General features: G+C 35.6%; 1 pseudogene; it reads left to right on the top strand.

Moving 5' to 3' along the window:
• The first annotated feature begins 26,620 nt into the window (after nucleotides 1-26,620).
• On the top strand, nucleotides 26,621-64,290 carry LOC100471127 (annotated as a pseudogene).
• The last annotated feature ends 7,799 nt before the right edge of the window (nucleotides 64,291-72,089 follow it).

Below are 72,089 nucleotides of genomic sequence, written 5' to 3'. Positions count from 1 at the left end.
ATGACTGCAAAAGGACAGTGTGCTAATACTGAGGAAGTAACATTTAAGCTGAAGTCTAGAAGGTAAGTAGGAGGCAGCCTGGGAAGTTCAGAGGCTAGAACATTCCAGGCAGAAAGAAAAGGTAATAGTATAAAAGCCCTGAGAGCTCAGATTCCAGGGCCAAGGGAAATGGAGTCAAGATGGTGGGGTAGGAGAAGATGGTGGAGGGTGAACAGGGCCAATTCCACAGACGTTAAGTGCAGTATAGTAACACCATAGGAGAGTTCTAAGCCCTATTGCTGGGTGAGGAAGAAATGGTATGGTATTATGTGTATTCTACATAGATCTCTTTGGCTGTGAAGAACCTTACAGCTGCCTACAAGAGAGCCCTGAGATCTGGAACTGGAGTGGTTGTCATTCACATGGAGAAGCAAGGACAGATTGGAGCTGTGTTTGGGAGGTTTCAGGGGTCAGAGAAGAGGAATGAAGGATGATTCAGATGTGCTCTAATAATTTTTTGTTTATGTGGCACTACCTCAAATAGGCGTTACTAAAATCTCCACAGGAGAACCCTGAAAAAAAAGTACAGCATAGATTTATTGTACCCATTAAAAGCCTTTTTCTATAAAAGAGGGTATGGTATAAAGTATGTCTATCTTGGACTTTCATTCGGTTTCTACAATACCTGAAGGCCCTCAGGATCAGGTTGTCTCACCTGTCAGGTGCTCTCATGGCAGAGACTTCAAGTGCAGACACAGGAAGGGCAAGAGTATGGAGTGAAGATTCCCATACATGATCTACTTTCCACCTGCATTGAGTTGGCGCAGGGCTACTAGATAGACACACCAAGATTAATCATAAGTTGAGCCATCCCCCTCCACCCACCAGAGCACACAGCCAGTGGAAGAGAAAGACTTATCAACTAGAAATGGTCATGAATGTGTTATGTACATTCATTGCTAGGACCATGCTCTAACTGTCCCTAAAATCTCACCATCTAGACATCACTACTAATAACATTCTTCTTCCTTAATTTCCAATATATTTTGTGCACATATATGATGTTTTCTCAGTAAAAGAAGAATCATATTTAATTGCACAGAATTTTAATATTATAGCATGATCATATTCCTGTATTAGCAAAGACTTCCAAAAATATTTTTATAACTACATAATGTTTTCCACACTCTATAATGGTGAGACTGTTATTTCTTTCTCATTTAAAAAACTGAGGTTTCATTTGTAAATCATGAAATACACAAATCTTAAGTGTTCAGTTTGATAAGTATTAAAAAAAACATATACACTTATATATTCTGTATTTATATTCCTGTAGAACGTTCCTTCTGTGCCCTATCTGATCTAGTTCCATCATCTAGGAAATGTCCTCATTACTATTACCATAAATGAGCTTTGTCTGTACTACAGCTGCACAAATGGAAACATGCTACGTTCTCTTTTTGTGTCTGCTTCTTTCACTCAGAATAATACTTTGAGTTCAATCCATGCTGTGTGTATCAGTGAGTTGTTCCTTTTTATTGCTGACCCATAATTTTATGGTCGACTGACCCAGTTTCTCCTGGCCCTGTAATCCCATCCCACCTTCCCTTAACTCTTACCCTCCACTCTGGCAATTAGGACCAGCAGCAATCTCTTTAAGCAGAGTTCCTTCAGAGACAGGAAAATCCGTAAGATACAGTTTGTTCTCACCTTTGTCCAGTTATTAATGCCAATGTCATTTACTGTTTGTTGAGACTCTTCTCTCTGTATTACTCATGTAATGGTTTAAGGTTACTATGCATACCCAGTCCCTGAACCATAAAAATCTTATTTTCTTTTTATTAGTCAGGGGTCACCACAGGATGAAAATAAAGAGTGTATGTGAAACAAGTGGTGGGGGCTGGGCAGAGAGGTATTAAAAAGAATTGGTTCACCTGATTGTAGGGACTGGAATGTCTAAAAAGTGTGAGCATGCCTGTAGGCTGGAAACTGCAGCAGGATTTCTATGTTACAGTCTTGAGGCAACCAACTGATTGGATAAGATACAACCACATTCCAGAAAGCAATATTCTTCACTTAAAATCAAATGATTGTAGATATTAATGACACTACAAAATATCTTGACATTTAGAGCTAACATCTAAATTAGTGTTTAATTGAATAACTGGGTATCATAGCCTCGCCAAGTTGAAATATGACTAACCATCACAAAACTTTACAGTACTGCTCTATAAATTATAAAATCCAAATGTCACAGCGTTATTTTTAAATACTTAGTATTTTCATTAAAATCCACATGTTTAACATTTTCTCATAAATATTATCACACAGTAGTTCATCATTTAAGATATGAATTTGCTAACTTTATTCTCATACACAGACACACACAAAATCCCCAGCCATTTTGTAAAAGAATTAGGTGAAGTTTTAATTAAGAGGGCACAATTTTGGTTATATATAAATTTCTTTCTTTCATGATTTAAAAGAAAAAAAAACTTTCTGGAGCTATTAGTAAGGATAACTCTTCAAAAATTTCCTGATTGCCTACTTCCCTGTATTTAATTATTTATGTACCTTAATACATTTTTAAAGCTAATTCTTATACCTTTACTTTAAAAAGGACAAAATTCAACTTGTTTCTGTATTTTCCTTCTTTGTTTCTCTGCTCATGGATCTCTCTGTAAATATGGACATCTATGTGTTTGAATCCGAGCTCTGTCAATCCCCCAACTCTTCTGAGGTCTGTTTCTGAGCAACTGTAAAGCATTGAGATACTATCCTCTACCAGGGCTTATTGGGATTATGGGAATATGAGAGAAAATATTTTGACAGATGTAGCATCAATCCCAGACCAAACAGAGTTCTGTAAATTGGTGTTACTATGTAACCAAAAGCTAAAATTTGAAGCCCTGACTTTCTGCCCAGTTTCACTAGCATTAGCTCTGATCATTGTACTTCAGCAGCAGGCAAAGTCTCAGCTCCAAGCATGCAGCAGGCCTGTCAGCATTTAAAATATTCTCATTCAACATGATGCTGAAATCGTCATAAAGAATGAAAGAAAAGATCCTCAAAGAGCAGTTTTGTGATGAGTAACTAGTTGGTATCTGTGTTTGAACAGAGGGGTGGGAATAACTATAGTTGACAGACGACATTGGCATCCAAATTCTGGTTAATGAATTGCCCTAACTGTGCAAAATCTTCTGAAGACTTAACCCAAAGTCTGTGAACAAATGTTCAGTATTCTAGTGCAGCTGATATAAACTCACACTCCTAATGTGAAAACTTTGGCCAGCATCACGTCAACCAGGGACATGGAAGACATCAGTACCAGCCCATGTACATATCACTTCTGAATAATGGGTCATCAAGGACAGAGCAGAGAGTGGACTGGCAGAGGTCTCCGAATAAACTATAACACAGACATAATACAACGTTTGTTCTCCATCTATGGAAAAATGTTCTTGTATTTTAGGATTGAGAATAATGTTAAGATCATATAGCAAGAACATATCAGGTTCTTACTTTATTCAGAAAATATGCTGGAATGCAAGATGACTAAATGAGTTACTATTAAAAAGGATGAAAAAACAACCGTGTCCTTGTGTAACCCCACAAATATGCAAGCACAAGTCAATTTGTGTGTTTGTTGTGATTGTTATAAATTAGAGGGGATATATAATATAGGAGGAGATATAATATAACTTCACCTCATGTGAATTTATATTATATCTTCCAGGACATGACAGTCTTATGGGCTGAGAGAACTACAGACCTGTGACAACATTGATTACTACGTGGAAAGTGGTTTATCACATCCTCATGGGCCAGTTGTATATGAAATTTGCTTCAAGTAAATATTTGTCTGATTAGTAGTAACCCATCATGACTCCTCTAAAATATTTATTTTTATGTGATGTTGCTGAATAATAGAAGTAGTTTCCAGCAATTTCTCAGAGTAAAAAATAAAAGTCAACCAAATTAATTCTAAGAAATAGTTTACTGTTATGACCATTCTTGCTGCAGACCTAATTAAAAAAAAAAAAAACACGAAACAAAAGAAACTCCATTTCCTGAAAAGAAATAAAACTAAAAAGAATACCTCAATTTTATTTATATCAACTTTCACTTTCTTCTCCTTTGGCACAATTAGCGTAAGTGAGCCTCTATATCAGTGTTGAAAGAATAGTAGTAACTTCTGCCTGACAACACACAAAACACAAAACACGGTAAATCAGTCACCAAAATTTTTTCCATTTTTTTTTCTATTACAGATCTTAGCAATTTTAACTATGACTCACAGTTCAGGAAAGTGGTAAAAACCTATGTGTAACACATTTTTGTAAATTTGCTTGATTGAGATTATTATCAAGGTCAGATCATGCATTCAAAGACAGTTGTCAAAAGAACCATAGGGGAAATGTCTCTTGTGTTTAGAATAAATGTGTTTATTTCTATCTACTGCATTCCTGTGATCTTCTGGGAAAGGTTTCAGGTTAAATCCTAACTAGCTCCACAATAAAAGTGTCTCTTTAAAAACAAAAGACTGCTCAGATTTTAGAGAGAGGAGCTGAAAAGGAGAGCTTGCCTGCTACTTTAAGGTTCAACATTATGGTAGTAAGGAGGGCACGTACTGCATGGTGCACTGGGTGTTTACGCAACTAATGAATCATCGAACTTTAAATAAAAAACCAGAGATGTACTGTATGGTGACTAACATAATATAATAAAAAAATTAAAAAAAAGATTCAACATTATGTTCTAGATTTTAAATAACAAGCATACATTTGAAAAAGAGTAAGTAGGAACTTCAGTGCCAAAATCTGACAGTTGAAAACATATATCCTAACAAGAATGATGCTCTATAATGTCAATTTTGAGAAAGATTAGGAACCACATACAGTAGCCCAAGGAGTGTGTGTGCTTTCCATGCACTGTTTTTAGTGAACAGAAAGTGTGATTAGTTCAATGGAATTGAAAGGACACACTTTTCAGATAAAGGTTAAAATTATTTTAAAAAGAACTGTAAAGCAGCATGCATTTTTCATTGAAATAATATTTTGTTCATATAGCTTATTGTTATCCTATACTCTGATTTATTTTCATTTGATTTACCTACTCTTGCTAAACCCTAACCTTGGATGAAGGCAGCACTTTGCCTTGATGGATGTGACTACCACTTGAATAAGTCATTCAGTGGCCCTTTTAAGCACCAAAATAATTTAAGGTATTTGCCTCATTTGGGAACTCAATATTGTTTCACCTATTCTATTCTCTTTTATAAGTAGCTCATTTTGGTGCTTTTCACTGCAGTGTATTCACCCATTCTCTATTTTCCTAAACCACTGACTACTACCTTTGCATTTCCCTCCCAGTACAACACCTTACTTACAAACCACAGGCACACTTCTTATGTAAAAAAAAGGCATCCCCTCAACTCTATGGTTAACTAATCTTCAACAAAGCAGGAAAGAATATCCAATGGAAAAAGGACAGTCTCTTCAACAAATGGTGTTGGGAAGATTGGACAGCCACATGCAGAAGAATGAAACTGGACCATTTCCTTACACCATACACAAAAAATAGACTCAAAATGAGTGAAAAACCTAAATGTGAGACAGGAATCTATCAAATTCCTAGAGAAGCACACAGCAAGGAACCTCTGTGACCTTGGCTGCAGCAACTTCTTGCAAAACACATCTCCAAAAGCAAAGGAAATAAAGGAAAAATGAACTATTGGAATGTCATCAAGATAAAAACTTTTCACAACAAGGAAAACAGTTGAAAAACCAAAAGGCAACTGAAGAATGGGAGAAGATATTTGCAAATGACATATCAGATAAAGGGCTAGTATACAAAATCTGTAAAGAACTTAACAAACTCAACACTCAAAGAAAAAATAATCCAATCAAGAAATGGGCAGAAGACATGAACAGACATTTCTCCAAAGAAGACCTACAAATGACCAACAGACACACAAAAAAATGCTCAACATCACTTGGCTTCAGGGAAATACAAATCAAAACCACAATGAGATAACACCTCACACCTGCTAGAATGGCTAGAATGAACAACTCAGGAAACCACAGATGCTGGCGAGGATGTGGAGAAAGGGGAACTGTCTTACACTGTTGGTGGGAATGCGAGCTGGTGCAGCCACCATAGGAAACAGTATGGAGGTTCCTCAAAAAGTTAAAAATAGAGTTACCCCACAACCCAGCTATTGTACTACTAAGTATTTACCCAAAGGTACTGATTTGAATGGACATATGCACCCCAATGCTTATAGCAGCTTTATCAACAATGAGCAAAATATGGAAAGATGCCAAATGTCCATCAACTGATGAATGTATAAAGAAGAAATGGTATATGTGTGTATATATATGTATAATGGAATATTACTCAGCCATCAGAAAGAATAAAATTTTGCCACTTGCAATGACATGAATGGAACTAGAGTGTATTGTGCTAAGCGAAACAAGTCAGACAGAGAAAGCCAAATACCATATAATTTCACTCATGTAGAATTTAAGAAACAAAAGAGATGAACATAGGGGAAGGGGGAAAAAAAGAGGGAGGCAAACCATAATGGACTCTTAACTACAGAGAACAAACTGAGGGTTGATGGAGGGGAGATGGGTGGGAGAAGGGCTAAATGGGTCAAGGCCATTAAGGAAGACATGTGTTGTAATGATCACTGGGTGTTATATGTAAGTGATGAATCACTAAATCTTACTCCTGAAACTTATATTACACTACATATTAACTAATTAGAATTTAAATAAAAATTTGAAAAAAAAATGCATCAGTCAGAAAGCACTTTAGACTCCACTGCTTTGAGACTGCTTTGAGACATGCATCTGTCTCTTTCTCCATCCTCCTTTTTTACTTGAGGAAATGCAACTTTTTGAAAGAATTGGAGGAAATGAATTTTTAAGTAGAGAAGAAAATAGGCATAATAGGTATAATGATATTGAATTTTCTGTTTCCTCGTCTTCCTTGTCCTCTATTTTCTCTCTCTCTCCCCTATTTTCCTTCCAGCCTCCATGCCTTTCTATTATTGGAGGAGACTAATGCTGTTAGATATGAGAAATAAACAAAGGTAATATCATTACTTTGTTTCAGCATTGCCATTGCAAGTAATTTTATTGGCAGTATTTTTATTCAAGAGATCTTATTATCCAGCATCTAACATTCAAGACTCCAGACATTTATCTAAATAAATGAATGGAATGAAAATGGCATAAGCATGGCACCATGATCAGCTCAATGCTGACATCATAAAATAAACTGCCTCCAACCATTCAACAATGTAGAAATGTTGTAGGAAATTTATTACTTTTAATAAACATGTTTGACGAACACATCATCTTATCAAAACATTTTTATAGAAAGAGAGATGGCCAAATTACATATAGATAAAAATCAATGTTACTTTTTTATATACTTGAATTTCTATTTGCTTATTTTTATAACTTTTATTTCTTTGCTCACATTTTCTATTTTCATTTTTTTCAAGATAATTCATAATTCATTGTTTTAAGAATTTTTGTAACAGCTCTTTAAAAATCTTGTTGGATAATTCCAATGTCTGATTCATTTCAGTTTTTGTATCCGTTGATTGTCTTTTCTCCATCTAATTGTGATTTTCTTTGTTCTTGATATGGTGAGTTATTTTCAACTGTGCATTTAAAATTTTGTCCATTAGTACACTTGAGTCCTATTTAAATATTTTATTGAGGCAGGTAGTCATTCTGCTTAGGTTTAGCACACAAGTCTTCACCTAATACTGGCTGCAGTTCAAATGACAACTTATTTTCAGAACTTTGTTTTGTTTTGTTTGGTCTGCTTGGTTTATCTCCTACTACTAGGACACCCACTAAATCACACTAAGCTTTTCCAGGTGTCTCTAGGTGGCAAAAGATATTCCCATCCTGTGGGAATGAGGAGTACCTTCTTAGCTAGGCATCTCAGAATATGTTTTATGCATGGTATAACGAGGCCTACCTTGGCCACTTCTGTTGCTATGTTGGGTTTCAGGAAACATCAACTTGGGTCTTCTGTTGAGTAGCTAAGATGTCCTGCCATTATATTTTCTCTCTAGTCCTAGAGTTCCTAACCAGTTCACTTTGGCTTTCTTTCTCTTTCTTTCTTTCTTTCTTTCTTTCTTTCTTTCTTTCCTTTGGCCGCCTATTGTATTATATCCAGGACTTACAGTTGTACTTAGTAGAGAGAATTGGGAAACAAATCTCTACCATTTCATCTAGACCAGAGGTCAGCCTTTTTTTATATTAACATTTAATATTAGAAAATTCTTTAGGTTTCTTATAGTCACTACTTGAAGAGAGAATTTCTCTAGTAGTCTCATTAATAAAAAAAAAAAAAAAATCTTTGTATCATTCAAGTTTCCATGAGGAAAACAGAAACCACACAAGTTTTTCAATAAAGGGTATTACACTGGTTTTGCATGGCTGCAACAACAAAATAGAGAAAATTGAGCTGACAGAAATACATGAAATGAACAAAATATCCACTATCACTAGAAAGGGAAGAACAAAGAGGAGTCTGGGTTTAATAACCTAAAATTGTGGAAGAAGCCCATGGATTTGGGACTCAGATTTCTCAGGGAAGTGTTCTGCCTGGCTGTTATGGCATAATTAGGCTAATCTTGAAAACACTAAAAAAATTGGATAGTGAAACCAACTGCTGCTGTATTGCTGCAAAGAAAGGCATTGCTAAGACAAAGCTGAAAGAAACTTTATGCGTGCATAAAGGAGTAAATTCTTCTGCCTACTCCTACCTTTTGATTTCCCTCTGCTGCTCACAATGTAGTACCTACTGGAACTCCCTGTTAACAGAGAAAAGTAATTTGCAGTCTCCAAGTGCCAGCCCAGCATCCCGGAACAAAGAAGCATAGGTTTATAGCTAAGATACAGTCACATCCTTTGATGATCTCTTAATGATTCAAACATGAATGTGTGACTATTCGTTATGGAAATTAATAGCTAAAACTATTTCATCAGAGGAAAGAAATAAGAAAGCCTCAGAAAAATCAAATTATATGCAGCAGTCTTCTAAATATATTTTATGTGTTATGGTATGCTGCACATGAACTAGCAGAAGCATATCTTTCTTCATGGCTATTAATAGTTATTTTTTATGCAAATATTAATGTAAATATTAAAATAAATAAACATTGATGTTTTATCTTCTATTATTCATTTTAAATAAATGATAAATGAATCTATATTCTGAATAAACGTATTTTATCAGAAGCCACACTATTACTTGAACGTGCATTAAGAAGATTTTCTGACCCTGCCTTTTCTAATGTGTGATGCATAATCTTAAATAATAAGAAATATCTGAGTGGTATTTTCAATTTTAAAATTCATGCAAGCTTGGGGCGCCTGGGTGGCACAGCGGTTAAGCGTCTGCCTTCGGCTCTGGGCGTGATCCCGGCGTTATGGGATCGAGCCCCACATCAGGCTCCTCAGCTATGAGCCTGCTTCTTCCTCTCCCACTCCCCCTGCTTGTGTTCCCTCTCTCGCTGGCTGTTTCTATCTCTGTCAAATAAATAAATAAAATCTTTAAAAAAAAATAAAATTCATGCAAGCTGAATTTCACTAAATTAAAATTAAAACTGAATTACTAAATAAAACATCCTGAATAACAAAAACCAAATTTGATCTATTACAAAGTTTTTCAAGAGTTTTATCCAAAGAATCAAAAACTTATGGAGAATTTCCTTAACATTGGGTTTCCTACTGACTCAATTAATTCTCAAACATTGCTTAAAGAGCACTCAAGCGATTGCGTAAGTATTAGTTGGATAGTACAGGGTTCTGCTAAGTCTTTATCTTTATTTGCATAAAAAAATTGAATAGTAAACTATATATATAAAATCAACCAGCCAAATTTATTTATAGATAATACAGACAATTGCAACATAAGATACAGTAGCTTTGATTTAGAAAGTCTAAATTTCTTAAGAATTGACCAGTCTGTGAATATTACCAATTTATATATTAATGGTAAGGGCCTGACTTTCACTAGTTTTTACAGTATGTAAACCTCTAGTCTTGCCTACTAAAATGTAAGCTCCATGCAAACTGTATCTTTGTCTGCCTCACTCATAAGGGTTTCCCCGTGGAAGAAGAATACCATGCCATACATAGTGAACCCTCAATATTTATCTGTGGAATGAATGAATGAATGAATGTATGAATGAATCTGCTGAAAGTCTTATGAGCCCAGTGAAAGAATATGTAGAAAAATCATTTAAAAATAATCATCTTCAGGGCACCTGGGTGGCTCAGTCAGTTAAGCAAGCATCTGCCTTCAGTTTGGGTCATCCCAGAGTTCTGGGATTGAGCCCCACATCTGGCTCCTAGCTCTGTGGGGAGCCTGCTTCTCCTTCTTCTGCTCTCCCTGATTGTGCTCTCTCTATCTCTGTCAAATAAATGAATAAAATCTTTAAAAAAATAAAAATATCTTCTATAAATATGGTACATTTGTGTTTCACAAATGCTATTTGAACACTGAATTTACTAAGATTGTATTTTATTTAATATAAACTGTGACATATCCTATTTCACAAATGTAATACTGTGAATTTAGGTAGGATAGCTGTTTTTGTGTGTATAACTCATGTTATCTCCCCTTGGCCCAAATCTACTTTCAGCACAGCTATCATGAACTATCCTTGCACCTTTAACCATGTCCCATCTGAAAAATATGTAAATAAGGGTGCTCGTTCAACTCATACTTTGGCTCCAAAATTCTCACATCCATTTATGAACAATTTGAATTCCCTCTGGATCTTCACCCAGAACTGCTTTATAATTTCTGTACCTCCACTCATTGTCCTGGTTTCCTACATCTTCCTATCATTTTGATTTAAGCACTCAGGATCCTCCTAACTGAATGGTATGTTTGTGGCTAAAGCTTCCTTCCAGTTTATCCTGATGTAGGGGAAAAACTTAAGTAGATGAATACTGACAACTACTTGGTATATGGATGAGAAAATTGATCTTTAAAAGCTGTTTTAGATTAACTTTATGCTACATGTCACTTATGTGAATACATTTTAATGAATCTTATGTTCTTCTTAATACATTTTATTTATCATGTTGGCTTCCTTTAGCTGTACTTGTATATTGATCTTAAATCAAAGCCCAAAGTGTTTAATCACTGTGAAAATCTAGCCAATATGATTAATAGAATCTTCCCCTCAGTTTTCAAGGACTTCATAAATTAAAGACAGGCAGACTTTTTTTTTTAACATAGTAGTAAAATATATATTAACGTACAATCACACCCTTTTCTACTTACCATGCAGATAGAGAAGGCAACATTTTCATAAATATTAGAAATTGACTAACTGTTGACAGCGTTATTGTTAGATCAGCATCCTTATTCTTACCAGAAAAATTTTCTGAATGTTTAGGTCATCCTTCATTCTCTGAAAGTCAATATCCACTTCCAACTACAGATACATTTGTCAAACTAACAAGAGTAAAAATAAATTTCACGCACATGGTCTACTTTTAGATGTGTCCTTTCCATGGTCCCACAAGGACTATTTCTCATTGCACTTAACACAATGTGACCCACTATTGAATTTTGTGTTTTTATTGCTATGCTTATTGTGTTTCCACAATAGGAAAGATGGCAGTGAAACATGTTTCTCTTTTTACTCTTAGAGTTATATTCTGCAATTTAATCATAAACTTACCACTTGCATATTTAAGACAACAAAATTAAGCTACAAATTAGTTTCCTCAATATTTATTCTTTCAATTCATACTATTTGTTACACATCCCAAAAATATCTTTATATATTGGTTGTCTAACATTTGGGACACATCAACCTCTAGTTATTTGTATGAGAAAACCACAGAAGACTCATGGATAATAGAATGTGAAACCTGAGAGAAATGGGGAATAATCTAAACCAAGTTTCTCTTTTATTGTTATTGTTTTAACTGATTATGTGTGTGATACTTATAGCAAGTGACCTCTCCAAGGCTAATTAACACAACCAAATAATGACAAAACAAAGAAGAAAATCAGATCTCCTTATTAGCCACTGTTTTCCAATAATCCCATACTTCAATTATCATAGTGTGTAATTTCAGCCAATATTTATGTCATCATGCTAGTTAGTTAATCATTCAATCATACAAGAAATAGATTTGCATGCCTACGATGTGAGAGATCTTGTTCTAGGAACTTAGCATATAACAGTGAAAAACAGACTAGAATTCCTACCTTTATTTTCATTAAGCATAAAAAATAAATACATTATATAGCAATTTTGAAGGTTCTAAGTGTTGTGCAGTAAAGAAAAATATCAGGATAAAGAGGATCTAGTGTGCAAATGATGAAGAGCAGCTGGTGGATTCGGGAGGCTGTTGAAATTTGAAATAGTTGGTCTGGATAGACTATTGTAAAATTACATTTGAGCAAAAATTGAAAGTAGCAATAGAGTTATTCTAGTAGATATATTGGAGAAGAACATTCCTGGGAGAAGGGATATCCTGGGCAGAGGCCCTGACCTATGCAAAAGGAACACTGATGTGGAGGTCAATGAAATACTAGAAAAGAATTTAAGAGGAGTAACCTGTGAACCATTCCATAAAGGTCATTTTATCTGACATAAGGGCTTCATCTTCCACTCTGAGAAAGATGGGACATCACTGAAAGACGTTGAGTAAAAGCCTACACAGCCCAACTCACATTTAAGAAAATAGTTTGGGGGTGCCTGGGTGGCTCAGTCGGTTCAGCAACTGACTCTTGGTTTGGGCTCAGGTCATAATCTCAGGGTCCTGGAATGGAGCCTCCTCCCACCTCCAACCACCCCCCTCCCCAACTCCCCCTTGGCTCCACCCTCAGTGGGGAGTCTGCTGGAGATTCTCTCTTCCCCTCCCTCAAGCCCTTCCCTCTCTCTAATTCTCTCTCTCTCAAACAAATAAATAAATCTTAAAAAAAAAAAAAAGAAAAGAATCTGGCTTCTTCATTGAGAACAGACTGTTAGGGGGGAAATTTGAATAAGAGAGGAGCTTCAGGTATTATTGCTGTCATCCGAATAAGGTTGATAGGGCCCAGACTAGGGCGATGGCACTTTATGGCAAATGCCTTCATAGTCCTAAGGATGCAAGGTTATTTTATTCCAGCACAATGGTTGTGAAAAACTCTCACTTCCACAATTACAGTAGTAACTTGGGTTTTTATATATCTTCAAACCACTGAGGGTAGGAAGGATTTCTGAAAGAGTGCACAGTTCTTAAAAAGGTGCTTGGAGGGTACCAAGGAATTCCAGTACATTTTGCATTCTGGAAGGTAGGAGATGTGGGGCAAGGATTTAAGATTCCTGAAATCTCTGCCCCAGTTAGGTCCAATATACACTAGAGCTCAAAGAGGAAAACCATAAAGAAACAATCAAGCTCTTCATAATTGCTTTCTATAAAAATGTTTTTCTTTAATCTTTATACATATTTATAGTCTCTTATCAGATACTCATTAACTGTATGAGTTTTAGAATTCTGTTTTATTTTGTTTTAATTTTAAGAAGAAATATGTAACATACACATAAAATATAGCACCATTGGCAGATTCTGGAATGTAAAAGACATACTATGTAATCAAAAGTATTTGTATTTCTGAAGTAAAACATATAAACATTAATATTAAATTAAATACAGAAATTCTTTACATAACCTCATATTACTTCATGCTAAAATTTCCCATAAATTAATTTAATCAGGTCAGGTATTACTGTCTAATATACAGAAAGATTTTTTTGACTTTTAGAAGTATAGATAAGGGATTGTTAACCTGTATTTTATCAACATGTTCTGTCTTGGTTTTTGCTCATGTATGTTTATCTTAACATAAAGGAATTTTTCTTTAGATCTGAAAAAAATAATATAAATGAAAGGAATACTTCAAGCACAATCCTGGGTCTATATTCACTGTCATCTCATCACATGCTTTTGTTGTTGTTGTTTTGTTTTAACAAACAAAAATAAAATTCACACAGAATTTTTAGATTTAAAAAAATTATATTTTAAAATTAAACATTTATTTTTTGGAAAATTCAAACATCTTCTCAGGGTGATATATATATATTTTCTAGCTTTTTAAGGATATTACTGACATACAATATATGTAAGTTTATGGTGTATAATATGGTGATTTGATACATGTACATATTGCAAAATGACAATCACAATAAGGTTAGTTAACATCTCTACTTCCTCACAGAATTACCTTTTTCTGAATGTGTGGTGATAACTTTTAAGATCTACTCAATTAACAACTTTGAAGTATATAATGCAATATTGTTATAGTCACCTGCTGTACATTAGATCCCTAGAATTTACTCGTCTTATAGCTTCACATTCATACGCTTCAACCAGCATTTCTCCATCTGCCTCACCCCTTTAGTCTGGCAAACACCATGCTACTCTATTTCTATGAGTTAAGCTTTTTTAGATTCTACATATAATTGAGAACATAGAGTATTTGTCTTTCTTTGTCTGGCTTATTTCATTTAGCATAATGCCCTAGTGATCAGCAAACTACAGACTGCAGACTTAACTCAGACCACTGCCTGTTCATGCAAATAAACTATTATTAGAACATGGCATGTCCATTTCTTTACATATTGCCTATAGATGTCATTATACAACAGCAGAGTTGAGTAGTTGTGATACAGAGTGAATGGCCTGCACAATGTAAGATATTTACCATCTGGCTTTTTGTAGAACTATTCCAGATCTATCCCCAGCTCCACATTCTAGGCACAACTTCAATTATCTCTTGATAATTCATGTTCTAGCAAGTTCATAATATGTGAAATTCATCAAAACCACTATAAGTTCGTTTCTTTGTCTTTGCATATGCCTTTCCTTGTTCCTGAACATTCTTTCATTTTCACTAACTTGACAGGGTCAATTCCTTATTCAATGTCCAGCCCAAATACCCCCTCTTCTATTTATTTTTAAAACATATTTTATTTATTCATTTATCTGAGACAGAGAGAGAGAGAGAGCAGCGGGAGGAACAGTGGGAGAGGCACAAGCAGACTTCACACTGAGCCCTGAGCCTGACACAAGGGTTGATCCCAGGACTCTGAGATCATGATCTGAATGAAAATCAAGAGTCGGGGATGTTCAACCTACTGAGTTACCAGGTGCCCCCCCTTATTTTATAATAATCTTCCCATCCTCCAACTCCACTAGAAAGAATAATTACTTATTTTTTGTAATGTAATCACGTATTCTTTCTTGAATGCAATCTTATCTTTGCAGTCATTTCATTGTATTACAATTCAGGTCCTTACTTCTAGACCAGAAGCCTCCTGAAGACAAGAATTGTGTCTCATTCACCAGAATTTTTTTTCACTTTTTTTTTAATTCTAAGGGTCCAGTTTTATGCCTGCCATGTAATGGGCTAGCAATCCACAGCTTTGAGTTTAACTGAATGGAGTTATTTCAGTGTTATCACTGGAGGCCCTGGGGGGTTGAAAGAAACATAAAGAACATTATTCACTGGTGGGGGGGGCAGTGGAAGATAGGCTACAGCCAGTAACTTTTCCCTCCCAGTGGCAACAGCAACAATATCATGAGCCAAATATTAAACTTCTTGAGCTATTTCTTTTTTTGAGGAGTTCATTTTCATTGCTTATAGGCCTCATCAAAGAATTACAAAACAATTCTAATCCTTTTAGAATAGAAATGGGACTAACTTTATGTAAAACTTTGAGCTCGTAGGTAAATATCAATCTAAATTTTAATATTGACAGATTTAAGAAGATATGGCTTATCCCTAATTTGCTTGCTTCTCTGTATCAGTTGAAAAATAAAAAGCATATAAAATATAAAGCATTCTTAATTAGAGTTGTTCACAGTTTGGAAGTTTATGGAAGGACGTGTTTCTGACAGAATGGAATTACAAAACCGTACAGATATTTTGACACATTTTTATTCATTTTTATTGGTGTCTTCACAATGCACATTATTCTGTCATAATTTTATTGTATTTGGGACATTTGGTTTCCATTACCTTCTTAATGTATTATTTAAAAGTTTCTGAAAAAGAAACAATTTAGTTTCTTCCAAAAAAAAATCATAATTCACTTCCTTTAGATTTACTGAGGGAAAGAAGCTGCTTATTACATGGTCGTCTATTTTTTTTATGATCTGTGTCATGTTGTTATTAATTTTAATAAAATATCTTGTAGCTAGAAATGTAAAAATGAGTGAAGAAAATTTATTTAGTGATTAGTATTTTAAGTTTAATTTGGTAAATGTCAATTTTTTCCCTTTCTTTCCACTTTTAACAGATTACTTAAAATTCATTTAATGATGGCAAAACATTTAACAAAAGTCATTTATCTTTACACATTGATACATTGATATGACAATGTTTAAAAAAAGAAAAAAGAGAAGATGGTATTTTCTTATAAAACTTGAATAGAGGCAGCTTTATTTCAGTCTGGTAACAGATTTAAGATATTTCCCAGACCTTTAGCTTTTCAAGAGGAAATTTTCATTACATTAAGGGTTTGATGCTTTTCATAACAGTACTTACATGGATGGAAAGAAAGACAACACTGAATATTGCAAAGGTGCACATTAACAAGAAAGTTTAGATGTCCCTGTTCTTACTTACATTGGATTCTGCCATCGCATTTCTATTCAGGTATCTGGATAGCAGTTGGGGTGGAGTTCCTCAGCATTTCCTTCTACACATCTTGGAGCTATTTGTATTTCCTGAGTGTGACTTTGAGTTTTTCAGACTTTCTCTTCCCTGATATCCAACTTTTGCCCTCTAGTTAAAGTTGCTTTTAGAATAGCTTGTATAGGTATATAAACGTTGTGTATATGAGTTTATATGGATTCTGTCGCTTTCTTTTGTAATCATGTTTTACAATCTCATAATTACAACTGCTTGGAAAAAGCTGATGCATCTTTTCTTCAAAACAATGCTAAAAATTCCATCTAATTTAAGGTGCAGAACTTAATTTCAAGTTATGTTGCAAAAAAATAATAATAATTAACATTGAGAGGGTGCTACCCAAGTAGCAAAAAACACGTTTGAAAAAGCAAAAAATAAAACTCAAATAATTTAACGTCATGGTTCAAAAACTGCACTGAGAATCAACTGTAAGTGGTTCTAGTAGACAAACATGGAACCTGTTACAAATACAAAGTTTTGAAGTAGCAATTGTGTTGTTATTGTCATTTTAAACATAAAAGAGATTTTCACTTAGAAAATGGCATCTATGAAGCAACCCTCAATTTGTATGGCCCATGTAGCGTGTGCCATATTAAGATGGCCTTAGCCCTGCCATATTGAAAATATTTTACATGAAGTTATTTTACTTTTGTCTGAAATCTTGATCTGCAGGCTTTATGATAGCTTTGCTTAATGAACACATGTAAAAATTGGTTTTAAAATTTAAAGATAGGGAAAGATAATTATTGCTATCAATAAAAAAAATAGTGGCATAAAACAAATTGACTTAGAAAAATTCTATGTGTGAACAGAATAGACATTTCATGGCTCATCTCTTTTAGCACTGAATAGTATGCCATTCTCTGGCTGTACCAGAGAATCTTGGTTACTGAATAGAATAGACTTAAACAAAATAATACTAAAAACAATAAATAATAAAAAATCTGAAGTACTAATGATGCATTTTGTCAGTCTTCCAAACTTTCTGTGTTTTTGAAATATATTAAAGATCTGTGAGCTTCTTGTTCTTAGGTTTAAGCAGTCAAGAAATTATTGCAATTATTAGTTGGTAAACTGCTATTTTAAAATGTTCATTTTAGCCCTACTGTTCCTGGTTTTAATAGTCACCTCATTTTCTCAACGCCCATATTTCTATGGGAAATGGAAAGCTTTTTTGCCTGGAATCTGTTTTAGTTTTAAGAAAGTCTAATCTCACATTTTTCTTTTCCCATTCTCTTTTAACACTACATTCAACTCTCTTGCTCCTCTTAGGTAACAAAAAAAGATGTGTTTATATTTTTGCTTTTAAAACTGGGTGACATTACAGGAAACATTTTAAATATCTGGATACAATTATTGATTCCTACATATATTGGAGTACAATTTTAAAACATTTAAAATACACGGCAGAGCCACAAGTAAAAAAGACATTGGTTCCGGTGCCAGACAGAACTAGGATTTGAGTTTTGTCATTTATTTGCTGTATCACCTTGGCCAAGTTATTTAAACTCATGAATCCAAAATGGCTTTAATAATAGTAACCCTTCTCCTAGAAGTTGTGAGAATTAAATCAATTAATACATATAAAGTATATAAACCAGTGACTGCACACAATGAATCAATAATAAAATTAGAGTTGACATCTGGGTCATTGAAATATGAAGGATCAGACCACTGTAGGAATTAGAAGTTTAGAAATTCAATTTCAATTTATTTTATTTTTTTATGCTATAGATTTTAAAAATAACCTTACAAAATAATGGATAAAATTAGAGATCTCAAATTCCTCTATAATCTTTTCTTTTTTTCATTCTCTTTTCCCTATAATTTAATGTGTATGAAATGTTTCCATTATTTGTTTATTTCTAATATGCATGTTAATATATAACGTACATAATATAAATTCAACATACTATATATTATTTTTATATACACACCCACAATAAACAAATATAGTGTGCTGCTATGTGAATTTTAAGGCTTATATAAATCATACTTAAATTTTTATTCGTTCAAACTCATATTTATGAAATTTACACATGAAGGTGTTTTATCTTTTCCTGCTATGGTCTTACTTAAAACTTTATTACCATACATTTTTTTGTTTGTTTGTTTGTTTTCTTCCTTACTTATATTTACAGCATTTATTATTTTTTTCACTTCTTTTCATTTTCTACTCACTTGGAAATTACACATTCTAATTCTAATTTTTACATAAATGTAATTTTTAAAGCCTTTTTTTCCCCTGAAGTCTAAAATGCATTCTTTCTCCTTAACAATAGAAGAAACAAAATACAAATACCTTCAAGTGTATTAAATGAAGAAAAAAACCATCCACCGTCCAGTTTATCTATTCTACAATTCTTCCCACCTCATTTTAACAACCTCCAAATTAATTGCCTACATCATATCATCTTTCATAATAGATAATTATTTAGATATACCAAAATGTTTGAAATCCTTTTGTTACACATTAATATTTCTATATCATTCTTTCCTCAAAATTAAGTTTCTTTCTTTCTAAAACCCAACTACCAGTAACTTTTTCAGGGAAGTATGTGAATAAGAACTGTTTTTATTTCTTAATAATTCTATCTTTCTTGAAAATATTGTCTCCAACTGTGGATTCCTAGATCGATATTATTTTCCATTAGTATTTGGCAGCTGTTATTCCATTTGCTCTCTTTCCTTCCTGGCATCCGTTTTAAAATAGGTCTGATTGTCAGTTCTTTTTGAGAGATTGAGAGAGTGTGCTAGCCTGTGTGAGCTGGGGGGGCAGGGGCAGAGGAAGAGGGAGAGAGAAAATCTTAATCAGGCTCCATGCTCAGTGCAAAGCCCGACAGGGAGATGGATCTCACAACCTTGAGGTCATGACCCGAGCCAAAGTCAAGAGTCAAGGTTTAACTGAATGAGCCACCCAGGCACCCCTGATTGTCAGTTCTTTTTAAGAAATCCATTTTCGTTCTTTGGTAAGTGTTATGGCATGAATTATGTTCAACCCCACTACCCCCTCAAAAAAAATTCCTATGTTGAAGTCCTGACCCCTTACGAGGTACCTCAGCGGGTGACTGTATTTGGAAATAGAGACTTTAAAGGGGTGGCTGCTTTAAAATGAAGCCATTGGTGTGGGCCCTAATCTAATCTGATTGGTATCCCTATAAGAAGAGGAAATTTTGACACATAAAGAGATGTCGGGGTGCATACACATAAAGGAAAGGCCATGTTAGCACATGGTGAGAAGGTGGCCATCTGTAGTCCAAGGAGAACAACCTCAGAATGAAATCAACTCTGCCAATACCTTGATCTTAGACTTCTGGTTTCTAGACCTGTGAAAAAATAAATTTTTGTTGTTTAAGCCACACAGCCCCTGGTTACTTTGTTATGCAGCCTAGAAAACTAATACAGTAGATTTTACTGTTTTTCTCTAATGCTGAAGTTCTGCAATAGTTTTATTAAGATGCCTCTATTAAGTGCAACCCTCCTATTAGATGCCCATGAGGTTTCTTACCCTGTTCTGCATGGATTCTAATTTGTCACACACCTGTACTTCATATGTTATCTCTCTGTAATAGATTCCCCAAGGTTTCCTCATATTCATCTTCTCATTGAGTGAGTTTCTCTTTTGGTATAACTAATATACTGATTGGACTTGTCCATGCAACCATTTTATTTTAGTGGCTACATTTTGTCATTCTAGAATTGCTATACCCGTTGTTCTTTTTCAAATTTATCTTTTTTTAAAATACTGTACTCTTTTTGCTCTATGAATTACATGTTATCTTCCATCATTTTGAGCACTTCAGATGCACATATTTTAAATTACCATTTAGATTGCTCCATTATGAGTCCTTGAGGTGTACATTCTGCCGTTTGTTACATCTACGCTCTCATAGTGATTGTTTTCCTTCTGTTTATCTACGTGTGTGTGTGTGTGTGTGTGTGTGTGTGTGTTTGTGTGTGTGTGGTTTTTACTGTGAACTTTTCTCGAGAGGGCACTATTTTTCTCTGGGGGCAATACCGACCCGAATTGGGATTGTGTACTTATGGAGTAATATTTGTTGCAGGCTGTAGGAAACCTATGTAGTTGTGTAATTACAGAGCAGTTTGTTAACTTCTCAGCTGATCAGCCTCACAGGTAACAAAATTTTTACCTAACACCGACCGACTCTGGACATAGACATAAGGTTTGGATTTTAATGGAAATTCCCATTCTATTCACTATCTCAAGTAGATGCCAATTTATGTAATGATTCCTTGTGCTGGTGAGTAACTTATTCTAATCTCCATTTCATAGATGGGACTCACTTCATAGATTTGTGAAGGAAATGCAGTTCTCCAATGGCCTGGGAATGATGTCATTTTCACCCCTGGGTGGACATTAGCATCCTAGTACCCAGGCCCAAGGTCAAAATCCAGTTTGAAATTTCCAAGGTTAAGTGTCTTTTGGGTCCTTCATGCCTTTCATTTAGAGGGTTCTTAATTCTGACATCTATGTATTCCCTTTAGTTTGCTTTGTATGAAAAGCTTTCCTTTACATAATCTGAAATATTATACTGTGTGAATTCTTATATGCTTGGAGCTGAAAGGATAACTTCTCATATCAGCTCAGTCTGCCATAGAGATGACAAGTTTCCTTTCAAACCATGAAAGAGGAAATACGTTTCAGGTAAATTACACTTAAAGATAGGAGATAATAAGATTTTCTACTATCACTGAATATTTATTAAATGAGAGAATTCGTCTAGAATAATAAGTTGAAAAAGTTTTACATATTTTATAAAAAATCACAGTCCACCATTATATATTAGTAAAGTTTCTTACGAATATTACAAACTTTTTTCCTCAAAAGAGTATTAGAAAAAGCCTTTGGAAACTACTAGTGAAATATCACAATGTTGCAACAGAAAATGTTTCTTTTCAAAATATAAATTATGGAAGAGGCTGGGGCACCTGGGTGGCTCGGTTGGTTAAGTGACCGACTCTTGATTTTGGCTCAGATCATGATCTCAGGGTCCTGGGATGAAACCCCACCTTGGGCTCTGCACTCAGCAGGGAGTCTGCTTGAGATTCTCTCTCTCCCTCTGCCCCTCCCCCCACTCATGCCCTCTCTCTCTCACATAAATAAATAAGTAAATCTTTAAAAATATATATAAATTATGGAGAAGTCAACCCAGAATATCAGCTTACGATTTAGAATAATAAAACCCACCATCCACAAATTTATACTATGGAGAAAAATGAAGCCTCTCTTTCTGTATTAAGTTTCCATTTTAATATCTTTCTATCACCTTGTTATTCTTCTGTATATTTTTTGTTCAAGGTGCTTCCCCCCCCATTATGTTTTATTTTGAGCTGAAAAGAATCAAAATTGTCCCTAAAGTCATAGTATAAAATAGTAAGCTTTTGGCAAATTTTCAAAAATTTCGATGTCACTTTACTAATTTTATCATAATTACATTTGTGCCTTTAAATTTCTTTAGCTTTCAGATTTTTATTTAAGTTGGACAGATAGCAGGAAATGGAGAAAAATGAGATGTCAGACTTCTACTTAGAGGTACCGTGTGCCTCAAGTGACTCTGGTAACCGTGGGATTGATAGTAGCCGCACTATATACCTGAAACTACTATAACATTGTATGTCAACTATAAATCAATTTAAAAAGAAATGGAGGAAAAAGAAGAACCGTGAGTGAACACAGAGAACTTGTGATGAGAAGTTGTGCTTAGCTTTCTCAACCCTGTATAGCTTAGGCTTTTCCTCTTTAATGATTGTGCAGATACGACACATATTAGAGAAATCAGCTGAGGATCGGCTGATGTTAAAAGACACAACATCAAAAACTGACATGACCCAGAAAATGTATCCTTGTCTCCAATGATAAACACACGAATCAATAAATCTGCCCTTTATATTTTCTAAAAGTGAATAAGGGAGGAGATAATATCCTATGGAAATTACAATTCTTTCAAAAACAAAAGCAAACGGTGCTGCCATGAGGGGTTAATTTTGTGAGTCAATGTGGCTGGGCCACGGTACACAGACATTTGGTCAATTTTATTCTGGATGTTTCTATGAGGGTGTTTTTGAATGAGATAATTTACATGCACATGGTGAACTCTGAGGAAAGCAGATTGTCCTTCAAGCAGAGTGTAGGCCTGTAATCAGTTGAAGGAAAGCTGACCTCTCTGGAGCTTGAGGGAATTCAGTCTGCAGACTGCCTTTGGGCTTCACCTGCCTCATTGATTCTTCCTAGCTCAAGATGGACTGTGGACAAGACCTTTCATTATTTCCTGAGTCTCCAGCTGGCCGAACTCTCTCTCTCTCTCTCCCATCAGATTTTGGACTCACAACGGCTCGGCAATCATCACCTGAGCCAAGTCTTTGAATCCCAATCTCTCCCTCTCCCTGTGTGTGTATGTGTGTGTGTATCTCCTATTCGTCATGTTTCTCTGGAGAACCTTGACTAGCACAGTTCTCATAATTGATTATTTCACTTTTTTTATTTTCAGGGCTAAGGTCTGTCCCTGGTCTCTCATGCCATTTATCTAAGATTGTAAAGAGTGTAACTAATATTTTTCATGCAGTCTTTTTACGTTAATAAAAAAAGAAACAAATAAATGGATTTAAGACATTCTATGAGCAAGGTTCTGTTAAAAGTAGTATTTTCACAATCATCTTTGGTTTCTTTGAAGAACTCATATATTTTTGGATTTAACAGATTTATGTTTTTGTTATTTTGAAAGAGTGGACATAATCGATTCTAAATTATATTTTGCCTTCCAATTTTAAGAGAACTTCCTTCGTTCCCTCCTCCCTCCTTCCCTCTCTCTCTTTCTCTCCCTTTTTCCTTTCTTTCTCTCTCTTCCTTTTTTCTCATTTGTTCCTTTTATCTTTTTCTTTTCATTATCTGAATGAAATTCTGTTTCACAGAATTAACAAATGTTTGTCCCCCTTCTCTTACCATTCAAACACTGTCATAATGGTAAACAGTATGTTTTATAAATTGTAAAAACAGCACAAATTATTAGCACACAAGAAATGTAATCTGACACTAAGATATTTTATATGATATAATGCCCAAAAGAAGAGATCAGTATAATGACCAAATTTAAAACCTTTAAAATTATATTCCTCTGTTTATATAGATTTCTTTGCATTACCTAACCTGTCTTCTTGTATTTCCCCCAGTGTGCCACCTTTAATAGTCTTTTAATGAATGCTTATCACACAGCAACCATATACATGGCTCTGGGGGAATAGTGGAGAAAATAAACCACTACTTAAAACTCAATGTTGTTTATGGTAAAGAATATCGGTTTTAGTGTCAAACAAGCATGTGTTTAAATAACACACTTTAGTTTAAGGCTGTGGGTTTGCTGCTTCATTTAATAAACTCAATTTCCACATTGTAAACTGGAGATGATCATGTCCCCTACCTGTAAAGTCGCTAAGCAAATTAACAATGACAAGGCCGTCCATGTGCTCAGACTGGCACCTGGCACACTAGGCATTCATTACAGATAACTCCTCCTGGTCCAGGTCTCAGGCTGGTGCTTATTACACTGGGCCATATCTGACTCTGTGTTATCACGATTTGGCTTTGTCCACACTGTTATCATTTGCACTTTTTATAAAGATCTATCCTGGAGATTACTGCTTTTTTAGCAGCTTGTCAGAATCAATGCTAAAATAATAGCATCCACATTACTATGAAGATTAGGAGTAAATTGAAGGCAATTTAGTCTAGGCTAAGTTAGATGGGATTTTATTGAAGTTGTTCAAAGAAAAATCAATTTTAATCTTTATCTTTGTAGTATCTCCTGCTAGTGTTTTATCAACTCTTAGAAATCCCCACCATATCTTGCCTACATGTAAAACCCCCTCGACACTCTTTCTGCATTACCATTTGTCTTCTCTCCATGTTGTCTTTCTTTGCCTTTTTTTTTTCTGATTTATAATCCAACACCATTGCCTTCTTTTAAACTCTCCCTACATTTCCCACAACAGCATTAATTTTGATTACGGAAACAATTCAAGTCAGTGCTGAGTAGAATATGAGAATTACCTCACGGTTTCTTGTTGCATGGCTCCTACTTAAGAATTCCGCACTGTGTTTGCTCTCCTCGGGACTGCATCACTGATCATTGTTAGTTTATTATCTATTATGACACTTAGCTATTTTTCTGCCACCCTTGCATTTCTTGTATATTTGCATTGAAAATTATTTTTCTCTTCAGATATACTACCCGCATCTTATCTTGACTGCACTTTTTTCTATGTGTTTTTCTATTCAACAAGGTCACTTTGAATGGTGATTTTATCTTCTACAGTTTTAGCTACCTTCCTTTCCCCTCTTGTTTAACATTACGTGCCAAGTTAATGAGTGCAGAGAATATTCCATCATCCTGATTTCATAGTGTCTTCTGTTAAATAATTCAGGAATTAGCAGTAACCACACATTTCTACTAAGAATATCATTAATGCGTGGCCATTTCATTTTAATTGACTAGACTGAGTGTGGGACCAAAGCTCATGGCTGTGGCATTTTTTTAGTCATGACTACTTAAAGTGCCCATTCACTCTCCATTTACTAACAAATAGAGTTTAAGATGCATGCCCTAATGTTCAACACTATCTATTTGACTCTAATGTCTTTTGAGATTTATCTTCCACTATTTCTATAGTCTAAAAGATTAATCATAAGAAGGAAGACTCAACTGTGGCATGCGTGTGGAAAGGGAGAAAAATGGGTATGAGTAGAGAGAAGACTATGTTACATTACTTATCCTTTTATTTTTTCAGATTTGTTAATACATTGTGCAATGGGCTGACCACTCCATGATAAACAGTATTTTATGGAATAGCTGATGATGTTACAAAAATCACATTTTACAGGCAAATAATTAAGAATGCAACTAAATAAAAATGTGTTATGCACGCTCATTAGGGAGATCATGCATTCAGATAGAGCCCTTAGAAATGGCTTCTGTTACAGAGACAGTTGTGGAGAGCATGGTTAGGATGGAATTTGGAGGCAGGGACTTTAAAAAGGAATTAGGTTATGAAGGATCTCTCTTGAATGGGATTAGTGCCTTCCAAGAAGAGGCCAGGGATAGCTAGCTTTCTTTCAGCCAAGTCTGCAGCCTGGAAAGGGGCTTTCATCAGAACCTGACCATGTAGGCACTCTGATTTAGATCTGCAGCCTCTAGAAACATGAGAAATAAACCTCTGTTATTTATAAGCTATGTGATCTATGATATTCTGTTCTAGCAGCCTGAGCAGACTAAGCCATTATGGGACGCAGAGATTATGTGGAAGGAAGAGTTTTAGAAGGGACAAGAAACACCTCTTATCTTTATAAGAGGAAAGAATGTAGAAAAAAGAACAAATATAAGTAGGTTTGTAGATTCAAGAGCAGGAAATTGAAGTGTTTCCTTCCTACTGGCTTTTATTTTACTGATAAAATACATGTGTTCATCTCCAGAATGGAGGTGAGGTCAAAGAGGTATTTGGAGACTGAATTTGTAAGAAAAAGTCTGAAAAAAAGGTGGAATAATAAATGGAAGTGAGAACGAAAGAATCATGGAACAAATTATTGTGTAGTTGCCGCGACACTGCCCTTGGAGCCATGGCGTGATTCGGGAGAAGGACGAGGCACAGACAGGTTAGCTTGAGAAAGAGAGCGTGGGTGCAGGGGACGACCGTCAGGCATGCCACTGCCAAGAGTGCGATCACCCTGAACAGCTGCCACCTCGCATATTTATTGGCAATAAACAGTCAAAGACAATCGAGGGGAGTCTTGTGATCTGTAGCACATCCCAGTGAAGAGCAGTACATCACGGGGAAGGTCACGGGCGTAGATGGTGTAACGTTCAGCAAGTGAGTCCTAGTCTTAAACATGTCTCTATGGACCCTGCGGGCGATTGTCAAGAGCAATCAAGTTTTGGTTGGGGCAGCGTTCGGCCCTGTAGCAGACCAGGCGTTCCTGGCCGCTCGTTATCTGATGGCAGCGTTCCACCCTGAGTGAGCTGGGCGTTCCCAACTGCTGTGCAATCCTGGCGTTCCTGGCCGTTGTGCTCTGATGTTTACACCAAAGCCCGCAAGGTCACAAACATGTTTTCCTATCATATCCTTAGCATAGCTCTCGGCCAGGGGCTGCTGCAGTAGCCTTGGGGCCTCCATTAAATACATGGGGGAGCTAACCAATTACTATAAGTGGTCAGACACCGTCTGATAGAAACACAGGAATTTTTAAGGGAATAAGAGCAACAGCAGAAGTCTCTAAATTATACTGCATCTATCCTCACATACAGGGAATTGTATATGCTCAGGGGCTCCTGAGTGTTTGAAACAAGACTTCAGAGACTAAAGGAGAGATCGGGAAGAGTATTAAGTCTTGAGAAGGGAGATGGGCTAGGCATCCTCCAGAGCTACACCATGGGGCCCCAGGTCTGGTAGCAACAAGAATAACTATAATAATGACAATAGTAATCACAAAATAATAACTAACACATATATATCACACACCATCATATTCTCTGTAAATTACCTCACATAATCCTCTCTACAAAGCTATAAAATGACATCATTATTTTCTTCATTATGCCAGTGGAGGGGGGGAAGCACCAGTAATAAAGCCTCTAAGATAAGGCATTGTGGGCTCAGTTTGCTGGGTATACTTGTTAGGATATTTGTATTAGTGTAAGGGCTTTAAACTTGCTCTTCATGTCCTGTCTCCCACACATAGAATCCAATCATACCTCCTCACAGGAGACAACCCAAAGAGACACATCCAGTTACATTTTTAGCTTCAAATTCAAAATCAGTCATTTCATCAAATCTGTGTAATTTCCTTGCAAACTGACAACAAATAAATCAAAATTCAAGTTATCATACCCAGGGACATCAGATATATAATAAGAAAAATTGAACTGGAAACCCAGAATAAAAATTCCATTTGGAAAAAAAAAATAGAATAGGAAATACACAGTTGTAATTGGTCCAGGAAAATTCTCAAATCCCACAGGTAAGAATAGTGACAATTCACTTCTCTGGGTCTTAAGTAAATCTTTGACTATGGCATCTGCTAGACTCTTATTCTGTGCTGGTAGAACAACTTTGTCCAAGGTAATTCATGGTCCCTGACTTTGTTCCCGGGGGATTCTCACCTGTAGCCTCCATTTGGAGACTATGCAAAAGTAAAGCTTGTGAAAATCTTAAAAAAGAGATTGTACTAACCTAGGTATGGTGGTAAGAGCAGGTCTTTAAAAGAAGAGTTCTAGTTCTTTGATGAAAGTGTTAATTGATTGATCATAAAGATCTTTTCGAAATTATTGCTAAGGAAAAAGAATTAAAAGTAGCTTTCAGGGGCACCTGCGTGGCTCAGTCGGTTAAGCGACCAACTCTGGAGTTAGGCTCAGATCATGACCTCATGGGTTGCGAGATTGAGCCCCATGTGTGTTCCACGCTCAATGGGGTCTTCTTGAAGATTCTTTCCCTCTGCCCCTCCTTCTGCTGAGGAACATGTGCGCACGGGCATTCGTGCCCTCTCTCTCTGTCAAATAAGTAAATAAATAATTCTTCAAAACAAATGGCTTTCGGATTTAAGCAAAATATATGGGAAAATGGCAACGCCACAGACAGCAACAGAGGTCTATACCTTTACTCTGAAGAAACTGGCCTGCATTATCATACAGTGTAAGAAAGTAAATTCACTATAATAAATTTGACATCTTATTATCACATATGATTAACGCACATAAACAATCAAAGCTCTTATGGTGGAAATGTATTATATTCACATATCAGTAAAATAAAGTGTGTGTGCAGATGTGTGTGCACATGCATGCACACGTACCACTGTCAAAATCAGTGAAAGGGTTCTAGAAGTTAAGACTTCGGGTAGATGGTGTCTTAAATTTAATATGCCAAGTAATGATATTACCAATCTGAACTGCATTTAAAAGGTCTCCTAATTCCTCCTCGGCAAGTTTAATATTCTTGATTCTCTTTCCTTTTTGCATACTGCTACTTCCTGTGCATGTTTGGGATCTGTTCCCTTCCACGGTGAACAAGTATGCCCCTCCCCTTTTTCTGTATCAGTACACTCAAAGTTTTTATGTTTGCCTAGGCCATTACAGATACTAGACGTTTGTATGCTTCATGGTCCAGTGAATTTAATTTAATTAGGTTTTCAGTTGGTTGGTTTACTCATCTCTTTGTACTATAGAGCTTTGGACTATATTTGGCTCCTGGCACAGGGGGACATTACCTGAAGGAAGTTAAGAATAACATGTGATTTAATCATTGCAATTTTACGGATTGTCGGTTCTGTTTGTATGGGAGGTTGGATTCCCCCCCACCCCTTCTCTCAGTAGTTCTTTCTCTCTCCCATTTAAGCACTTAAGCCATTCTGTTTTCACTGCTTCTGGGAATGTTCGTGATGCAGAAGAAAGAAGGTAAGATCCATCAATAGCTCACACCTTGCCCATGCCCCAGAGTGACAAAGAATCCACCCAGTATTGCTCCGGCCCTAAATCCTGGAGTGGAAATAACTGAGTGTTTCTTCTGAAAGGAACAGCAGAGGTGAAAAAGGATCAGATCAGGGGCTATCTACACAGATCTGTGACAGAAGTCTCAGAGAATTTCCATGTGGATAGATTAAATGGACTCCAGGATACCCTAATCATCCCCCAAACTATTAAAAAATGTAAAGAAAGGGACACCAATTTGAGTAATCTGAGAAGAATGGAGGTTCAAATTAAAATTAAATTTTAGTTATTAAAAATGTATCTTAAATACTTTTGTGCCTAGTTTCTTATCCATTGTGTAGTGTGTGGGAGAGAGAGAGAAAGAGAGAGAGAGAAGAAGGCCCACAGTTATTCATCTTGTTCTCCTCCTCCTGTTTAGTCTATGTATTTGACTTGTTGATTCACTGTTCATTGACAAGATAATAACCTAGCAATGACCAAATTCAGTTGTATACAGGAGTTTAATAAGTGACACAAATAAGTAAGGCTAGCAGGCCATAATGAATTTTAAGTGATAGTAGTGCTTCTATGTTTGGACGCGTGGGGAGTGCTTAAGAATGCAAATTCCTTCTAATCTGGTTTATTTTACAGTGGTTACTTTGCTCCCGTTGCTTATTGCATTGCTTCCTTCCTTCCCTTCTTAAGAAGTTGGAAATGCAGCCTCTTTCTGTCTAAATTGACAGTATTAAACAAACAAACAAACAAACAAAACAAAACCATCATGTCTGTAGTTTGCCCCTTGCTTTTGCATGCCATTTTGTGTTCTCTGCCTCAGACTATTAATTTTCAAACTCATATAGAGCATGGAAAACTTTTCACAAATATTGTTAAGGAAGCCAAATAAAAAGAATAACCTGGAATGTGTCTGCTTTAAGTGCTGAAGGGAAGGTTAATGCTCCAAGTTCCCCACAGCTTTCCTGTCACCATTGGGCACCTCCAAGGAACAAAGATGGAGGGTCCTTGGCTAAAAGAACTTCATGTTTTTTTAGAGAAGCCAAATGAATAAATCTTTAGACTGAATAGTTCTCCATTCAAGGGATGGAAAAAATATTTAGTCTAGAAACGCTTGAACATTCAATAGCTTCAATGAATATTAAGCTGAAGACTTAGTTTATTTTAAGAAACATGTGGCTATTAGCTGATTACAAACTAGCCACTGGTGAAATCTCAAATTTTTTAAGATTGAAGCAAAGATAAAATAAATATATATACTTTAGCAAATATCATTACTAAGAAATTCTATCAAAATCTTTAAAAATTACTAAGTGTGAGTGAAAGAAAAATGAAATTCTGTTTTTTTCTCTACAACTTGTTTTCATTATTTTAAAAAGATCTTGCACTTGACTTTTTTATCTTTTCACAACTTTTTTTTTTGTCTTATGCAGTTTGATCCTCACCACATCCTGAGTGATAAGATGAAAATCTTTATTTTCATTTCATTTTTAGTTTTCCTTTTCTCGTCTGCCTCTGTCCAGGGACATGAGAAACGTCAATGTTTCCTATATTGGTTGAGAATCGCAGTTTCCTCACTTACTCAAACGTCACGCACAAAATGGTCTCTTTTGTTCCTCTATACTTCTTTTTCTTTGAAAATTGGTCATTCTTGATCTAATTCTATTAGAGCCTAATATAAAAACTACCTAATATTTTAAATCAGCTGAAACAAATAAATCACTATGATTTCAGAAGCTGACATTTGACTTATTATATTGTCTCAGCAACCTTTTGGAGGCCATGCCACTACAAGGCTGCCTAGTAGTATCATCAATGACAAGGATTTCAAGCTGTGACATATTAACAAATCATCCAGCATTTTAGCTTTGGTGCCACATAAATGGCCCACACCCAGTATATGCTTGATCAGAGCTCTGAATTCAAGACCATTTCATGAGAAAAGAGCTGGAGCCCTTGCTGTAACAAATCAAAAACTACGCCCTTTGAAGTATGACCATGCTGCCTGGTAATGGAGCACCAGGGGTCATGAGATGAAGCATTCCCTCTGTTCAGCTAACTGATATAGTTTGTTTAATTCAGGTAAATGCAAAATTTACATGATTAGAATAGAAAAAAAATATTTTTTTCACTATGACCTCATGTTACAGCATATGGGGAATAATGTCAAAATGTAACCTTTCATTTCTTTCTTTCGTATTTTCAGCTATATGGATGGTTCACTGTTTTAATCCACTCATAGTGCTGTAACAAAACACCATAGACTGGGTCACCTACAATCAATAGAAGTTTATTTTTCATAGTTTTAAAGGCTGGGAAACACAAGGTCAAGGCACCAGCAGATTCAATGCCTGGTGAGATCCCATTTCCTGATTCATAGATGGCCATCTTTTCATTGTGTCTTCACATGGCAGAAGGATAAGAGAGCTCTTTGGAGTCTCTCTCATAAGCACACTAATCCTATTCATGAGGGCTCTGTGTTCATGACCTAACCATTTCCCAAAGTCCCCATCTTCAAATACCACTGCATGGGAGTTTAGGTTTCAACATACAAATTTTGAGGAGATACAAACATCCAGTTTGTAGCATTCACCATAACATAATTGATCTGCAAACCTATTTAGTCTTTTGCAAACCTGTGTAGTCTTTTGCATTATATCAGATATGTATCTCTTAAAAACATAGTAATCCAGCTTTTTTATAAGAGTATTATGCCAAAAGGCATATTGTAAAAGGCAGAGAGAATATTCTAATTTAGATAAGAACAGAAATCTTTCTGTTTAAAGTTGATTTTTATTATGGTATTTTTTTATCATGACATTCTTCAATTATCTAAGTTCTCGCTGTAAACATGGCTTAGATTTACTAATTATTTTACTTAATTATTATCAAAGAAAATGCGTTTTTTTCTGCAGAAATTTTGATTTTGTGAAAGCATAATAAAAATTTAACACATTCTTCCTTTTTTTAAAAGATTTTATGTATTTATTTGTCAGAGAGCAAGAGAGCACAACAAGGGGGGAGTGCCAGGCAGAGGGAGAAGCAGGCTCCCCACTAAGCAAGAAGCCCAATGCGAGACTTGATCCCAGGACCCCGGGATCATGACCTAAGACAAATGCAGAAGCTTAACTGACTGAGCTACCCAGGTGTCCCCACATTCTCTCTTTCATCTATTGATTGAAAAGTACTTATTGAGTTCTTAATATGTGTCAGGCATTAAATGTTGACAGCCCCTGTCCATATAAAGAAGAATGAGTCACTGTCCTTAACCTGGAGAAAATCATTACCTCACGAAGGAGACAAATATGTGTGAAATTGATACAGCACAAGATTCTTAGTGAGAAGAGGCAGGGTAATTGCAGTGATATGATTGCCCCCGTGAAAGAAATGCCGACATGTACCTTGGGAATCACTCTTAATGGAATAATAACATTGACCAATGGGCAAAGCTGTGAAGGGCATTCAAAGTAAAGTAGATCAAAGACACACAAAAAGCTAAAAATCATTATGGTTCAGAGAACTGTGAGCACTTTGACATTACTTTGGGGCAGCCTATGGGGTTAGAAAGCTAAGTAGAGTCATATTTTCAAGACCTTTGTATGTCAAATCACATTTTAGCTTGTAGGTAATAGCAAACCATTAAGCTAGTGGCTCGCAATCTGAGGTATGCACTGATTCACCTTCAAGGAAGTAACATATTTAGATATTCATTTTAGGAAGCTCATTCTGGTATCTATATCAACAATGTATTGTAAGAGAATCAACATTAAAGACCAAAAGACCAAATAAAAACTCTTTTAATTGGCCAGGCAAGAAGTAAGAGGTATTAACCAAAGCCTGGGAGTTGAAATTGCAAAATAAAGAGGCTTATAAAGATACTATCTATAAAACATATGCTTCTTCAAATGTCAGGAATGAGTGGGAGTGCTAACGTAAGATATAGTAAAGATATAGTAAATTTCTGACATGGGCAATTGGAGAATTAAATGTGCAAAACTTAATATAATTAATAAGCAATTAATTAATTAGAAATTGGTATGTTTAAAAGACTTCATTTCTATTACATAATTAGATGTGTGTGTTTGCCACAAGTGATGAATGGAATTACTAATTAGGGACTTTATTCAAAAGAAAACTTAGATTTCCAAAACAACTAATAATTATCAAATATTCATTTGCATTGTCTACTTAGTGAAATCTAGATTGTAAGTCAATAAGGTTCACTGAACTGAGCTGCATTTGATTGATTCAACACAGGGGACAACACAGGAGATCGTACAGAAGCATAGGTACCAATGCCTGTCCTAAATACTTGAAGAGAAAAGATGTAGATTCACAAACTATTAATGACATCTTATAGTCTATAACTAAGAAGTAAATAATTTGGTGAGGCAGCCATTTCCATGTGAGACAAGGAGTGCTTTGGAATTTCATTATCCACAGACAGTGGGATCTGAATAACTGTTTTCACTGTAGACAATTTCTGGGCACTGGCTTGCCCAACAAGAGTAAGATTTGTCTCAATATCTGAAATGTTTTCTCAGTCTCTACAACTGGCTTTTGCTGGTTTGAAATATGTGTATATATTTCAGTGTATATATTTCACTTAAATAACAGGTTTATCCTGATACTAATCGAAATGGGTAGAGAAATGACTCCCTGGTTAATTCTTACTTATTCTATCTCAAGGGGATAAATGTTATTTAAAATATCACAGAGTTCAGGCTAAGAAAAGCAGTTCAAAATATTTCCATATGGCCACGTCATCTTTTCTAACACTTCATTTCACTTTCCTATGACACCACTTTTTTACAAATAAGAAGCATTCTTCCTTTGCTTTTTCTAGCTTGCTATTAAATATTTAAGTTAGGGCACAAAATATAGAGTGAAATAATTTTTCCATCAATTATCCTCCATAAAATTATAATATTTTGTCTCACCTAAAAGTCATTTTTAAATTGGTGGATATTACATAAGGTTTAGATATATCGCATGAATACATAAGTTGATGCACATATTAATTAATACAGAGAATTTAAAAACAAATCATGTCTACATTCTTTAGAAATCTCCAATCTTGTAACATTTTGGATGAAAATACAAAAAGTATTTCCAAAATAAATAGTAATTTTTTTTTAATCCAAAAACTATATTCATTAAAACGTTAGGACAAGGTTGAAAAAGAAGCTTTCTATATTAGGTTAACAGGAGTTAATAAGAAAGAATGGAAATTCTACTATCAATTAAATATAATATCCTCCATGAATCATATCTACATTATTTCTCTCTAGAGATTTTATGTATATATGGAACCTTGCATAGCTTGTTTTAAAAAATATGCAGCATATGCACATTTTTCCTAATACCTAAAGGCACTGAGATAGAAACCTCATATTATCTATAGACTGATCTTTCTATGTTGAATTGTAAGCTATCACAGGTTTGCATTAAACATAAGGAAATCCAAAATAAAAGACATAATGGTCTAAAATAGTGCATTTTCAGTATAATATAATAGTTTTAATGGATGGGCAAGTGTTTCTACCCCTTCAAGTCTTTCTGAAATGGTTTAATCTCAGTGGTACATTCACAGGCACATCTGGCAGCAAACAGCCCATGCACTGAATCCCTCAATACGCTTTCCCTGCACACTGAGCAATGGAGCAGGTCAGGTGATGACGGCAAATGTCTCTGCCAGGCTTCAGGATAGTCAGTGGTTGTTACCAGAATTAGATATCTTTGCACTATCAGGGTTCTGCATCAGAAGAAATATTTAGTGCTAACTTTCACTGGAAGGACATTGTCTGCAAAAACTAACTTGCAAGTTCAAGCTGTTCATACCCGCTCCTGGAAGTACATCCTTTATCTCTATAATTTCTATCTTGTGTGCCAGGATTCCAATTCATGTTCACCATGTTGATTGTATGAATGTTTATTTTGGACAGATTTCCACTCTTTAAGCTAATAATTAATGAAAACAGTTTCTCCACTACGATGGTTAGTATTTCATGGCTCTTTTTATCCATGTAAAGAAACCCATATACTGGGAAGCAAGAAAAGCAAAAATAATATGTGGTATTTTGTGCATATACTTAAGAAATGTACCTTTATTTCTTATGTATGATCCTATTATTTTTCATATGCCATATATCTATACCAAATAAATGTTACTAACCTGCCTTAACATTCGACTCTAATTATCTCCCAACCATTTCATGCTACTGCATCCTCATCCTAAAAACAAACAAAAAAACAAACAGAAAAACAAAACAACAAAAAAAATCCTAACATTCATGTAATATAAACAAGATGTTTAAAGTGGAGTATGAACTGGCTGGAAGTTTTCCCAAATTATGATCAATTTCTTATCAGTGTCACTATTTTTAAGACAGTATTCACATGTGTTATATTTATAACAACATTACAAAGCAATAAGTGTGGTGATTAGATCTCAATACTTTTTTTCTTTTAAGATTTTATTTATTTATTTGACAGAGAGAGAAAGAGTACAAGAAGGGGGAGCCATAGGGTGAAGGAGAAACAGGCTCCCGCTGAGCAGAGAGCCCGACATGGGGCTCGATCTCAGGACCCTGGGATCATGACCCGAACTAAAGGCACACACTTCACCCACTGAGCCACCCAGGTGCCCCTGAATATTTTTTTTCTTTTTAACAATTTTATTCATTTATTTGTCAGTGCGAAAGTACAAGCAGGGTGAGGGGCAGAGAGAGAAGCAGGCACCCTGCTGAGCAGGGAGCCCGATGCTGAACTCAATCCCAGCACCCTGGGATCATGATCTGAGCCAAAGGCAAATGCTTAATCAACTGAGTCACCCAGGTGTCCCTAGATCTCAATACTTTTTTTAAAAAAATACTGTTTTTATTCTTAGTAGGCAGACCAGACCACAAGTCATTTGATCAAATATGTAACAGGACAGACTTAACTACTTAATTAAGCTGCGCTTTACAAATATATATGTATTTATTTTGTAGATAGTCCCTGAATGTGGTGTCTGAAAACTTGGAGGAAATTTTCTCATTTTACAAAGTATACTTAAAAATACACTTGTAAATACTTATCATAAACTTGTAAGGCTAGTTTCCCATTGTTGTATTTATGACAATCATTTCCTAACATCATAATGGTCATTATGAAGAATATAATATAGCTGTCCTTTCTTCTTTACTATTCCTATATTTAACACTAAAGAGTTGTGAATGAGACATGAACTAGGATCTTAAAAAGAATTCAAGTACAATAAAACAGATATTTTAAATACAAACTTCATAGTCAAACTGGACATTGCATTCTCTGTACCTTATTTATCCATATCACCTTCTAAGGGAAACCACTGATTTATTGCTCTTTCCCACCCTGTTCTCCCACATGGCTGGTTTCCTCAAAGGCCAGATTAGATATCATTTAACCCAGACCTTCACATCCATAATCACAGGGATCAAACCAGAAGGCAGATACATTTACTAAGGGTGTATAGCAACTATGCCACTGTATTGCAATAAAAGTTATCACCCACGTAGATTCTCTTACTCAGGAATTTGCACTAAGAACAGAGGAAGAATTTGCCTCCCAGGGGTGAAGAACTTCTGGAAACTTCTTCAGTTAGGATGAGAGAGACAATTATGGGACATATGTCCCTGAAAATTGGGAGACTACTTTGCTCCCTAGTAGGCTCCTGAGTGGTGTTGGCATTTTGAAGTCAAGAATAGGTAAATGTGTGTGGATTAGACAGGACAGCTTCACAGCAAAAGAAGGGTTTCAGATATGGTTAGTGAAATGATTAGCTAGGTAGACTATAATCCTGGTCAGAATGCTCTGACTCACTCTGAAGAATTTATAAAATAAATCCAGTTAAATCTGGTGATCATTAGTCTGTGTCACAATCAAACCAAACTGACCTATTGTTCTTCATTTCAACTTAAGGTCTCAGAACAAAGAATGCCAGCCTCAGCTATAAAGAGGATGTTATGAGAAACATTGTCTCACAGAAGAACTCTTCCACTATGTGGAATCCCAAAGTGTTATCCAAGGTGTTCAATCTATCATAAAAGAGAAAGAGGGGGTGGAAGAAGTAAGAAAGGAAAAGGAGGGAAAGGCCATATAATTAACTGGCCTATTAGGTACTCAATCTTGCCCAATGGTTGCCTTAGTGGTAGTTGAGTGCACTAAGGTTTTTCTGGATGTCTCTTTCTCTCCTTTCCTAAATGGGGTCTGGTACAGCAGTCTTGCTGCTCCTTCCCAATTATTACATGGGTGTGCTGTTGGTGTTCACATTTGCTATTTGTTTCATGGGCTCCCAAAAATCTGAGTATGAGTGAACTATGAAAACCGTGAATATCTCTTGGAGAATTTTGGGCTCTAACACTAATAAACACTTTAACATATGTGTTAATTTATATCTGGATGTATTTCTAATTTTTTGGGGGGGGGGCAGAGGACTGTCTCATGAATGGAAGATATGAATGTCTTTGGCAGAATACAAGATGCTTATATTAGCATATATAGAAGTATATTAGTAACCAGAAAAGGTAAAGTGTACCCATAATAGTTAAAGATTGAAGTGGGTTCAATTAATATCAGTCTCATTCATATATTTTCCTAATGAAACTTTTAAAGCCCTTATCCTTTCTGCCTAGACAGTCCTAATTTTTAATGTATGGTTCGACATCAGGGTTGGCAATAAAGAGGAATCAATGTGTAGACTACCCAGTGATCTATGGCTTGAATATAAAAAGATGGGATGAATCATTCATCATGCCCTTCAAATGTTAAATGAAGAGACACATTATGGCAGTGAATCATGGGAGGTATAGAAGAGACATCATGAGGAAGCCATGGGACTGGAAGGCCATGATGAACCAAGTGCAAATTAAAGTCACATGGGAAAGTGGTCTGGGGTAAGGCAGTCATGCTAAGAGTAAGTTAGGTTACGAAAAGAATGAAGAAGTGAGAATATAGTTAGGCCGCACAAGCCATGGGAGAATGAAGAGTTGTAGAGTCCGGCTGTAAGGTGGCCACAATCGACTTGAAGCCAAAATTCACTGCTCTATTAATCTCCATGAGATCTGGTTCTCTGTGACTCGTGCCCTGAAATGTGTGTAAGAACTGCCTCCTCCTTATTTACCACTGCACATGTGTAATAACATAACCCATTAGTCATCACCCCTTGCAACCAAAAAATAGCAAACTAAAACAAGTGTGTTGTAAGGAAAGCAGGCTCACAACTGCTAATCTGATCAACATGATGTAGGAAAGAAATCAATGAGGGAGTGATACTTGAGTCAGAAAAGTGAAGACTACAAATGGGATATTCAAAGCAAAGAAAACAGCCTAAGTAAATTTATATAGTATTCAGAGGTTTAGGGAATTAAAATAACTTTAGTAGGACTGAAGCATGAAGTTCTCTTTAAAGCCATGTGAGAGATGTAGTTGGAGGTAGAACCAGAGCCAGTTGGCCAAAGGGATTTTATTCCATTTCATGGGGTTGGTGTTTGGTAAACAAAATAGTGATTATTCATGGTTTATGCAGACCAATGACCTGCCTAAGTCTGTATTGAGGGAAGGCCCTTGGAAGAGCCTAATAAAGAAACCAGAGAGGCCAGTTTGTACTCTGTTGTGGTGCTTCAGGTTCTGGATGAATGCAGCAAGGAGGACAGGTGCAAAAACCTTTAGAAGTTAGAATTAGTAGGGCTATGAAACCAATTAGATGTGGCAAGTGGAGGGAACAAAAGGTCTAGAATGACAACCAAGCTTCTTAGTTGACTGAACAGAGCAGGCTGCCATTCTCTAAGGCTGTGAGGGAAAAGAATAAGATTGGATCAGCAATACCAGGTTTGGGTTTGGCTGCACTCCACCTATGGTGGCCATGGGCTAGCCAAGTGGAATTGAGTTCAGTGATACCAAATGAGGTGCTTAATATTTTCACTTAGAGGTCTGATTAACATCTCCACCACACATTGTCCAAAGTAATCCTGATTCTGCTTGTTTATTCTCTAATATCTCCAAAGAATGTAATGAACAGGGAATGAATTTTCCTTGTTGACCACCATATTATCTGCTCAACATTGTGCGAAGCCCCAAATATGTATATATAGTGACTATGTAAATTATAAATGAATAAAAGATATATAAGTTGAATTTAAAATTTGATTGCTATCAGTCTCGAAATGGCAGCTAAAACCCCAGGTATAAATGAGATTATTGTAGGGAATAGTTAGTATTACCTATGAGGCAAAAGGTACGATATTGTCACACTAACATTTTTTTCGTAAAATAACCATAAAAATATGAATCAAAGTTAAGGATTAAGGAGCCTAGGGCATTGAAAGACATATCTGATAAGCATTAGACACTGTGCTGGGCATTATAATATACAACCATCTCATATAAGTTGCCAAGAAACTTACCATGTTTTCTTTGATTAATTCAGAGGAATTTTAATTCAGAGCATGAAGATCGAATGTGGTATAAGTAAGTATAGCACAGTGGAAACATATCACATAAAATATGCAGTGTGCACCAAACAATAAAGTAGCTGTATCTATTTCAGCAAAATAAATAAAATAATTTGTTTTTGGAAAAGTATTTTGGATTAGTCACTAAAACTTATATCATGTTGATATAAATTTATATGCATTGCATAAACCTGGCTTTGACTAGCAATAAAAAACAAAATCCCATGGTTAAAATGCCTGAAGAAACATTGTTCACATGAAATTATAACTGCTACTCATGCCAGCATTGCCGGGACATCAATAACAGAATTCTAAGTTGATAGCACCGTCATGCTTTGCAGTCAGTATTATTTTGTGATACATTAAGCTACCTCTCTGTATATCCTACTCTGATCCAGACATTACCTATGTGACTACTGTTCTTTATCTAGAATGCAAAGTATTATTTTCTCCAAAAGCGGCCATATGCGTGTCAGACTAAAAAAGAAAAATATATTAGTAAGGACAATTTCGGTTATTTATTGAAATTCTTCATGGTTTCCCAGTAAATAAACTCTAACATAATTTTAAAAAACTAATAAATCAATATAAAAGATAAAATACCATAAATCAATGAGATTATGGATTTGTTTTAAAAAAACATTGTGTGATAGTGTTCACGTTACTTTGTATTTATGTTCCTCAGACTTAGAAAAAGAGACAACAAATTTTCTTTTACAAAGTTTTCCAATGGTATAAGTTAGATAATTATATTCCTTGAGTTTAAAACTTATTTTTAATAGATAAAATTATTATATGAAAAATTGGAATTTGCATTTGAAGAAACAAGGGAGGTTTCAGTTCAGAGGAGGCGCTGCTGTCTTTTTGCTTAGTCTTAGGTTATTGTGTGTGCGCGCACCAGCATGTGCATGCACATGCACATTCATGTTAAAATGCTTGAAAACACTATTAAATATACCATTTATATCACAAAAGTGAAGAATTACATATGCTCTTTCTATAACTCTAACCCATATAATTTTTAATTTAAAAAATTTTTTTAAAAACATTTTATTTATTTATTTGAGAGAGAGCACGCACAAGGCGAGCAGGGAGGAGCAGAGAGAGAGGGAGAAGCAGACCCCGTTGAGCAGGGAGCCCAACGTGGGGCTGATCCCAAGACCCTGGGATCATGACCTGAACCGAAGGCAGATGCTCAATCAACTGAGCCACCCAGGTGACCCCCATGTAAATTTTTTTTAGACTTTATTCTCTAGAACTGAGACCATTTTGCAAAGCTCATCAAAGTTTACAGCAGAGGAAAAAAATATCTGGAGTGAAAGGTAAGGTACTAAAACACTTCTTGTGTTTAAATGAAGACAGGTTTCACTTTGTCTTATAAATTGGATATCCAAGATCCTTTTCAAACAGAGAATCTCACTGCTAAATAATTTTTTTTTAAACACCAATCTAAATCATTGGAAGAATACCACACAGACATTGTTAAAAAAAAAAAAGAAAAGAAGAAAGAAAGGAAAGAAGGAAAAGAAAGAAAGAAAGAAAGAAAGAAAGAGAAAGAAAGAAAGAAAGAAAAGAAAGAAAGAAAGAAAGAGAGAGAAAGAAAGATCTATGCAGGCCTATACTTTATGGATTGCATTTTTGCAAGGAATGAAAGAAAATTAATCCATTCATCTTCATCAATTTTGCATTATTTGATTGAAGTATTTTCATTGAGGGTGTGGGCCAATACAAATTTTGCATTACACATTACGTTTTACTGACAACAACCATAGCCAGGTACTGTGCTATGAAATTTATAACTGGTATGTCTTAACATTTAATTCATTATTATTATTTTATTAAATCTGGCAATCCAGGAATTGGCAAACTTCTTTCTGAAAGATCCAGATAGTAAGTATTTTAGGATTTGTGTTCCTGCCATGTGGTCCCTGTCACAATTATTCCACTCCACTGTCATTGCCCCAAGGCAGTGAAAGACAACTGTATTCCAGTGAAACTATTTACAAAAACAGGCAGCAGGAGAGATTTGGCCTGTGTTATTACTCCCGTTTTGAAGATGAAGAAAATGAGTCTTATAGAAGTAAATTAGCATGATTAATGTTACGCCCCTAAATTAAGTGAGGGGAGGCAATTGAAAGCCAGATCATATTATCTATAACCTGTTTTGGGTATCCATAGCCATTCTTTCTCACTAGGCCATATCCTTAATAAATTTCATGATGAACAATGCAACTTACATAAAACATTTTCAAACATCTTCTTTTATGTAAATATTTTTATGTTCTTTGCGATTTTGAGACATAAAAATAGTTACGTGAGTAAAAATCTGTAGTACACAGTAGGCTCGATAATGGTGCATGAACCGGAGGGTTTCCCATGACGTTTTTGGTGAGCCATCTAGCCTTAAAAGGGATTGTTCTAAATGCATAGATGTTTCTATGATTTGTCCTGCATGACGGATCACCTGGGCTTTCAGGTACACAGGCAGGCTAAGAAATGTTGTTTGTGAGACTTCTGCTCTGTAAATAACCTTGGGAGCCGGGTTATTTAAAATTTATTGTTTGGCCTCCAGGTCAGAACTGGCCCTTCTGTGCTAGAGGCCAGAGCTACAAATCTTGCTTCACATCCTCTCCTGCTCCTGGGCTGCCGCCCACCCCAACCCAGTGGAATCTGGAAGGGGAGGCAGACACATATATAAATATAAAATATATTGAAAATATAAAAACATGGTAACATAGAAATGCATCTTGCTTCAAACTGTGTGTAGGCAAACAAATGTTTAATTTCAAACCCTATTATTTGCCCTACAAATATGACCCTAATGGGGATGGTCAATTGGAAGTCTCACCTGAGGCAAGGATGCTCCTCCCAGGACTCTCGGTCTGGAATCCAGCCTGGCTGTCCCCGGGGGGCTTCCCCAGCTGATGAGTCTGGATGTCGTAACCTCATTTGACGTTTGTAACCTGATTTAATGTAACTTTGGCTTGTTCTTATTTATTGCCCGCTATTACCTTCATCTCTGTGTTCATTCCTTTCTTTCTGTTTCTGTTAGGTTCTTGTAGTAGTAGTAGTAGTAGTATTAGTAGTAGTAGTAATAATAATAATAATAATAGTTTTCTTTCCTTTTTTTTTTTAAAGATTTTATTTATTTATGCGACAGAGATAGAGACAGCCAGCGAGAGAGGGAACACAAGCAGAGGGAGTGGGAGAGGAAGAAGCAGGCTCATAGCGGAGGAGCCTGATATGGGGCTCGATCCCATAACACCGGGATCACGCCCTGAGCCGAAGGCAGACGCTTAACCGCTTAACCGTCGTGACACCCAGGCGCCCTCTTTCCTTTTTAAAACCAAAACACAGCTGTTGTGAATCTTTTGTTCAGAACAGGGATGTGAAGAACTTGGAGCTGTTTCACCAGGGGGAGAAAAGACTTTATGATAAGAAATATGGAAAATATGGTATATACTAAGAAGAATCAGAACAAATTTTCTTAAGGACAAATGGCTTCGACTGATTTAATTTGAATCCTTAGCCTACGAAACTACATTCTTATTAGAACAGTTTCTAGGTACCTCGCATAGGAGAGACTATAAATAGTGAATTTGAAAACTGCAATCAGCAATCACCTTCTCCTTTTAAATATAACTTTGACACCAGATCATTATATTTTACTATCTTTCTTACTTACAGTCTTCAGGGAATATTATTAATATTTATTAGAAGATGGGGGACCTGGGTGGGTCAGCCAGTTAAGCCTCTGACTCTTGGTTTCAGCTCAGGTCATGATGTCAGAGTCGTGAGATTGAACCCCGTGTAGGGCTCTGCATTAAGCATGGATCCTGCTTGAGACCCTCTCTCCCTCTCTCTCCTGTCACCCCCTCCCCCCTCAAATAAATAAATAAATCTTCAAAATGTATATATTTATTAGAAGGAATGCAGAACAAAGATATATTATAGTCTTGATTTTATAACTATGTAGTTATGCAAATGTGTACAACTGATTCGTTACCCTGGCTTTGATATTTCCCATCTATAAATGATCATTTTCATTCATGGAAAATTACTGTTCCTCATCCAGAAAACAACATCCATTGTAAGTGACACTGTTTCTAAGACCTCTGAGCCGAGAGGATGAGGAAATATATGCGTATACTAATGTATGTATATACACACATCAATAAATATTTCTAAATGTAACTATATGTGTTTATACAAAGCTAAACTTGAGTTCATTCTGATGTATCCAACTCTAATCCATTAACATGGACTATTCTAGACACTTCCCTTGCTTATATGTATATTCTCATGCCGTTAGTGAGAAACCTGTCTCCTACCATCCACCACCAACCATTTATTCAGTTGGTTCAGTATATATATATATATATATATATATATATATATATATACTCCATGGGAAACAACTTTACCAACCAGAGCATGATTTTTTGTGCACTTACTTGCCCTGGCTTTTAGTGTCACAGACTCCACTCACTTCCAAAGTTAACTTAATACAACTTTTCTCTGCCACTTCAGTGGCAGATTGCTTTATACATTTGAATTGCATATGTATATACGTATGTATATACATTGCAGTTATACATATACATATACATTGCAGTTGTATTCTCTTGTTGCAATCTGCATTTCTTAGAAAATCCCCTGATTTAAAAAAAATGTGTACATTAAGGTTTATTCTTCGTGGTACAAAGTTCTGTAGGTTTTGACAATTCTATAAGTTCATGTATCCAACTAATGTGCCATAGAGAGCATTTCACTGCCTCCAAAATCCCTTGTGCTTCTAGCAAGCCCCTTCCCTTCTCCTGAAACCCTGCAAATACTGATCCTTTTATTTGTCTGCATATTTTTACCTTCTGTGGGACATCATATAATTGGAATAGTACAACGTGTAGTATTTGCAGACTTACTTTTTTCACTTGGTAATATATAATGAAGTTTCTTCCATATCTTTTCTTGGCTCATACCTTTTCATTATTGAAAAAATTTCCATTGAACTTCTGCAGTTTGTTTATCCATTCACATGTTGAAGATACCTTGTTTGCTCTGAGTTTTGGGCCAATATGAATAAAGCTGCTATAAACATTCATATGCAGGTGTTTGATTTTTGGGGAAATGTTGGGGGCCCTGGGGTTTCAAGTCAGTTGAGTAAACACCTAGAAGTACAATTACTGGATCCTCTGGTAATACTATGTTTAGCTTTGGAAAAGACTGCCAAACTGTCTTCCAAAGTGGTTGTACCATTTTGCATCACCCCAGAAGTGGATGAGCATTCTTGTTGCTCCACATCCTTGACAACACTTGGTGTTGTCAGAATTCCAGATTTTGGCCATTCTAATAGGTATTTTATTGTTGTTGTCTCCATGTCTTTTTACCGCTCCTTTTAACTGTTCTTTCTAATAAATTTGTCAGTTCGCGTCATTGTGTTTCACTCTTGATGAGTTCCAATTCACTAATTGTCGCTCTGTGTGCAGCCTAGAATTTATTCCATCAATTCTATGTGTATTATATTTCAATGATGGTGTTTTTCCCATTAATGGAAATGGAGGAGTTTTTTGTGTTTTTACTTATTCTCTCTCTTCCTGTTCCTTTAACTAATCTTTATCTCTTTAATCATTCTAATCAGAATTATATCTGATATAGTGGTTCAGAGTTCTTTTCCTTAGGTGATATTGTTATAGTCTGTATTTACGAGGCAAGTTGGCCTACAACTATTTGTGTTCCTTGCCCTGTTTTACTGCATCTCATTAGGTATGTAAATTTATCTATGCCCGTCTAATGCCCATCACCCAGTTACCCCATCCCACCATTAGGTGTATATGTTTATATATAAGGTATATATATATATAATCATGTTCTCCAGGACAAAGTCTATCAGATCTTTTTTTTCTATTTTCCAACCTCTTTGAAGGACAGGATGAGAGAGAGGGGGACAGAGAGAAAGAGAGAGAGAAAGTAGTATCTCAGTTTCTGAGTTTCTGATTTCAAGGACCCAGCAGCATGTTCTTATCTTTCAAAGGATATTTTAATTCCCTGTTACCCCAAAGAAGTAAAACCCCTTCTGCTTCCTTTCTGACGCAGAATCCGTCGTACCTCTATATCCACATTCTGTTTTATGTTTATCCCGAACTTACCATGGTTCTTTTATATTTTCTTTTTTAATATTTTGTTTTTTATAACTTTGTGCTTGGAGTGGGACAGGAGGTCAGGATAATCAAATCATGCCACATCGGAAACCGTGGATGTACTGTATGGTGACTAACATAATATAATAAAAAAAATTTAAAAAAAAAAGACAACACTAGCTATTAAAAAAAAAATCATGCCATTATGTTTGGCATGTTAACTGACCAGAATTTTCTTTTGATGTTACAAAATATACTTGCTATTAAATAGATTTATCCACTCATTAAAGGAAAACCTTTTCTAAGGAAATGTGTCCTGTGTCTTGTGTCCTTTTATAGAAAGATGAGGTAATTAACTTCCTGTTAAATACTGTGAAATAGAAAATAAATGAGATATATATGTTAAAAAGTATAAGATGTCAATTATGGAGATTTACAGATAAAATACAAGAAAATGTATTGCGTTTGGCAACACAATCCCTATAATAGATACATAGAATAATTTATTATATAGTGTAATTGTCCTAAGTATTTCCTTACACTTCTTAAGAAATTACTGGCAGGTAAGACCTATTGAGTCAACTGGGGCATCACTTTGGCATGCACAACTATTCTCTACAGTATATTTCTAGGAATCTGCCCAGTTTTAAATGATCCAAACTATTAGGCCCTGCTTAGTGAGTTCATAACTGAGTAAAGCATTTTATAGTGATACTGATGATGCTAACAGTAGCTAAAATAAGCTGATTTTACTGTGTTCTTGCCATGTTGCATAAGTTAGCACAATAATTGTAGCCATTAGCACACAATCCATCCTTCTGTTAACATCATGTGTGGACTAGATCCTTAAGATCACAAGTTCTAACATGTCAGTGTGTCTTGCATCCTCTAAATATTCCCAATACAACCTCAGCTCTAATTCTTTTTGAGACTATTTTCTTCTACCCTGAAAGGCAGATCACTAGACTCCATCTACCTGGAATTATTGTACTTATTTTCTTTCTTGACAGATTCATGTCAAATATTTCTAATTCATTTTTCCATTTATCATAGTCTTTAAACTATTTCCTTTTCCTAGCTAACCTTCCTCCATCCCCTCCACCATTTCCTAAATTTTATGGCTTCAATTGTTTCCATTACCTTTAAACCAATTCAACTTTCCTGGTGAAAACAATCTGTATAGAGCATAGTACAACTATTATCTTTCTTGTTAAATGCAATCTGTGATTGTCCCAACAATTTTCCATTATTAGACATTTAGAATGTTATTCTTATTTCTAAGTGCCCACAAATCATCTTCTTTTGGGAGGAAATTCAGTTTCTTGTTTTCCAACTGAACCACCTCTATAGTTTCACATAATTCTTACCATACAGGTGACATTGGCTTAATATTATCTTCAAGATCTTTCAGTGCACTAAGGGGCAAGTGGTCTGAGCTATTTGTGCTAGACTGATTGAGAAAGTTAGTTGGCTTTTAAAATTTTCCTCAATTGCCCTTGAATATTTTTTTCTTATCAATTCTGATATTTCACTTTTTAAGTTAATATAATTGACAGAAACAAAAGAGAAGGACATAAAATAAGTTTGAGGACTTTCTCACTCTATATTCTATTAACATTTTTCCATCTATTCCAAGCAGCAGACCTCAGATTGCATTGTTCTTCTTTCTTTTCCCCTTAAAGCCAAATTATATTTTCGGAATATCATTTTGAGGAGCTTTATAATTTTTTGTATAATCTTTTAATTTTTCACTTTAGTTTTATAACTGTATTTTCCCTAACCTTTTGAAAGCTTTCTTAAATCTAGACTATATGCTGGACTTCTCACAGTTTTCTTCCTGGGTATTATTAATACTACTTCATTGTGAATTTTTCTTCTATTTTTTTGTTAGAAACTAGTTGTTAATTGATAGTGAATGCCGTGTCTTGTAGAGGAAGTACCCTCTTTTCATTTTCAACTTTCCAGCAAATAAAATTTTCCACAAGGCAGGTTAAGAATAGATCACCTTCTATTAGGGCATCAATGCAAAGAGGTACCTGTTTGATGTCTCTTTTGTTACCTGTTTGATGTCTCAAATTCTGTATGGTTTTTGAAATCAATTAATGAATAGATGTCAAAACATTGTAAACGTATCTTCTGTGCTTGGAGCTCCACAGTCTCCCAATGAGCTTTGTAGGTGGGGATTTAATTTCATTTATCTTGCTTGGGGATTTATCTTTCCTTTGACTTTGTTTCTTTTATAAATGTGGTATAAATTTCTGTTACTATCCTTAGAATATTGTTTCTCTTCTCTCTTACACATTTTTAATACTTTAATATGTTAAAAATGTTAATTTATCATCTGCGTATGTCTTGTGATGTCTCTTCTTTTCTTTCTCTTTATCTCTTTCAGCTGAATTCTGGATAATAATTTTAGTTTTATATCTGTTGAGAAATATTTCAGTTCCAGGTAATGTGCTATTTAACCAATCCATGGTAGCTGGGAAAATGAAGATGCAAAACAGATACAAGAACAAAACAGAAACAAACTAAAAGAAATTGTGACAGATTTACTCTGACTGTGAGTTTAAAGTATTGCTTGGCCATGCAATGAAGATTTTTATCAGGCATTTGGAAATACAGGACTAAAGTCAAAACAGGAAACCCAGAAGAGGATTTGTGCATTTCCAAGTGTCAGATCATGTTAAAATATACTATACAACATTATTGAGTTGTAGTTTCCACTTGCTCATGATGTAATAAAAGCTACAATAGTGTATAGTAATAGTAATTTAATAGCAATGATAATTTAATGTGATACAGGGAAAACTTTATCAGAGTGAAGGGTTGTGGGCTCACTATTCAAGAATAATTTCAGAACCATTGCCTAGAGAAATTGGGAGAGGGTGGCAAATGGTAATGTCCTTCATGATTAACTGCACAGATAGCACACTTTATTAGAACACAATGTTATTCATCAAATCCAAGGCCATGGACTCTAGGAACGACTAGGCTGCTTATAATAAAAATCATGGTATCTGACTTGTGTTTTGTTTTTTCTTTACCCCTCACCCAATTGTATTATCTCAGGACAGTACTTTCTACTTTTGAAATGATTTTTTTGCTGAATTTAACGTTGGTCTTCAGTTAGTAGAGGCAAATCTATTTAATTTTCAAAGTATAACGTCTGAATCATGTTTCATTTACTATTTCTTAGAATCTATACTGAAGCATTAACAAACTAAGAACTAACTTGAGGGGAATAAGTTTAAATGATATAATTTCCATCAGAGGAGGAAATGAAATCCCATTAAGGAATTAAAATGGTCACCATGCTTGTAGGGTTGGATACACTAACATAAAAAAAAAAGTAAAGAAAGAACAATCCATTAGAAATTTGGTAATTTAGTCATTAAACACAGAAAGAAAGAAGATTCACATGGGCAATGCTTTCGGAAGCCATCTGCAGTAGATTGTATTATTGTAGAGCTAATATCCACTCACCTTCTCCTTCCTGCATGGGAGAAATGCTCTTCCCTACCCTACCGATGGTAGGTTTCATTTCTTTCACTCCTGCCATTTGCCATGAAAAGAACATACCTTTGGCAGCCCCTGTTCTGTCGGATTGAGTCCTGAATGAGAAGGCTGGTGGACAGCTAAATCCAACCCATAGCCTGGAGCAGAATTCTAGAGTTCTCTGCAGATTCAATATTGTGAAAAAATATCAATTGTTACCAATCACTGAGATTATAGCATATTCGTGTGTAGCATTATTGCATCTAAGGATAACTAATACAATACTCAAAAGAATGGCTAAAACATTAGGAGAAGTAATTTCTTTTTAGAGAGAGAGAGAGGAGGGGTAGAAGGAGAGAGAGAGAAAGAAACCCAAGCAGACTCTGTGTTGAGAGCAGAGCCCGACAGGGGGCTGGATCACACAGCACTGAGATTATGACCTGAGCCAAATACATTGTTACATGTCATTTGTCTTCTTTTTTATTTGAAATGAATAAGAATTTGTCATTCTCATACTCTTGGTAAACATTTCTGCTTAGATGTGGATTTATTCCGTCTGAAATCATATTTAGTTTCTGAGTTTATAGGACAAAGAACCAGATTTGAAGCTGGTTAGTTTTCTAAGGTAACTAATGAGCAACTGTAGATGTTTTAATGTTGTCTCTGTGCCAATGGAAAAAAAAAAATCTCATTTTTCAATGTCATGTAAATGTGAGTTATAACTAACACTAACTGAGAAAGCGAATTATCTTAGTCAAGTCTTAGATTCAAGGTATATTTATTATTACTATTTTCTATTTTCTAATCTAGATACTTGTAAAACATTGTTTATTGAGGTTTTAAGAAAGGTAGAAAAATTGTTGTGATTCACTAATAAAATTCATGCTTCGTAATCTGTGCCAGGAATTAAAAGCAAAAAAGGAAGTAGTAACAGCTTTGCCAAAGACTTGGTTAAAAGGAAGTATCTCTATAGATAGCAATTTGCTATCCTGCCAAGTTTAACGTTGCTTTTCAAGATAATATATGCTATTTTAAAATCAGATAAAGCTTTCTGTTTTTCTTTTTATAAGACCTATAGGAGGCAAGATGTTCCAGGAAGCTAAAGGGCACATTAGAAACAAAAACGTCTTTAATTGAGAGAGGACTTTAAGATCTTTTTGTTCTCTGTCAATTATTAAATTACCAAAATAAAAGACAGATTTAAGTAGGGATCCAGTTATGAGAAATCATGAAAGACAGAACACAAAGAGAAGCTTGAAGTAAGTGAAGGAAGAATGACAGTGAAAATAAGAATACAGGTTCGGAGTTACTCTTACCATGAATCATGTGTTGGGGTGCCTGGGTGGCTCAGTTGGTTAAGCCTCCAACTATTATGATTTCAGCTTAGATCATAGCTCATAGGTTGTGAGATCAAGCCTAATGGGGAGTCTGCTGGGATTCTCTCCCCTTGCCCCTCCTCTCATTCGTACTCTGTCTCTCTCTCTTTCTCTCTCTAAAATAAATAAATAAATCTTAAAAAAAAAAAAGAAGAATCACGTGTGCACTGCCTAGAAACTGCTTGGAAGGGGTCTACCTCCTGAGACAGAGAGGCATAAACTTAATTGGAGCAGATGAATAATAAGTCCAAGCATAGTTTTAACTACTTTACATAAACTATTTCATTGAATCTCACAAAAACTATATGAGTATGGTAATTTTCTATCCATTTTCAAATAAAGAAACTGAAACCCAGAGTGATGAATAATCCTGCGCAAGACTGTGTTGTCAGTGTCAGAGCCCAGATACAAATGCATTTGTTTAATTGTGGAGTCCACAGCCCGGGGTGGTAACTTGGATGTAGAAAATAAACTTAAGACATGCCAGTGCTAGAAGGCTGAACCCAACTTTAGATGTTAGAATTGAGCGCATTCTGAGACAAACCATAAGAGACTCTGAACTATGGAAAACAAACTGAGGGTGGCTGGAGGGGAGGTGGGTGGGGGGATGGGGTAACTGGGAATGGGGATTAAGGAGGGCACTTGATGTAATGAGCACTGGGTGTCATACACAACTGAAAAGTCACTAAATTCTACCTGGAAATTAATAATACACTACATGTTAACCAACGTGAATCTAAATAAAACAAAGAATTGAGTGCATTCTGTCATAATTCAGATATATTTTAGATACTTATGGAAATGGACAGTTCTAATTTTCCTTGTATGACATTATTTTTCTAAATAAAAGTATTTACATAACTTGATTTTAACATTGATTAAATATCATTCTAAGTTGCTGAATGCACCAAGTTTATCATTTAAGATTGAGATAATACTAAATATTGGGGTAATTGGGAGATCTCCTTTTTCATTTCTAAATTTGTGCTTATCTCTGCAAGTTAAAGTTAAATAAAATAAAAAGCTATGCCAGACAGTTTAGGCATTAGTAAATTATACCTAGACTTATTTATTATGTTTCATATTTTCCTAGAGGTGCTCAGAGTCTCCTAGTTGTAATTTCTAATTATATAGGTTACAAATTTTCTCTCTTTACGAATAAGGAAGAGAAGACAACACCTAATTCGGCATAGGCATAACTGTAACACTCAGCCACACGATCTCTTGTACAAAAGAAGAGCAGTATTGACCACCTGCTATTGTTTTTGGTAAAATAGAGTCACTCAATCACCAGCTGAACTTATTACAGAGAAACCATAGCAATGATTTTGCTACTGTTCTAGTAGGAGAGTCTTTATGGTTTATATGATTTGCAGAATTTAACACATGCACTTGAATCTTTCTAAGAAACTGGTTAGCACTTTCTTTTTGTTTTTGTTTTTTTGTTTGTTTGTTTTCCAGACTAATATTTGGAAAGTTGTTTGGCCTGTGGTGTCAGACATATGTAATTAATATTCCATCTAGCTTGAGGCATGTAAGGAATCAGAGGAATATGACACATAAACTTTGATTTTTTTTTGTTCTTCCAAGTACAATTGAACCAGTGCCCTCAATATATAACATGTAGGAAATCACAGTGACTCCCATGCTTTCAGGGCAACGAGATAAACCTTACTGCTAATTCTGGGAATTGTCGTTTGCGATTCAGTCAACACATTTGCTCATTAAAAACATCTGAAGAAACTGGTTATTTCATCAAGTATATTTGGTTTGACTCATATTGTAAAAATCAGTAACTCTGAGGATAGTTTAACATTAAGGTTTTAAAAACCCCAAACTGTAGAATAATATATAATACAAGGAAAACTACAATGCTCAATACAGTATAACAAAATATAGTAGGAGACAAAGGTATAATTTTACAAACCAACATGAATGGATGTGTTAAAAAAGACGTCTACAAGTTTCAGAGATACTTTAGTGTTAACTGTAAGCTAATGAATAGCAATTGGGAATTTAATTACGTACACTGTTAATGCATCTATTGTAAATGATTAGAGAAAACGATTAAATGTTTAAAAAATACCAATTTCAATAATAATGTATCAAACAATTAAAAATTTAAGGGTATAGATCTGTCTTAAGTGTTCCCACAGCAAAAGAATTCCTTTTAAACCCATAGCATAACTGACATGTATTTAATGTTTAATACCAGAAACATTTAAATTCTTTCTTTTTAATTAAAGTTGATATATAATAATAGTTTAAGGTGTACAACACAGTGTTTCCACAATTATACACATTACAGAATGCTCACCATAATAAGTGTAGTTATTACCTGTCGCTATACAAAGATATTACAGTAGTATTGACTATATTCCCTATGCTATGCATTACATTCCCATGACCTACTTATTTTATAACTGGAAGTTTGTACCTCTTAATCTTATTTTACCTATCCCCACCCTTCTCCCAGGCAACCACCAGTTAGGTCTTTATTATTTGTTGTTATTATTTATTAGCTTGTTTGTTTTGTTTTTCAGATTCCACATATAAGTGAAATCGTATGGTATTTGTCTTTCTCTGTCTCACTTATTTCACATAGCATAGTATCTTCTAAGTCCATCCATCTCTAATTTTTTTGAAAGAAAAATGTGAATACATAAACTTAAAAAGCTTCTGCACAGCAAAGCAACCATTAATAAAATGAAGAGGCAAACTACAGATTGGGAGAAGGTATTTGCAAACCATATATCTAACACAACTCTGAAAAACAATTTGATTAAATATGAATCTGATTTAAAAATCTGATTGAAAAATGGGAAGAGGATCTGAATAAACATTTTTCCAAAGATGACATCCAGATGACCCACAGGTACATTAAAAGGTGCTCAATATCACTAATCATCAGAATAATGCCAAAATCTCTAAAACATAATGAGACATTAGCTCACACTTGTTATGATAGCTATTACCAAATATATAAGAAATAATAAGTATTGGTAAAGATGTAGAAAAAATGAAACCTTTGTGCACTGCTGGTGGGAATGTTAGTTGATACAGCCACTGCAAAAACAGTATAGAGTTTCCTCAAAAAAAAAAAAAATTGAACTACCATATGGTCCAGCAATTTCACTTTTCGGTATTAATCCAAAGGAAATAGGAAAAATACATCTGAAGCCCCACACTCACTGCAGCATTATTTACAATAGCCAAGACATGAAAACAACCTGAACTTCCATTGACAGGTGAATGGATAAAGGAAATATGGTGTATACATATGAAAGAATATCATTCAGCTAAGATGAAGGAAGGAAGGAAGGGAGGAAGGAAGGAAGGAAGGAAGGAAAAGGGGGAAAAGAAGAAACCTTACTATTTTTAATATAGATGGCTCTTGAGGACATTATGCTAGGTGAAATTAGAGTCAGATAGAAAAATATATACTGCATGACCTTACTTATATGTGGAATCAAAAAGAAAAGAACAAAACAAACCTGAAACCTAACTTGTAGACACAGAGAACAGTGTTTGCCAGAGTTGGGAAGAGGTGGGTGGGTGAAAGATGAACTTCCAGTTAAATAAATAATTCTTGGGGATAAAATGTACAACATGGTGACTATGGTTAACAACACTATATTCTATATTTGAAAGCTGCTAAGAGAGTAGATCTTAAAAGTTCTCATCGCAAGAAAAAAATATTATAGCTATGTGTGGTGATGGATGTTAACTAAACTAATTGTGGCAATCATTTTTTAATATATATATATCAAATCATGTTGTATGCCTGAAGCTAATATAATGTTAAATGTCAATTGTATTTCAATAAAACATTGTTTAAAATATATTCTACCTATAATAAATCTTATTTAAAAAAGAAATGCAATGGTGAATTTTAGTAACACTTTGACTGTCATGCCACAATATTTTTAACTAACAATATTTCTATTTAATAACTTAGTAGAATAAATTTCTCATTAATTTACTTTTCTAGTCATATGGATTTTGTCAGAGGTATATCAGCATCTGAAATATGTATATTTTCCATCTGAGAATTGAAGTTAACAAACATAGTTCTTAATTATCTACCTTTAACTGCTTTAAAATGTTTTAAATTATTTCATAATTTTGTAATTTAATATGTTTTATGAGTTTCATGTCCTTTTATCTTCCACTTCTTTTTGTTATTTGCCAAATGATTCATTAATTATGCAGATAAATTGGTGAATAAAATTATGCATCATCACAATCAACTCTTTTTTTAAGGTTGGCCACTTTTTAATAAATACTTGAGAAAAATACATGAGAAAGTGTTCTTGTATTTTAACAAAAAGTATCTTTTATTTGTAGGTATATTGAAGATGTCTTGGAAATTTCCATATTAAAATTTTATGTATATAAAAACTGTTCTTTTTCTTTTTTCTAATCTTTACACATTTTATTTCTTTTTATTGCTTTATTGCATTAGCTAGGACCCACCAGTACAACACTGAATAGAAATGGGAAGTGTTTTTATATGAACTCGGATCACCTTTCATTTGAGATTAAATTGAATTTGGCTTCAGTTTCTATCCCACATGTACTGGGTATTCCCAACGTATTTTCCAACCGTTGGGAATCTTGGATATGTTGATATTTCCTTTACTTACCAATGACTTTTGATCCCAGCATAAAAACAGAGCTTCATTGAGTTCAGTCCAGCCAGACATAATCCAGCTAATTCAACTAACTCATGGACCCCATGTGACTTGTGCAAGTAATTAGTGTTTAGTGTCATTTTTTCAGACTCTGGCAACTTGTTGGCACAGCAAAAGCTAAGACAGGACATGAAACACTAAAAGAAGTGGAAACACAGAGATGCTTTTCCTGGATATTTGTCCAGGACTGTGCATAAAAAATCAGAAACCTATTTGTAATAAAAAATGATATCTGTAGCTAGAATTCAGAGAAACACCTACCTCAGTACTCAGTGTGTATGAACATTGAAACCTTCTGAAATTAAAGACAGATCTCTAGTTGAGATATAAAAAAATATATGTATCTGAGGACAGGGAGAAACTAGAGAGTAAATTTCACCCATAATATCTAGAACTTTCTAAATAAGATGCCTTGCCTAATGAACATCATGGTCCACCCCATATATGTAATCACTGCATACTGAGAGCTTGTTAATCAAATATAACCCATGGTTTAGTATGTTACTTGAGCAAAATATAATATAAACATAAAATGTTTTAGTCTCCATATTCTTTTTTTTTTAAAGATTATTTACTTATTTATTTGACAGAGAGCGAGAGAAAGACAGCCAGTGAGAGAGGGAACAAAAGCAGGGGGAGTGGGAGAGGAAGAAGCAGGCTCCCAGCAGAGGAGCCTGATGTGGGGCTCTATCCCAGGGATCCAGGATCACGCCCTGAGCCAGAGGCAGAAGCTTAATGACTGAGCCACCCAGCTGCCCCTAGTCTCCATATTCTAATCTGTGAATTTGGGGAAATATTATTGGCCTCATGATTTTTCATAAGAATCAAAACAGTGAATATCCTTATAACCAGAGGTTAGGACATTTGCTATTACACAGAGGCCAGGACCGAAACTTTGCTATTAGCTAAATCTGTTGCTGCCCTCCAGACTTGTATAGCTCATGCATACACAAGACTAAGCTCCTTAGTACAGCCATCATCTTCTTACCTGCCACCCACCCTCCGAGTCCTTCTGCATCTCTTCCCTTTCAACTAATGGCAACTCTGTTTTTCCAGTTGCTCATGTCCAAAAAGTTTCTGTTGTCCTAGATTTTTATAGTTCTGTTCTATCCCACATAATGTCAGAAGTCTATTGTGCTGACTCTACTTTCAGTGTATTTCCAGAATGTGACCACTTCTTTCCACTTCATAAGCCACCATCCTGTCCACATCACCAGCACCTCTCATCTAAATTAATGCAACAGCTTCCTTACTGGTCTTTTTACCCCCTCTTTGCCTTCCGTTGCCTTCTCTGTCTACACGCAATATAGCAATAGAAGTCAGTCCACTTCTCTGCTTAAAACCATCTCTCACTTTCACTCCATTCTCTGACAGGCTTCTCCATTGTTCCTTGAACAAACTAGATATGAACTTAGCTCTGGGCCCTTTGCAAATGCTGTTCACTTTATCTGAAATGCTTTTCCCGTGGCATAGTCTCAAAACTGGCTCTCTTTCCTTATCTCAAATTAAAAGTCTTCTTTTCAATGAGGCCTTTTCTAGATACCCTACCTAAAAAATATCCATATCCATACACTTTTACACACATACATTTAAATTTCATATTTCCTTCAGTTTTTATTTTTCTACTAAGTACTTAGCACACTACTAACATAGTATATTGGTCAGGACTCTCCAGACAAAGAGAATCAATAGGATATATATATTATCTTATATATCCTCTAAATGTATATTATGAGATTTATTTTAAGAAATTGTCTCACATGACTGTGAGGGATAGTAAGTCTGAAATCGATGGAGGATGCTGACAGCCTGAAAACTCAGACAGGAGTTGATGTTGTAGTCTTGAGTCTAAAAAGTAAAGGGCAAACCATAAATCTGGAAACTCGGGCAGCATTTCTGTATCACCATCTCTAGGGAATCAACTGATTGACAAGGCCCTGTATAATGTCTTTCAAGTCAACTGATTGTGGATGTTAGTCACATCTCCAAAACACCTTCCCAGAAAAACCAAGGCTAATATTTGACCAAACAACAGAACAACCTAGCCAGGTTGACACATAAAATTTAATGATCACATATAGTATATATTGTTCTTCTGAAGAAGTCGTATTTATTGTCGTCTGACTCTCCCAATAAAATCTAAGCTCTGTGAGAACTGATTGTTGTCTGCCTGTTTACGAACATTTTTCCCCTGCTCAGAACCATACCTGAGAACTCAATAAATATGTGATTTAATGAATGAACTGATGTTGGATAGTTGGGGGATGTTTAAAACTGATTAGGAAACCTTACTTGACCCCATCACTCACATCGAAATTATATGAGAATCATGAGACTGAAATAGAGGGACGTATTCTTTGGGGATGCAGTCAGTGTGTGGTGCAGAAAGAGTCAATGTGGGTGAGGCAATAGCCACACAGTTGCTGGAGAGACAACTGTGAGCAGTAGCCACACAGCTATTAAGACTCAAGGAAATGTTCATAAGAGGTTCTGATCAGAGGGAGAAACAAACAAACAAACAAAAAAAACACCTTGAAATTTTCCATGGAAGAAAGAACCAGCCCTAACTTCTTACTATACGCTGATACCAAATCTCAAAAACACAAACAAACAAACAAAAAAACAACCCCCCACCAAAACCAAAAACACCTTATTTCTAGAAATCACCTTTTTCTTGGCTAAATCCTGGAAGGGTAGAGTAACTCAGAAATGGTGAGGAGAGTAGAGGTATAGGTAGGATGGAAATCACAAACTGGCCATAACCACTCTGTCAGTCCTCATCCCTAAGCTTGAAGCAGTAGCTAGCTGGAGGAGAAAAGAAGCTCTAAATGAGATAAGAAAACTATTTTTATTTTACACTGGAATTAATATTTTTTTTTACACTGGAACTTTACACTGAAACTATAGAAATGGGCTGTTTAGGCTTAAAATATCTAGCAGAATGTTTATTTTCCAGCAGTGATTGAGAATGTGACTAGTACAGCTTAATTGTTCATCTAATGGCTTGGTAGAAACAATGAGTTTCAGATTGGGTTTATGGGGTAGTGAGAAAAATTTTCTTTAAAAAGTTGTCTAATGCTTACACCATCTTGAATGTAGTTCATTCAGAAAAAATAAAACGTACATAAGAGTCTTAAGGTAGTATTAAACATATAGTAAGAGTTTAGTAACTATCAGTACCATCAGAAATGGATGTTGACTTCTATTTGATGGCTAGCATTCTATAAAATATTAGTTACTAAAAATGAACTAGTTAGAAAGCACATACTGTTAAAAACCTGTCTTTATATATTTATACCCATCACCTCTAACTCATAACAGATGCTCAGTTGATAGTCTTTGAAGGGATGGTAGTCAGAGTAAAAATAACTAGCTTTCGAAATGAATGAAAAACTATATACACTATAGGAATTCAAATCAAACAGATCAGTGTTGGCTAGAGTGTGAGAGAGGATTTATGGGTGAAGCCACTGATCATTGGAGGATTAATAAACTCCGGATAGGAGGAGAGAGGTTTAATGGAGTTAGATGAAGATGGGGGAGGCAGTGCAGGTAACTGGAAAGAACACAAAGAACTGGTAATCCAAGTTATGCTAATGTTTGTGGTGAACTGAGATCTTTGATATATTTTAGTTTGAATTTCTGTTGATTATATTATCCTTCTCTGTGAATAGGATCCTTGTGTGTTTATCCTGGCCACTTTTTTATTTTATTTTTTTATTTTTATTTTTAATTTTTAAAGATTTTGTTTATTTGACAGAGAGAGAGAGAGAGCACAAGCAAGCAGAGCATCAGGCAGAGAGAGAGGGAGAAGCAGGCTTACCGCTGAGCAGGGAGCCCAATGTGAGGTTCGAGTCCAGGACCCTGAGATCATGACCTGAGCCAAAGGCAGATGCTTCCCTGACTGAGCCACCCAGGTGCCCCCCACTTTTTTATTTTTAAACAACAACATATTTTTGGCCCATAATGTCCCTGTTTCTGGTAACGAAACTGGGAACAAAACTAAGAGCCATATTTTTTTGACCACAGAAAGAATAAACTACTCGGACTATTTCTTTGAATTCGGTTTGTTTGCTTGCTTTTTTAAAGCAACTATTTGGCGATTTGTAATAGTACCTATATTCGTAGTGGACATATATAAGTACTCTCACTCGTTTTACTCAGGAAGTGTGTAACACACACTAGAGAAAACAAAATACATCTCTGTTATAAGACATGAAGCAAATAAATACATTTGGTAAGAATGAAAGTTCTTGTTTTACCTTTCCAGTTCAAATAATTCCCTTCGTAAATGCTAATTATTAGAGAAATTTTCCAGCAGAATCATTAGATACTAGAACTCTTGTGATCCCATGAAGATTCTCATCCCTAAAACTTAAAAAAAATTATTAATGTAAATTAAACAATTTGAACAACTTTACATGTTTATGGAAAAAGTCTTTTTAGACCCTTAATTTTCATAAGTTGCCAAAAACGTAATATATATTAAAAATCTTGATGCAAAACTTTTTTTTTAAAGATTTTATTTATTCATTTGACAGAGAGACAGCTAGTGAGAGAGGAACACAAGCAGGGGGAGTGGGAGAGGAAGAAGCAGGCTCCTAGCAGAGGAGCCTGATGTGGGGCTCGATCCCAGAACGCCAGGATCACTCCCTGAGCAGAAGGCAGACGCTTAACAACTGAGCCACACAGGCGCCCCCCAAAATTTTAATTACTTACATGTGCTTCCTCAGAAAGTCCACTGCGTTAGTCATGCCAACTGAAAATAACCTTGTCTATTTTGTCAGGGAAAAAAAGTCCTTCCCCAAATCAAAATGCTGACGATATTGGACCTGCAGATAACTTCTCTCATGTTTATATTTTTTTAAAAAAGCAAAAATGTAAATTATGAATGTGCAAATATAATCTGGATCATAATAAGTTTAAACATGAACACATTATGATGCACGCATATTTAACATTAAATTTGTGAAGTACTGTATTCCCAATCACACTGGGCTTACTTGCATATTCTTTTTTAGAACCGGTTCAGCAAAAACATCACAAGGTAAAGCAAAGCAACTTACTCCACATGTCATTGATCCAGAATATCTTGCCAGAGAAGGTGGCTGACATTTTAAGTTTCTAGATACTTGTGTCTCCAGTAATTATCTTTCAGTAGATATCTCAGCAAGGAAGATTGTTTGCTCACCAGTACCAATGACAGTATGTTATTAGTGGTATATTTTCAAATCCACTCTGCAGTCGTATTACAACAGAATGCAAATAAACTTACATGTACGTTGAAAGCAATGAGTTATTTTCTGTAACTCACTCATTTGTTCTTGGAATCAGCAGGCAGATGCTACAGCTCTGTTACTGGGAACAACTCCCAGCAGACAGCATATTTCTTCAGTTTGCGCTGAATCTACTAGTTATCTCCATGAGTATTGCTAAGCTAAAGGAGGAACATCTGCTGTGCTGGTCATTTAGACAACAGACCTGATGAACCAGTTGTGATCATTCAAATCTATACTAAATTAACATCATTAGAACAAGCTGATTTACTTATGCTTGTATTTAACATCATTAGAACAAGTTGATTTACTTATTCTTGTAGAACAATGATTCTACAAATTATAGAACTTGCATTGATATCTAACATTCTCTTTACTATTCTAAATTTTTTAATGGGGTTTATTTATTGAGATAAAGTTAATAAAAGCCCAATACTTTTGTTTTTGGGAATATGCTGAAATTGACCAAAATTATCAAAAGTAATGTCATATAAATTCTTAGGGATTGCATTTGCTGATGTTAAGTATCTTCATGATTTTAAGTATGTTAAACAAGTTCTGCGGGGTTGAAGAGGGCTGAACACTGGAAAATATTCCAACTCAAGTAACAAACAAGGTATGAATTTTGGAGAATCAGCCATTTTAGAAATAGTAAACAAATTGGGATTACATATTTTATTGTAAAAATGCAAAGGACTCAAGTGTTTTATATACCAGAAAGTTCATCACATGTCTGTAGCTTCCATCTAAGATCCAACTGAATGGTTCATTAAATTTTCAGATTCTGATTTAAGAAGTTAGAGAAAGAGTTTAAAAGTCAGGGAAAGACTCCAAGGAAGAGGAGTCCTGTATTTTTCAAACTTAGATAATTACGAAGTAGGCTACTCTTAATTCAATATTAAAGAAACGGTGATATAAAGTTTGCTTTATACCATTCTACCTGCCCACTAATATCATAGAATAAAAAGTATGTTCATTCTACAGAAAAAAAATACAAACAACATTAACAAGAAATTTCTAATTCTTCTAAAACAAAGCCTGCAGGATAATCATTTAGTAGCTATTGATTTAGCTGGTACACACTTTGCACATCAACTTGCTTTGGGATGAAAGTCACAGAAGACTATTCACCTACCTTCAATAGAAACAAATTCTCATGTCACATAAAAAAGAGTATGGAAGTGGAGAAACTTGTTTGTAAATTCAGCAGCTCAAAGATGTCTTTAAGGACTTAGATTCCTTTCGAAGCTTTGCTCCACTTTCCAAACCTGTTGTTTTTACTCTTTGATGGGCTCTTCTTTGGACAGGAGAAAGCTACAGCAGCCATACACCATAATCAGACTTGACATAAAGGAGTTTCTGCTATCTCCTTCCTTTGTCCCTTCCTTCCTTCTTCCTTTCTTTCTTCCCATCCTCCTTTTTCTCCTTGCCCTTCTCATTTTCCTAGTCATCCTTGTCCTCCTCCTCTTCCTTTCCTCACTCCCTTTTCCCTCCTCCCTGTCTCCGGAGTAAACTAAACGTTCATACAGATTTCAGGCAGCTATCTCTGATGATCTTATTGGTTAAAATAAGTCTACAAGTTAATACAAGTCTATGATTAACTGTATCACTGGAAAGGGTAATGAGCCCTTATAATTGGTTTAAACTGATTAGGATTTGGTAACTGGAGTTGAGGATGAGGTGACCTTACCTAAGTCCTATAGTGAAGAGGTGAACACCTGTACAAAATTTGGGTTCCACTGAAAGTGAAGAGGGGCCTAGTTCATGGATATGTCATCAAAAGTTTCTGCTAGTATTTATTAAGCATTTTACCAAACATTTTATGTGGTTATATACTGCTTTACCCCAGAGCGCTATGAAACATTAAAAACAGAGTAGATTCCTGATTTTTTCCCCTACTGTTTTTAATGGTTAAGACAAATACAGTTAGAACACAACTTGGACATTTAAAATTGTTCTCTATTCTTTCTTTTCATCTTATAATATAAAAAATGTAAAATATAAAGCAAACTTTAGTGAATGTGGGCAATATTCTTTTCTCTTCATTGATCAAATAAGAGAAAAGAAGTGCTTTTTTGCAACAGGCTTGCCACCAGAACACAGGTGTCATGAAAACCACTGCTAAACTTAAACCAAAATGGGAAAAGAAAAGTCTCATATCACATCGTCATCGTTGGAGATGTAGATTTGGACACGTCTACCACTACTGGTCATCTGATCTACAAATGTGGTGAGAGTGACAAAAGAACTACTGAAACATTTGAGAAGGAGGCTGCTGAGATGGGAAAGTTGTCCTTCAAGTATGCCTGAGTCTTGGATAAACTGAAAGCTGAGTGTGAATGTGGTATCACCATTGAAATCTCCTTGTGGAAATTCAAGACCAACAAGTATTATGTGACCATCACTGGTGCTCCAGGACACAGAGACTACCAAAAGCATGTTTACAGGCACGTCTTAGGCTGACTGTGCTGTCCTGCTTTTTGTTGATGATATTGGTGAATTTGAAGCAGGTAGCTCCAAGAATGGGCAGACCCATGAGCAAACCCTTGGGCTACACACTGGGTGTGAAACAACTAATTGTTGGTGTTAACAAAATGGATTCCTCTGAGCCACCCTATGGCCAGAAGAGATACAGGAAATCATTACAGAAGTCAGCACCTACAATAAGAAAATTGGGTACAACCCCGACATGTTAGCATTTGTGCCAATTTCTGGTTGAAATGGTGACAACAGTCTGGAGCCAAGTGCTAAGTCTTGGTTCAACGGATGGAAAGTCACCCGTAAAGATGACAATACCAGTGGAACCACACTGTTTAAAGCTCTGGATGACATTCTGCCATCAACTCATCCAACTGACAAACCCTTGCATCTTCCCCTAGAGGATGCCTACAAAATTGGTGGTATTGGTACTGTCCCTGTGGGCCAAGTGGAGACTGTTGTTCTTAAACCTAGCTTGTGGTCACCTTTGCTCTAGTCAATGTTACATCTGAAGTAAAGTCTGTTGAAATGCACCATGAAGCTTTGAGTTAGGCTCTTCCTGGGGACAAAGTGGGCTTCAATGTCAAGAACATATCTGTCAAAGATGTTCGTAGTGACACTGAAGCTAGTGACAGCAAAAATGACCCACAAATGGAAGCAGCTGGCTTCACAGCTCAGGTGATTATCCTGAACCATCCAGGCCAAATCAGTGCTGGATATGCACCTGTGCTGGATTGTCACACAGTTCACATTTCTTGCAAGTTTGCTGAGCTAAAGGAGAAGATTGATTGTTGTTCTGGAAAAAAGCTGGAAAGTGGTCCCAAGTTCTTGAAATCTGGTGATGCTGCCATCATCGATATGGTTCTTGGCAAGCCTGTGTGTGTTGAGAGCTTCTCTGACTATCCTCCTCTGGGTTGTTTTGCTGTTCGTGACATGAGACAGACAGCTGCTGTGGCTGTCATCAAAGCAGTGGCCAAGAAAGCAGCTGGAGCTGGTAAGGTCACAAGTCTTCCCAGAAAGCTCAGGAGGCTAAATGAATATTATCCCCAATACCTCCCACCCCATCTTAATTGGTGGTGGAAGAACAGTTGCAGAACTATTTGCATCAATTGGCCATGTAATAGTGAAAGACTGGTTAATGACAACAGTGCCTCGTAAAAGCTTCAGAAGGAAAGGAGAATGTTTTGTGGACCATTTGTTGTGTGTGTGTGTGTATGTGTGTGTGTATGTGTGGCAGTTTTAAGTAATTAGTTTTTAAAATCAGTACTTTCTAATGGAAAAAATATTGTCATAAAATTTTGAGACCCATTAAAATAAAAGTTTAATGAGAAAAAAAAAAGAAAAGAAGAGCCACTAGCTTGGGAGTTTCAGAGTTTCCTAAATATTTAAACTTGCACTTGCTTTTTGCTTTTTCCTTTTTGGGCTTTAATGAAGTAGATACAGTATGTTATTTATTTTTTTAACATCACTGATTACTGTGCATGGAAGATAAAAACATAAAAAATGATACATTACTTAAAGTAATCAGGTTTTCTGTTTTTGATATATTTCTTCATGCCTCTAGATCTCCAATTTCTTACAATTTTCCATATGCCACCTATCTCAAAGGAAGCAAACCACTAGTTGGTCAAATTGCTTTTTCTCCTCCCCTAGTGTATGTGCATGCTTTCACACTGCACCAAGCAAGAGAGCTAGAAATATGAAATCAAAGGACATCAAGATGTTATGCCTTCTCTGTTGGTATCTGTAATTGGTGGAATATTTACTTAGATGACTACATGTTTGTTCCTACTCATTAACCATGGTGATTGCAATAGGAAACTGGAGTCATTTAAAGGTGATAATCAGCCCTGTCATCCATAAAGCATACTTTTGAGAAAAAAAAAAAAACTTTATGTCTAGTTTAATGTGTTAGGCCACTTTAATCATGCATCTTACCATGAGATATTGATATTTTTGGCCCTTAAAATTGACACATATCTTATGGTGATGATAAGCAAATCCACATAATTATATTATGACAGATTGGCATAGGAAAAAGACTGAATTCATTTAACCAGAATTGTATTCAGTTAGGAACAACAAAAATCTCTAAAGTAGTGCCTTGACCAAATGAAAACAGTAATGTTATTTCAAGTATAGAAAATTCAGACTAGAGGGTTCAGGATTTGAGCAGAGGGTCAAGTGCCCTCAGGGGATATTACCACCTTAACATCTTTCCTGTCCTTGATTTTGGTGTCTCATTTTTATGTTCTCCAGATGGCTGCCAGATCTCCAGCCATCACATCAATGTCTCAGGCACAAAGAAAGGAAAGAACAAAGAACAAATGGAATGCATGCCCCTGAGTCTCTGGAAGTTTCTCTGGGACTTTTGCCTTCCTTTCAATGGCCAAAATATGTAACATGAAAGAAGAAGGTGAGAAACATTTTTTATTCTTAAATTTCTTAAAGCTGGCCTTATTAGCACTACAAGTAAAACAGAATTTTGTGGTAAGAAAGAAAAGAAGATATTGGGTGGGCACTTAGCAGTCTTGCCAATTCATCAGTATGAAAGAAACTTGACAGTTTAACTCTCATCAAGAAATGATACAAATGGATAAGATGAAGTTCAAAATTTTAGGTATTTTTAAAGTGGGAGATGTCCTGGACAGAACAGAAAAGTTTAAGAAGTATGTTGAAACTTCCTTTCAGGACCGGTAGAATCCTATCTGTGTTCATAGGTTTCAACAAGTATTTCTATTCTGAAAACACTCGGAGTATCTTTATCATTCATTATTCAGAGGATGTAGATGTCCAAGGCCCAGACGCCGTCTATTTAATATGCACCATGTGCAAAACTGGACTTCTCCCCAACATCTGCCTCTGTTTCCAACTTCCCTGTTCCTCTGAGTTGTGGCACCGTTCTCTGTCCCTCTGGCTTACAACTCCTCAGTTAATGTTGGCTCAGTTTTGTTCTTTATCTCTCATATCCAATTATTTTCCAATTCCTGCGGCTTCTACCTCTGGAATTCCTTCTGTCGCTCATTCCTCATTTGTTCCTGCCACTGTCTTGATTGAGGCTCTGCGGTGTTAATATCCAACTCATTATTTTCCAATATTGTATTGCACTATCATAGCAATTCTTAAACAGAAAAACACGGAAAGAATTACAGTTGCTATTAAAACGGAAAGACCACTAGATTTCAAGCCTCCCAATATCACTCTACAATATTTTCCAGACTTAATGTGTACCATTCCTCTATATTGACCTTCATTCTGGCCAAACTTGATTATTTACTTTCCGAACATTACCTTTTCTCCAACATCTGAACTTTTGTGCATCCTACACCCCTTCGCCCAGTGAACTCTTGTTACTGTTTCTACCTGTTGATATTTTATTCACTCAAGTTCAATTTCAGCATTACTTTTTCTATCAAAGGCTTTCGTGCTTTATCCAACTGACTATGGTTCCTCCTTTGTTTGGACCACCGTTTCATTTTAGCCTTTGTTTTTTTTTAAGTATTCCACTTTTTTGACTTTGAGTATAAGTGAGTAGGTATCTGTAAGTTCTTTGAACAGGACTGCATTTTTTTTTAAAGATTTTATTTATTTATTTGACAGAAAGACAGCCACTGGCAGAGGGAGCACAAGCAGGGGGAGTGGGAGAGGAAGAAGCAGGCTCCCAGCGGAGCAGGGAGCCTGATGCAGGGCTCAATCCCAGGACCCTGAGCCGAAAGGCAGACACGTTAACGACTGAGCCACCGAGGTGCCCCGGGACTGCATTTAACAGATGATAAGAATAACTTTATATTCCTCATCTGCCTAATGTAGAAATGTGGCTTGCCTATATGCCCAGAATTGGGGACACTTTGGTATTATGAATCAGAACTATGATATTGTACAGAGCACAGGGTCCCTACCAGAGTCTAACCTCTGGTTACCTCTCTGTGGTGGTAGCCAAAGAGAAGAGAGACTTATGCAAATAAGGCGGACAGGAAGGATGACATTCAGGAAAATATCTTTGTGCTCAGGCTTCCAAAGCTGTAATTGGTACCACTAATCAAAATAAAATTTACTTCATGCAATTATTCTAAGGATTAAATTAGATAATAACAGGAAATTGTTATAGGAATATTAATGTGCTTTTTAGAAAGTTTTTGTTTGAGGGGCTCCTGGGTAGATCAGTTGGTTAAGTGTCTGCCTTCAGCTCAGGTCATGATCTCAGGGTCCTGGGACAGAGCCCTGCATTGGGCTCCCTGCTCAGTGGGGAGTCTGCTTCTCCCTCTCTCTCTGCCCTTGCCCCCAGCTCATGTTCTCTTTTTCTATGTCAAATGAATAAATAAAATCTTTAAAAAAAATTCTGGTTGAGGGGGACTGGGGAAAAAAAATTCTGGTTGTGAAAATAGGTGGAATTTTGTTTTTAGGACCCTGAAATAACATTTGTTGATAAATATAAACACAGAATTAAAAAAATAATTATATATCCACTCTTGGATATTTACCCAAAGAAAACAAAAATGCTAATTTGAAAAAGATATAAGACCCTTATGTTTATTGCAGCATTATCTACGCTGGCCAATATATGGAAGCAATAGATGAATGGATAAAGGAAAGTAGTGTATATACACAAAGGAATATTATGCAGCCATAAACATGATGAGATCGTGCCATTTGAGAAAACATGGATGGCATTATGCTAAGTGAAATAACTCAGACTGAAAAAGACAAATGCTATATGATTCCACTCATGAGTGGAATCGAAAACAAAAGCAAAAAAAATGAATATGCAAACAAAAAGCAGGATCAGACCTATAAATCCAGAGAATAAACTGATGGTTGCCAGAGGGAAAGGGGCTGGGAATTGGACAAAATGAGTGAAGGAGATGATAGGGAACAGAAGGCAAGCTGAGGACAAAGCAGAAGCTGACACCCCACAACCCCCTCCCTCCCCGCCCCCAATGGGATCTATGTGACATTCCTCAGGCACTCCTGGCTGCCCTAAGGCTAAGGAAAGGAAAAACAAACAGTTAATTTATAGAGATCATAATCCTGCAAGACCCTCCCTCAGTTTACAAATGTAACATATGAAAATCCTTTTGAAACCTCCCTTTTCCTTACCTCCCCCAACCCAGCTGCCCCTCACAACCCTGGGGGAACAGCTCTTTCTGTCCATGGTTCCTGTTCTCGTGCTTTAATAGACCACCATTTTATACCAAGGACGTCTCAAAAATTCTTTCTTGGTCGTCGGCTCCAACTTTTCAGGGCTGATTGTTTCACAGCTTCCTAAACTGGGTACTATAACGATTGTGGGTCCAAGTTCTGGCCATTTTTTGTGTATTCAGTATCTCAAAGGACACCTGCTCTGAACTGATTTACATCTATTTTAATCACTCCCCTCAACAATCAGAACATTAGATATCAAGGATACTTTAAACTAAACACCCAGAGAGCTTAGTTGGATAAAAGTCACAAACTTATTATTTCAGTGTTAATGACAAGTGAATTACAGGGAAAAAAAATGTGATTTGGTGAAATCTATACATTGCCTAGAGGACAGCCTTCACCAGGTCACCTGATTCTAGTCTTTCATTGTTAAGAACCATTTTACAATGGCATTGGTTACTTCCAGCACAGGACACTGGGGTATCCGATTTAAACTCATTGTCTTTGAGCTATTACAGCTCTACATAAATACGTCTGTGCTTCTCATTCTCTCTTGGCCAGTTATGTCATCCTGGTTCCTTCACTGAATCAATTAAGTAAAATCTTAATGATTGCTCATTTTTATATCTATATGAGAGTTACAATTTTTTTCCTTTTCTAAAATATTCTTTAAACAAAATTTTTGCCTTTATCTGAAGATTTACTTAAATCTGCATTTGTTTCAGATTAAGTGAAGGAAGAAATACATAATAAAAGGGAGTTTACATACACTAAGTGTTCACAGTGTTTCAAACAAGCCAGGTCATTCAGAATTGGAACTTGTGGTGGTAAAATATTGACTAAGGCCAGTTGCACTTGACTCTGCTAAAAGCATTGCCTTAGGCTTAGCCATAGACTAGGTGCCCTGAGTTTTAACCTTGGATTCATTTCCTGAAATTAATCCTGGAAACCTAATAAAAAAAAGGTGCCCATAATCACAAACCACGCATCACATTATGACAATCGCCATCCATAAATTATTCAAATGATGATTTAATATTGCTTCTAAATGGTTTGGCATGAATACTGGAAAGAGGTTCCTTTAGTTCAATTTCATTTTACTATTTTACAGCTGCACTTCCAGAAATATAGAGGCTGTTTATATAACCAAAGGCCAAAAATCATCAGTGTATAACATTTCAGCACAGTGCTTAACCTCAATCAAAACAGTCATTCTAAAAGTTAATTTTCAGCCATCATTGGTAACGATGATTTATTATGCTTTATTACTGAATTGAATGTTTCCTTGTTACCCATTATACTGGCTTTCTGTCTTTTTTTAATGTTAATATGAACTATTTACTGTTCAGTGGGCTTTTTCTTTGATAAAATGAATGAATTCAATTGAACAAGGTGTGGGTAAATAAAGAATTCATCTGTGAAAGTAAGAAATTTCGTATCTTGCTGTGTTGCGTGTCTCTAAAGAAATAAGGAATTATAAGCTTTGGAAAAAAGAAAAAACGGACCTCCTCTAAAATATTTTCTTTTCTTCATATTCCTTTCCAAAAATAAGGAATGTTTTGTGCCCCATGAGGGTCTTCTGCATAATTTTGTAGAGATTTATTTTATTATCAATTGGATAAGTGAGGAGGAAAAAAAGAACATTTCAATTCTTGTTTCAAGAATAAGTCTGAGTGGGCATTTGGAATGCCTCCTAAAATAGTAAGGTCTTTAGCAAATTGTTGCATAGTTTTTTAAATTTCTGTACTTAGTATCCGAAGGATGTGTGATTTATTTTGCAACTTTGCAGATGCACACATATAAAGAGCAACAACACACTTGCTCATTCTTTCCTAAAATTATTCATCATTTTGTGCAAAATTACAAAAGCACATAAAAAAGTAATTTAAACCAAGGACATTATGTAGAAAAATATATCATTAATAAAATTACTAATTAAGTACATTAAATAATAAAATTAATTGGGTCAAAATATTAATTGCATTATTAACTTGCTCCCATAATTAAAACAAATTATATACTTATAAATATGATTGCATACTCTCTTTGAGAATTTTAGAAATTTATTCCCCATATATGGCTAAAACATATAAAAGACTGAATACACAAAAGGACAATGGCCAGATCATATACAAAAATAGAATTCTGACCCACAACCTGCAGCAACCAGGCCAGGAAAACCACCATGATCTATAGGAAGCCAGTCTTCCTTCTATAAGTCAAACTTATGGGAAGTTACATCACTATCTCTAATAACAATTTAAGCAGCCAAATAAAAACCCCTGCAATAATTGACCCCAGATAGCCAGGACTTTTAACTTCCCAAATATTTGTCCCCACCTCCTACTTAAGATCAACCAGTGAAAGCCAACTATGCACCAATCACACAGGATGCCCACTTCTAGTGAGCCCACCTCCATGCCAAGTCCCATGCTCCATGCCAAGACCCTCGCCCAGGGAATGTCTGGAGCTTTCTTTTTCTTCTACTATGAACGTTTCTGCCGGCCAGAATTTATACTTGGGAAATCTGATGCTGTAGTCTAGACATTTAGCCAATGTCCTTTTCACAAAATATAGAAGCTATAATAACCTACAAATTATATTATTCCTTATTTGCAAAACTTTAGTTTGAAATATGTAGAAATTCTACAATATTTCTGTAAAATCAGTTTTTAGTAATCATTAGCTTTCTGTTTACAGACATTAAAAAATGTGACGCTTCAAGGTCAAGTTTTTAGAATTTCAAAAAATATCTATTGGCTTAAAAATTGAAAGTTGAAGCAACTTCTGTTTATGCAACAAACGTACACAGGTTATAGGTTACATCTTCAAACACTATGAAATGTATATAAATGTCATAATGCTTGTATAGTAATTAAATATTACAAAATAAATTTTATCTGTCCACAACTTCTAAAATCACAACAAAATTATTTTCTGTATATTTATATATGTTGATCAGGACCTCCAACTGTCAAAAATTAACTTAGAATAACTTATTTCTTTCATTACTCTCTAAATTTGAAGACCAGATGAGAAGTGATAGGGGCCAAACAAGGGCAGCAGCACAGGAGGGAAGTGAACAGATTAGGGTCATATTAAGGAGTTAGAATCTGAAAGACCTGGGTCTAGCAGGAAGATGAGAAATCTAAACATTCCAGCTGAGGTTCCTTAGCAAGTGACTCTGGGGTAAGGAGAGAAAGTTGGAAATGCTGATTTGAGGATGTCTCCCGCAACCCACATTTTTATGCCACTCTGGATTTTTACAACTTTGGTAAGGGTCAGGTTTAATTTCTAGTTCAGGATTTTGAAATAACCAGACCTTCACAAATAACCATTNTCTTCACAAATAACCATTTTTTTTAAAGATTTTATTTATTTATTCGACAGAGATAGAGACAGCCAGAGAGAGGGAACACAAGCAGGGGNCCTTCACAAATAACCATTTTTTTTTAAAGATTTTATTTATTTATTCGACAGAGATAGAGACAGCCAGAGAGAGGGAACACAAGCAGGGGGAGTGGGAGAGGAAGAAGCAGTCTCCTAGCGGAGGAGCCTGATGTGGGGCTCGATCCCGCAATGCCGGGATCACGCCCTGAGCCGAAGGCAGACGCTTAACCGCTGTGCCACCCAGGTGCCCCTACAAATAAACATTTTTTTTTCTTTGTACCATGTATTCTGCTGGGTGGTTTAAAAAAAAAAAAAAACTTTAATTTACTGTATCCTTGTTAATCAGCCCAGTCAATGGCAGCCCCATTTTACAGATGAAGAAACTTANTGCCCCTACAAATAAACATTTTTTTTTTCTTTGTACC

This window comes from Ailuropoda melanoleuca, chromosome 1, assembly GCF_002007445.2.
Source record: "Ailuropoda melanoleuca isolate Jingjing chromosome 1, ASM200744v2, whole genome shotgun sequence".
Lineage (NCBI taxonomy): Eukaryota > Metazoa > Chordata > Mammalia > Carnivora > Ursidae > Ailuropoda > Ailuropoda melanoleuca.
This window is presented reverse-complemented; position numbering and strand designations above follow the sequence as displayed.